Below are 72,089 nucleotides of genomic sequence, written 5' to 3' on the forward strand. Positions count from 1 at the left end.
TTTGTGACATGTTTTGTCTATTATCTTATCCCCACATGAATTTGCTTTGTTAAAGGAAGTAATTTTTAATAGGTCTACTCCAATATTTCCCCCTTTTTAGTGTAATACTTCGAAGTCGAACTTCACTATGAAAATATATACCATCTCATTGTGTTGCTAGAGCAGGACTCTAGATTTCGTGTCATCTTTCAAAGATATAAGTACTTCTAAATGTAGAAAAATTATGCTTCCCACCAAGGCATTATCTCACCAATAAATACAAATAATGCAGTTAATGATTCATTCACAATGAATGCAGAGAATAGGTTTCAGTCTATCACCCTTAACCCGTTCAGATATAGATCAGTAGAAAATATTTTTGTGGGAGAGATACATGTAGTCCAAGATTTTTAATTTGACCATGGTATCAATTTTAATATAGCCTTTATAATTTGAGCAGACAGTATAATTGGAACTGATATTTGCCGTCACTCAATGTTTAAATATCCCCATTCACAAACCAGCAAGTTACCTGCACTAGAGACAAAGCTGGATAATGTACCGGTCTGATACAAAGGCCTTTTGTGAATTTACCAAGTTAGTAATCAGAAAGAAGACTGATAAACTAAGTAATGGTTTATTGTTGAAAACCGCAACATAATATTGCTCTATACCTGAATAAGACTGATTGTGACGTTCTTGTTATATGCAAAGAAAGTTAACCCCCTCCCCTACAAAATTGATGTCATACATGTATGATTTAGATTGTTGAACAGTCTTGGTTTCATTTGTGTACTTACTATTATGTAGAATGTTGTAGTGTACATACAATGATAAATATATGTTTACTGAAAAAAAAATGGAAATAAATATTCAATGAAATTAACAAACCATCCCAGTTTCATCTGTGGTCATGTTATTGTGTGGGAATTGTAGTGGTTTGTTTTCGAGTTTGGACTTTTTGCTTTTAATTAGCATTGGGATGCTATGTTTACTGTATTCAATTTCAACAAATACAGCTGTTTTGAAGAAATAAAGCTGCAGGAATCATTTTGCTGAGAGAAAAGTCTTGGGCCATGTATTAATATTTTACAATAATTATAGTTAAATATCTCAACAATCAACTTGAAAACACACAACCATACAACTATAGGATTAAGTTAATCTTTATTTAATTTGTACAATAAATATATACATAATAGAAATGCTATATATGAATATCACTTAATAATCAAAATCAAGGTGGTTGTCTTAGGACGGAATTCCAGAATACATTTTGAAAATCAGTAAAAGTCCTCATCACTCACACTCACAGTCAATGTAAGAAAATCACTCACACTCACAGTCAATGTAAGAAAATATATAGCTTAATTTTTCGAATTTCCCAAATAGTCTAACATCTTTATAATTGCATGCAGACCTAAGTGTTTGCCATGGCCCTCTCTTTGGTTTTAATAAATGCACAAAATTAGGGGAAATATTTATGAACATATTAAAATCCAGGGAGGTATGAATGTTCAATATTTCAATTTGTGATTTCATGTGAGCAGCTAATACCGGGTAATTTGTTTTTTTATATCAAATGAATGTGGAGGAGGCAAGGAGCTGCTCAAAATTCAAAGGTTTACACATTCATAATTCAATTATTCTTTGATTGGATTTTTATCAAACATTTGCAAACATTTTTCTCTAACTTTTCAACTTATGAGGGTGAACTTCCTCTTCATTGCATCTTAATCTTATGTGCCTGATGTACTCTGATACATCCAAAATACACAGAGGGTTGTGAAAAATTAAAGCATCAACATATGACTTGCATATGATATTTGCTATGGTCTACATCCTTGAAGCTGTTTTGTTTTTTGTTTTTTTACACTAAACAACGATGGCGGTATTGCAATAAGCAAGAATTGGATGGATGAATCATCACAATTTTCACCTTGTAAATTTCACATGGTTACTTTTAAGCAAATAAATTGAATTGAAATGTTACAGATTAAAATGAAAATTTTGCACATGACCACTGGCAGTAGTAAGAATTATCTGCCTTATGGTAACTTAGGAACAGTCTGAAATACACTGAGTAAAGCCAATCTTACTTCGGACTGTGTCAAAGTTAAACATTTACTATTGCCAGAGTAAGTAATGTGCACTATTTGTTGTATAAGGTGATGAAATGGATCCTTGTCATTTTATGATGCCATTAATTCCCTACATTGTTCAACCTGGGGGAGTGCAGAGAAATGATAAACATATATTCAACTTGAAAAATAATATAATTTCCCTGTATTCAGAATTTGCATTTAAAGATAAATTCCAGTTTTGGTAACGATCTCAAAATGACTTTTTACAGAATCTAATATAATGACCACCCAAGTGTCTGTTTGTATGAATAAAAAATATGTGCCAAAGGATTCTGGAAGAAATTGTGTAATTGCTGAGAAATAAGCAAAATAAGTGTGGATTCGGTCACTTCCGTCGGGTCTTTATTCCAGCAATATTAATACACTGTCCCACGTGTGCCTATCTGTGTTGGTGATCTTCAGTGTGATCATTTTTCAGCATAGGTTTCAAGATTTCACAAAGTTCAGTTCATGAAATTGTACCAGATCTAGATCCTTGATGATATACTGACGATTAAGCCTGGTTTTACAGGCTTTCTCATGAAATCAGTGTTTACTGCAAATACTGGAATTTCTCTTTAAACGTGTTCTTTATCTGGTACACATCTTTCCCATTCCAGAAGAAATAAAACTTTAACCATTAGGTCTTGAACAAATGAAATAAAATCCTCACAAAAATGTTTCGAGCTAAATCAACTCTCATCCAGTACAAGCTGTTTCAAAGAGTTTGGTAAGTCTGCCCAAGTCAATCACTTGGAACAACTAAAGTCAGTTTGACTTTGATTGAATTTAACTTAGAAGTAAATAAGCACAAGCTTGGAATAAAATTATTTGAAAAACTGCTTTGACATATTGGCAATTGTTTGTCATGACCATGTACAATACATGAGCATACATTGTATACTCATAGTGTTATTATTAAGCCAATCCTTTGATTATGATCATCATCACAATTTAGAAAAATATATATAATCAGGCTCTCATCATTACAATAACTAAAGAACATGCTGTCATGCTTGGTAAAAATTTTAATCCAAATATAATATATGGTACTATGGAAGGCACGTGCTAAATCCCCATCTACAACTACAATGGTGGTGTTGTAGAGCTAAGAAACTTGCTAGACCTGATTTCAGCCACTTCTCTCTCCCTTATCTCCAAATTTGCTTGTTGCTCTTCCAAGTATTCCCTCTTCTCCTTCTCTTCCTCTTCTAGCTGCTCTTGTAACTCTTTCCTCCACTAATATGAAGAAAATGAAATTAGATATGTAAACAACACAAGTATCTCATACCATAGAAAATTTACTTCATCAAAAATTTAATACAGCCTTTCTAAAAAAGAGATTTTAATTCAATACTCACATTACCATTAAGATAGCTTTTTAACATTTGCATTCAAGATCAGTTTTTCTAAAATGTCACTGATGTTTATTTAAACATTTATGTTCTTCATATTTGCAGAGCACCACAAGCATCAATGCCTGGCAGATACCATTACTGCACAAATCCTGCAATTATCAGTATTCATGACATTACTAGACAAAACGTATTAAGTTTTATATTCCTTCTTAGGAAATGGTGAACGAATGAATGAAAAGCATACCTGATCTTCAACAATCCTTTTTAGGTCCATGTTGGTTCTAGAATAGAGCCCTACTTGTGGCTGTTGGTCCTGCAATGCTGTGGCCACCTGAAGCTCTTCTCTGTAGAAACACATTGAAATGAAAATATAAAAAGAAGCAAATAGAAAAGAGTGCAAATGATATCATGAAATTCTGCATAACGTGTAAGAGTGGCTGATCTATTCAATGAGGCAAGGGTGAGTCTTATATGATTTTCTATCCCTAACACCATATTTCTTTTTTTATATGCTAATAGGTCACATCTTTAAATGACATGGTTTGACATACACATCAATTTTGCATGCTGAAAGTGATGTAATGAAGAAACAAAACACATTAAAAAATACACAGACATAATTAAAGAGTAAACCTTTAACAGGTGCAATTAGTCACCTTGATATATTGCAGTTGTGGAGTACATGTATATATCCACTGGCTCTTTTCGACCCATCTTTCATTATTTGGCACTAAAAGCACTATCATATATAGTATATATACTATTTGTATACTTTAATTTGGTTGAAATGTAATTTATTTCTGTTTGTATAAAACAGAATTCCATCAATATGTATTACCTGAGTGAGAGCCTATTTGGTCCCTTCCTGATTGGTTCCATTGGTTTGGGCAGCTCTACTTTCTTCAGTTGTGGTTTCTTGGGTTGTTGAACTACAGGAGCCAGGGGTGGTAGGTAGGTGGAGGCTAGGCCAGCAGCTAGGCGACCATTCAGGCTGTGTTTGCTGGGACATTTCTGCATTTCTTTCTCAAGGTGGGCATCAACCTAGTGTTAATTCAATATAATATTGAATGATTTTTACAGAACAATATCATTTGGATGGTCCTTCAAACTATTTGTAATATCTGCTAGCCTATACCTGTATTTCATATGTCTTGCATACAAATATTTTCATGACTTTACATTAGGTGGGGAATTTTGTTAAGTATGAATTAGTGATTTCTGTGGCAAGAGAATTTCTTGTTGATATTTTTAGACTGATGAAATTTTCTAACTTAGCTTTAAAAGGATTCTCATAACGATAAAGCAAGAAACTACAGCCGATTCCCAAATGAAATACATGAAGCATGAAAAGAAGTATCCTAGTATCATATATTAGGATACTTGCTACTCAACTTTAGTGAATAAGCTTGATATAAAACTCAAGTTTTACTATATAAGCCTGAATAGAGATATATTATGACCTCAGGTCTTCTGTTTTAAAACCAAGATCCATAACTAATACAAAAGAGCATCCTGTCAGTGAACGTTACTGAAAACTATTACCAGAACTTGAAATTCTTGTAGACATTAGTGACAAGACCCTCGTGGAAAATATACTTTTGTGATTTTTTTTCTTCAAAATTCTTCATAGCCAATCAGATGTACAGATTTCATCGACTTAAAAAATCACTCAAAATTATTTAAAGCAATTCTAAAGTTTCCAAATGATTTTCACTCTGATTCATACCTGTCCAACTCTGAAAGCTTCCATGACCCTGTCATCCCTCTCTTTACTATGTCTTATCATCAGGAAGTTCCAGGCTGTGGTGCGCAACCCTTCTCTATTGGTATCACCTTCCAGACAACGGCTTAGTTTGACCAGTGCTAGGATTGCTGCATAGCGCACTCTCCATGACCAGTCTTCAGTAAGACCTACATGTATGTATGGAAGGAATGAAATAAATAATATATCAAATCAATACACCTTAGTCTCATTTTCATTCATTTTGAAAGCAGCACTTATCAGACTTCATCAAGAACCAGAACAACTTTGTAATTAATGAGGCAGTTTTATTTTGGTGAAATTTGTTATGCCGTTAGAATTTTAAAGTTCCTATGAAAGTTTCATTTGATCAAACAATCAAAAGACAGTCTTGTTAGAAAAAAAAGATTTGAGTATAATTCTCTAGATTATCACCCCACCCCAAAAGTTAAAAAAAAAAAAGATTTAGCAAGGAACCAATACAAGCAATAGAACTACTGTACCTGTTCTGCTTTGTACAGGAAAAACAATGGTCACTCAAGCATACTTCTCCAGCATATATTTTGTCTTCTAACATTATACTTGCAACATGACCCTTGACACTTAACTTCTAAAAATACCTTAAGCCCTTGACAATAATACTAGATGACTATCCTGGTTTTGGGAGAATTAATAGTTCAGCCCCCAAAAATCAATAATTGAAAAGGTTCTCACCCAAATCATCCTCAGGTGGATTCTCATACTCAGCCATGTCTAGCAGACCTGCACTCTCTAGTCCATTGAGTTTTTGAGATGTGACAGTAGGGGCACTCCTATAGTCAGGCTTACGGTCTCCAACCAATGCTCTTTTCTGAATGTTTGATGTGTTGCCATGGAGACATAGATGACCCATGAGCTCAGTGTAGGCAAAGGCCACCTCCCAGGGCCAGCCATTGATGCCATCAAGGTCAGATACCTGCAAAAAAAAACAATCACTAGTCTCATAAATTCTACTATAAAACATTCACTTTCAAGGTTTAGAAGACAAATGTTGATGGTACAAACACTTTAAATGTAGAATCCCTTAAAAAACTGTATGGGATAGAGAATTCATTGGTAAATGTGCTACCATCAACTCTACATACCACATTAGCCTGGAGCCTTCTTGTAAGTGGTGTCAGCTTTCCCTGGTATTTCTCTCCTGCTTGCTTGGATACCTTGCTAGCTCCAATCCCAGGGAACTTCTCACTCTTCATTTGTTGCTGGTGCGGTCCCTTCTTCTGACCCTGAATAGTCTTCTCAGCATCCACAGACTCCTCCCCAATGATGTCAATATCAAAGCTAACCTCTCTCCTCATCCTCAAGCCTCCAGAGACATCATTATGCAGGACTGGTGGGGTGGTTCCACCGAATGGTTTGGTGACATCCACCCGTCGTATCTCCACCTCGCTCTCATCACCAGGCATGAGATCACTGTCTACATCCTCATCTTCCTCCATCACAGGGGACTGGGAGTAAGCATGGTTTCCTATAAATGAATATGAGAAGTACAAAGATCTTCTTAAATACTATCCCAGCTATTGCCACCACAACAAAGGCCATCATTACCACCACCAATCCCATTACCAGTTTAACAGTGTTGGTATCAAATATATCGTCAAGCGATAGATACATGGATGACAACAGGATAAATTGTGAATTTAACATTAAAAAAAAACATGTCACTCCTCCTTCAATGCCATAACATTAAGAAGTAATGTAGCCCAATATGGCTAAATATAAGAATATTCTACGATGTGCGAAGATGTAGCTAAATGCATGCATCTGATAAGTGACAAAGAAAAAAAAACAGGGCCTGCTCAATTACAAACGTTTTAAAGTTTTAAAACTCTCCATGACATTCCAGAGAAGAACAAAATTGATATCCATGATTCTTTTATCTGAGTACCTCGCATAAAGAACTAGCCAAAGCGACAATCACTGCTTCTACTACTTCTATTACTACTACTTGTAGTACTCATACTACTTCTACTCATAGTTTATTACCTAGAAGGGCTCCAGCAGAATCCAATTGGCTTTCTCTGCTGCTGATATCAGGGACACTCATTATACTACTCCCAGATCCTTTCAGGGCTGTGCTTCTATCACTCAAAGAGGCTGCTCTCTTGTCCTACATGGGAAATAGGAGAAAAAGTCTCTAATTGTTTCAAAAGCTATTTCTACCACTGTCCAGTGAATGCACACTCTATTTTGAATTATTAAGTTGTTCCAAGCGGATCTAACAACATTAAACTTACATAAGTCTATATTTCTCTATCATTTAACTTAATATTTGCATAAAAAATTGACATTTAAGGATTTTTCCCTTGATCTGCATTCTAACGGCATATCAGACGTTTTATTTCATGAAGCTAATTAGCTGAAAATAATCCATGTAACCATCTTTTAAATACCTCTATAATTTCAGAAAACTTTAATTTGCATTACTGCAAAGTATGACGAATATGACCTTGACTTTGAATAAACGGTAGAGCAGTTTGAAATATTTCCTCACATAAATACAAAGCATTTGGCACTATTTTGGTGTTTTAAAAAGCTCATTTCCTCTAACAAAAGTGCTGATAGTTTAAAAACAAGCACATGAGCCTCTACTTTTTAATGTTTACATCCCTTAATTACACCTTCCTCTACAACTTTGCAAATTTTGGTGAAAATGACATGAATCTTGAAAAAGATGTAGCATTTATTGTACTTCACAAATTTGTTGCAGAAATTTCATATTTTTGAGATAGTTTTTTGGGAACTTTTCGGAACATTCTAAAGAAATCGACTCGCAATATGAATGGATTATCCATCTTAAGTACACAATTCAGAGTTATACTGTGAAATTTGATTAAATTTACTTGGATTTTGGCGGAATAATAGATGTTTAAATTCAACGTAGTAATCACATGAGGTCAAAAAATTCCAAACCTATTTAATGCGGATTTCTCGAAAACTTTGAATTGGGTGAAAATTCAAAGATCGATAGCAAAAATTCAAGCACATGAAACCATGTTATTTTTTTTTTTTACATATTTGGAATATTTAGGTGCTGAAGTACCTCTGTGCAAAGTTTAGTGAATATGACATGGATTTCATTTTAGTTAGTGTGGAATGCCCTGAAATCATTCTCATATTCATTTAAATCATAAGCATTAATTGTATTCTGAATTGCAGGACAAAACAGCTTTAAAATTACTTGATAAATCAATGGTTTGAATTAAACTACAGCTTTTCTATCGATATACTATTATATACAGTTTGAGAAATAATTATTAAACCACTTTCATACTAAGCTCCCATATGGTGTGGCCTTAAAAATCATTTCCCAGCTGTATGCACATGTTGTGGTGATGTTTACATTGCTTCTACCCCCCCCCCAATAAAAAAAACTATATTTATAATACATAAATAAATCTTAAAAATACGGAAAATATATCATCAACAGCTGATTTTTTTCATTATGTACCTGTGGACTATCAATGTTAACAGCCACTGAGGTATTCCTAAGACTTGTTGACTTAAGAAGTGAGTTGCTACTAAGATTACTAGGTTGCTTCAATCCTAAAGACATGTCTGAATCTCAGTTTGAGAAATAATTATTAAACCACTTTCATACTAAGCTCCCATATGGTGTGGCCTTAAAAATCATTTCCCAGCTGTATGCACATGTTGTGGTGATGTTTACATTGCTTCTACCCCCCCCCCCAATAAAAAAAACTATATTTATAATACATAAATAAATCTTAAAAATACGGAAAATATATCATCAACAGCTGATTTTTTTCATTATGTACCTGTGGACTATCAATGTTAACAGCCACTGAGGTATTCCTAAGACTTGTTGACTTAAGAAGTGAGTTGCTACTAAGATTACTAGGTTGCTTCATTCCTAAAGACATGTCTGAATCTAGACTGAATTTCTTAGACTTAGAGTCACTGCGTAGCTCCATCTTTGAGTCCAGCATCTCTGTCAGTCTGATCTCAACTGATTGATTGTCACTAAAACTCCCTATAGAAAAATGGAATGATAATTTAAACCAAGATTGATTATTAGTTCAGCATAGGCAGTGTTTTTTTTTCTGTCTTATTTCATGACACAAAGATGTATCTTTTATAATACCTGAATATTACCAGTCCTTTAGGCTTAATTCAACATGTGTTGACAAATTGAGCAAAAGAAAATGAAACATGACTTTAATGCATTGTACTCCTACTTCAAAGTAATATTCATTAGCACTCTAACCAGCCATATGAGTGATACCCTTAAAAATCAAATCTAGCTTGTGGACCAAAAACAAAACACAAACTCAGAACACTGTATATCATGAATGTGACTATTTATTGAGATCATAGTTAATTAATTTTCCATGATTTCAGCAAATACACAAGTCATGTAAACTATTATCTAATCCTTTTTAATATGAGGTTTCCATCTTGATAATAAGAGAAATGTGAAAATATGAAGTTGAGCAATTAAAATCACTTCAAACCTTTCAACCTAACAATCATGAGAAAGGGAGGGGGGGGGGGCTTATACACCTCTTTGGAAGATGACCTAGGCACACTTAAATGAACTTTTTTAACTTTTTTATTTTCACATGACCATCACAAATGGAACATTTCTACCTTTTGAGCTGATATTACTGCCGTCTTCTGATCCTTCTGAATCACCTAAACCACCCAGGTCGATGTCGTCCCCAAGATCATCAAAACGTTCTGTCTGGCTGGCTCTGCTACCTGGTGTCCTATGTGGTGTAGGATCTCTAGGAGCAGAGGCTCCAGGGACCATTCCTTTGGCTAGGTTTTGAAGGGTTTTCATCACTTTCATGTTGCCTTTGGCAGCTTCTGAGATGATGAAGAGGGCACACACTGCATCCACCCTGATCAGACGGAAAAGAAGTGACAAAAAATTGAAAGTGTTAAATAGTGGTTACCACCCGAGGGGAGGGGGCACTCGACCAAACAAGTAGCATGTCTGTGCCGCGGGCAAGACAAAAAAACAGGGGCCTTAGAGCGGGCTTATTGTAAAAAGGAAGGTCCTCGGAACGGGCTTCGGAACTACAGATGTTTGTGAAAACGGGGGTCCTTGGAACGGGTTCGCCTGCATGTGAGTGTGTATTCCTCCCTATAGAACAGGCATATGTGTATGCATGCGATGGTCGGACAGTGCTTTGTGACCACTTTTCACAAAAATTGCGGCTCATTGTAGCAGATCAATACAACCGGAATGGCGTAATGGAAAATATGCGAAGCTTTGGAGCGGATTTCTTTCTTCTTTTTCATCGATAAAAAGAAAATGCTATGCTTTGGAGCGGCTTTCTTGTTCTTTTTCTCAATAAGACAAAAATGCTATACCTTGGAACAGAAATTCGAGTGTAAAAATGGGGGTCCCCTCCACGGCACATACCCACTATGCATTATATCCTGATGGCTCCCCCCCTGGGTTACATGACAGGAATTTCCTCTTAGCCATGCATTTGAATTCAATACACATCAATAAAGTATGACTCAATATATATGTTAGATTGTTAGGTACAATTCAAAGATGTAAGTGAAATGAATGAGTATTGGCAGTGCAACTCATAAATCTCGTGGAGATCCAGTGTAGAATTCCAGGTGAGACTACCATTCCATGTTTCTTGAATATAGCTTCATATAGGCCTATTAAGTTATGAATACACTCTTATTATATAAGAGTGTTATATATTTTATGATATAAATGATATTCATAACAATAATGTAAAGTACCAAGTTCTTGAGTGTACAATGAATAAAAAGAGGAATAAAATCTATATCATCCTCAGACAATCCATTACATGTTATTTTAAACTGAAAACGTTATTTACATGTTGAATCCAGCTTACCAATGCTCTGAGCCTAGTGTAGTCCCACATAACGACAAAGCTTTGACCGCTTCAGGAAACCCTGAGCTGAGATGAACTGTACACCGCCACACATCTAACGCATGCCAGAGACTTGGGCTTAGGTCATGGATACTACTAGTGTAGGTATCTGGCCTATGGGGGGCTTGTTGTGGGGCTGGAGTAGGCTGGGTGTTGGGTCTGGATCGGTGATTGGTGTTTGGACGGGTGTTTGGTTGGCTGATTGGTTGGGGTAGGGGTGGATTCTTTTGAGTGTGTCTCACTGGGGTGCTCCTAGGGACATCAGGGTGGGTGATGGAGTTGGGTGGGCTGGATGGGGCACGGGCCTGTTTGACTTCTGTTTCTCGAAGATCCTGAATTTGAAGTGTGAATACCAAATCAAGACACAATCAGTGTATGAATATTTGAATACGTTTTGCAGAGGTTTTTCTACTCTGCAGATGCATTTATGTATGTAAAAGCTCTGCCGGCAAGAAAAAATTTATAAGTTTACCATCATGGTTTTTCATATTTTCAGGCTGCTTTTCTCCTATCCACAAAGACAACTTGATCGATTCATCTCAACATAGATGTAAAATATGAATGAAAACACCCCCCCCCATCAATCTCTTAATATCTGGAATGAAAGATTAATGACTTTCTTTAGGTACTATTCCTAATGCTCCATTACACATGGTATGCCCAAGCTCAGCAATATATTTGTACAAAGTCATCGGGTAATGAGGTGACAGAAATTTGCTGCAAATGAGACATTTCTGTTGCCTAGCTATAAATGTGGTACAGCATTCCATAGTTTGTACAAGAAATGATGTTATGAACTTCTCCCCAATGGTTAATACATACAGATCCACATAATTTCTTTAGTGAGGCATTTTCTTCAAGGATTAGACCTCAACTTGAGAATTCCACTTACATCCTTTGGGTGTTCTTGGACATCAGAAAGATCTCTCCTGAGTTCTTCAGGATGTTTCTTGAGTTCATCCATCATTACCTCACCTACAATCATTTTACCAATTGATGCTATCAGTCTCAAACAAAGATGTGCACCTGGGTAGGGACTGTAGGCCTCTTCATTCTCTGCAAACCCTGATTCATATGAAAGAAAATGACATGTGTGATATGATAAATCAAAATGACAAAATAAAATGAAGTGGCTCGGCAGTAAAGCAGCTGGTTATTAGCAAAAAGAGGCTGAGTGACCTAATGAAAGGAAGATCCTCAAATTAAATACTCCTTATTTAGACATTTGTTGTCACATTTAAGATTCATTCAAGATCAATACATATACAGTCCTGCAATGATCAGTAAAGAAAATATGCTTTGTATTATATCAAGTTTAGACATATAGGAATATTCTTACCTGATTTATTCTGTTTTATTTTTACTCCTGTATATTTTCCATTCAAATTACATAAAAAAGAAGAATTACAAAAATTGAATTATGACTAATGGTTATAATCACTATTGCCCAACAAGCAAAATCTACATTATTCAGCATCAATACAAACATTTGTGTTAATCACACTTACAAATGAGATAAGTCAAATTGTTAGATGATGTAGATACAGCATGAATTCACTAGATTATGTCTGTTAGTATTCTAAAATATACAACTGTACAGAAATACCAGTTGAGAAATGTTGAGTTCAGCTTATTTTATAACACTTGGATAATGCCAGCAAAGCTGCACAGCAGTATATATGTTCCTATCAGCAAATCTTATGATGCACACATGTACCAGTAGCTGATTATACCAATTTGATTTGGGTGCTTCTTAGTATGGTAATTCCTTGTTAATAATTCAAGATCGCATATGACAAAATATACCTGCATAGCAATGCATCTGAACCATGTATGATCCTTTTTTCTATGTTTAGAACCACCGCCATGGTCAACATGAGTTTAAAACCTGTGTTAAAGACATAAACTTGTCTTTAGCAGCCACCTGCCTATAGTGACCACTAAATCTGATTCCCATGAAAGCAGAATTTGTGTGTAAGAATAGCAGCACCCTGTCTATCAAGGTCACAATTTGTGTTTCCTTTGGGTTGTCACTAAAGACAGGTTTCACTGTATTTGATATTTTTCTGATATTTTGTAATTATATAATATATTACACAAAAGTAATTGATTTCAACAAAATCTGGTGTAACAATGTAGAACCCAATCAGTGCCCTTTCATCCTTTCATAAATTTGTTTGAAGTGCCTTATAAATGCCAATTAACTTATTTTTTGTATTATTATTTGTTTATTTTTGCTTAGCAATGCTTCACACAAACATAACTCAGGGAGGGGGGGGGGTGTCTTTTGAATGCACACAAGCTTCATCTTTTTGATGTAATTCTCCAAATAACTTACCCTGTGTGATAGCTGTGATTATCCATGGATTAGAAGAAGTGTAACAAATAAAGTCATGCAATATTATTGAAATCATTTAAGAATGAAAGTATGGTACCTACACATCAGAGTCAATTTGTTTTACAATGATTACATATATTGAAGAGTTAGAAAATAGACACTAGAGGAATAATATCTTCAAACGTATTTCCAGAAAGAATTATACAATTAAGTGGTTTGATAACGGTCTTACAGAGTACATCATCAAATCCATGTACTTGTGCCCTTATAATCCGGACATAATGAAATAAGTATTGAATAATGAAAAACCAAAACAAAATTACCAGGCAAAAGGATATGTATTCAAATCAAATCTCAATTCTCACAACCAGGATATATAAATCAATCACATGTTATACACATTTATTTTCTTTATTTGTTGTCTTTTTCAACATAACATGAAAAAAGTACATCATTTTATGAGGTTTAGGTCATTCCACAACCATCCTCAAAGAGCTAATTACAATCTAACAAATAAAATTGGGAAAATGGGGAAATGTTTTTTTACCTGATAAGTATGTGAGCAGTCTAGACTTAAACTCTGATCTTCCCTGCAGATGGCCTGCCATATGATGATAAAACAATCTCAAGAACACTGCCTGACCCATCTATTAATAAAGATTGATAACGTTTCAAATTTAAAATATCATCAAAACATAATTGCTGAATGAAAGAGGTTTTTTTTATTCATTGATATATCAACCAGTATGTATTTTTATAAATCCTTGCTTTTATTCTGTTTAGATAAATGTACTTGGAGGGTCTAGGTGAATATACCAATCTAGAACTTGCCAGCATATATCCATGCTGATCAATTCTACATATCACATTCTTTGACAGGAAATAATTAGCAAACAATTTCAGTATGAATGATAGACCCCTAAATCTATACAGATTGACTGATTTTCAGTTGCATCTTAATACGTAACCATTTAAGCATACCTTGAGCAGTTTAATTTCTCCTATCCTAAGAAATGGCTGATCCATGGCATCTGTTCTCAGCCAGTACAAAGTGGTCTCCGCTAGGTAGAAAAGGCTTGGTATATGGTCTACAGAAAACTCTGCTTGTCTCAAAGAAACAATCAGTGCATCAAGGCATTCTATAATTAAAAATATAATTCAATATTTATTGTGCAGGACAGGTAAAAATTTTGACAAATACTTTTTCAAAATAAATGAATTTCAGCTCATCTATCCCATATAGCCCCAAGTAAGGAAGTTTTAGCCTTAGAATTTGTCTCACTGTTGATGAAGGCCTATATATACAAATTCATATATGATAGGAATATAAAGCTGCTGAATATTTGACTTTTGATCTAGGAAATTTCAACATGCATATTTTCTTGTACCTTATTGACATCAAATTTCATAAGATAAAATTGTAGCAAGTGGAGCACCTCTGGCAGTCTCACCTGCATCACATGATTCAATATAGCAGCAGTGCTGACTTTGAAAACTACTGTAAAATAATTATTCACAAAGAACACCATTCATATAATGATACAATACTACTTTAATTGACAATAAATGACATTTGGCCTTGATCATGTAACCTGAAACTTGCTCAGGATGTCCAAGTTCCATGAATTAGGTCCATATATTTTAGAAGTTATGATGACATTTCAAAAACTTAACCTTAGCTTAAGATTTTGATGTTGATTCCCCAAAAATGGTCTAAGTTGATTGACCCTAAATGACCTTGGTAATGTGACCTCAAACTCAGGTCGGATCTTCATTAATACTTGGTTAACCTTTTGGGTAAGTTTCATGAACTAGGTCCATATACTTTCTAAGTTATGCTGTCATTTCAAAAACTTAACCTTTGGTTAAGATGTTGACACCCCCGCCGCCTTCGGAAAAGCAGCGCCTATAGTCTCTGCTATGCAAGTGAGACAAAGAGGCTAAAAGAAGGTAACAGACATTATTGAAATATTCTTTTTTTTTTAAGGAAAATGGTGAATAAAATAGGAGAGAAGTGGGTAAAAAGGAGAAAAAAAAACTTACCCTCCTGCACCTTCCCTCTGCACTGTGCCAACATGGACAGCTCTGACCATGCCCTTGGGATGTCAACATGACTACCTCTTCCACCATCTTTCAGACCAGCTCTTCTCTAATAGCACACAAGACAAACACATGCTGATTTCAATATCACTTTTACTATATAACATAACACCTGAAAATCAGCCAGAAAGTCTGTTTACACATGTGGCTGTGGTAAGTAAAATCATTACGGTACTAGTAAAAGAATAATAGTCAATACAGTCACCACTTTTTTACTGTCTCATATAATTATAAATGTAATGAATAATTTGGAAAATTGAATTGGACATCATATGAAAAAAGTGATCTATCCATAACAGCAGTTTTCAAATTCAACTCATATCACCTGTACTAAAAAAAAAAATAAATATATCATAAATGAAAAACAAAATAAACAAAACCAGCCCTATTATGATCTTGTTCTAAAAAAGATAAATATATTATAAATGAAAAACAAAATAAACAAAACCAGCCCTATTATGATCTTGTTCTAAATAACTTTTGAGTTTCTCCTAGCATGACTTCTCTCACTAAAAGAAAATTATACCTGAAAAAAAAATACATTACCTTTATTCTTGTGAGTAATTTAAGAGCAATATCTTCATTTTTATCCTTCTCTTCAAGGTTTGATGTGTTATTAAATTGTTGGATGAATGATTCTGTAAGCTCTAATGGATTTCTAGACAAAAAATAACATCAAAATAAAAAAAAAATCAATAATAAATATTAAACAAGTAGAAAGCAGCTGGCAGTCATGCGTGCATTACACACGTACTAGAAGTGCTGACTTGAAAACAACTATGATAAATACAATATAATTATTTATCATTCACAAAAACAACATTCATATAATAAAATACATGTACTAGGTTCATTGAACCTTAACGACTTTTGACCTTGATCATGTGACCTAAGACTTGTGCAAGACGATCAATGATACCTGGTGAGTGTTTCATGAAAATTGTCGGCACTGACTAAATTGTCAGTGCTGACTATTTCAGTGATATCCATGTAGGTACGGAGATTTTCCGTTTTACTGGTAAATAAATCAGAAATTCTGTTTGGTTCTCTTTGCTACTCTTTGGTACTTTTTATGTTAAAATTCATGGAGTTCACCTTTGCAAAACGGAATTCAGCTTTTGCTGTGTACATTTTCAGTGACCAAACAAAATGTCCATTTTTAGATGAAGTTGAAACGGAATCACAGATTTTCAGAAATGGAAAATACCATTTTTTAAACAAACAAGTGGAATGCCTCTGGCCGTCTCACCTGCATCAGGCGGTTCAATATAGCAGCAGTGCTGACTTTGAAAACTACTCTAACTCGCACAGGATGTTCAGTGATACATGGTTACTCTTATGTCCACATTTTATGAACTAGACCAATAAACTTACAGAGATATGATGGTTATTCAACAAAAAACCCCAACATGGCCAAAGTTCATTGACCTTACATGACCTTTGACATTGATCATGTGACCTGAAACTCGCACAGGATGTTCAGTGATACTTGATTACACTTATGTACAAGTTTCATGAATCAGATCCATAAAATTTTTAAGTTATGATGGTAATTCAACAGATACACCCAATTCGGCCAAAGTTCATTGACCTTTGACCTTGGTCATGTGACCTGAAATGCGCACAGGATGTTCAGTGATACTTGATTACTCTAATGTCCAAGTTTAACGAACTAGACCAATAACCTTTCAAAGTTATGATGGTAATTCAACAGATACCCCCAATTCGGCCAAAGTTCATTGACCTTAAAAGACCTTTGACCTTAATCATGAGACCTGAAACTTGCACAAAATGTTCAGTGATGCTTGATTACTATTATGTCCAAGTTTCATGAATCAGATCCATAAATATTCAAAGTTATGATGGGAATTCAACAGATACCCCCAATTCGGCCAAAGTTCATTGACCTTAAATGACCTTTGACCTTGGTCATGTGACGTGAAAATCATGCAGGATGTTCAGTGATACTTGATTAACTTTATGTCCAAGTTTCATGAACTAGGTCCAAATATTTTCTAAGTTATGATGATGACATTTCAAAAACTTAACCTCAGGTTAAGATTTTGATGTTGATTCCTCCAACATGGTCTAAGTTTATTGACCCTAAATAACCTTTGACCTTGATCATGTGACATGAAACTCTTATAGGATGTTCAGTAATACTTGATTAACCTTATGGCCAAGTTTCATGAACTAGGTCCATATACTTTCTAAGTTATGATGTCATTTCAAAAACTTAACCTCAGGTTAAGATTTGATGTTGACGCCGCCGCCGCCGTCGGAAAAGCGGCGCCTATAGTCTCACTCTGCTATGCAGGTGAGACAAAAATCACTGTCACTATCCATGCATTTGATTGGTTGAGAAGCACTGGCCTCTGACTTTTACTATGGTAACTGTCCAAGAAAGACAATTTGTTAGTGCTGACAACTTTCATGAAACGGTACCCTGATTATCTTATGTTCAAGTTTTATGAAATAGATCCATAAAAGTTATGTTATTTCAACAAACACCCTAACATGGTGAAAGTTCATTGACTGTAATAATGTAACCTGAAACACATGCAAGACGATCAGCACAAAACTAGTGGAACCTAAGCAGAGCTTGCATTTCTTACATGTAGGTCCCTAAAAAATGAATGGAATAATGATAATGTTACTGTTTTTCATGAATTGAACAACAGAATTAGCCCAAACTTGTCAAGGCTGACTACAGAATTAAACAAGTTTCATGAACTACATGTAGATCCATATATATTTTTAGAGTTATGACATTTCAAAAACTTAACCTTGGTTAGGATTTTGATGCCGTTTCCCCAAAGATTGGCTAAGTTCACTGACCCTACATGTATTTGACCAAATGACGATGATTTTAGTGATAGTTCAAATCAGTTGTCGGATACTATTTCAAAAAAAGGGATTAACCCCAACTTTTTAAGATATAGGAATCCTTCTTATAAAAATTCACAAAGCAAACAACCTGAACTGTAAATTTATGCTTTACCAGACCCAATGTTTTTGCTTCAATTTACCTTGTTGTCTGTGGAATATGAGAAGTTTTAGAGACTTGGTAGACACTCTGTTGTAGCAATCGTTCTTGCAGTTCATCTCTTTGACTCTGGGAAATGATGCCAAATTTGTGAATGATAGGAATCTTTGTGATAGGCATCTTTGATTTTCCAGATCATTTTCTGCATGAGTAAATACAAGACAACAACAGAAAAAAAAAATAAATTAGAGAGTGGTTGACTAAGATGGAATGAGAACAGGAGTACATTGTGCAATTGATGTGTGTGGATGCGGATGCGGCAGTAGGCCTACATGTATGCTACCGGCTATTGGTATGACCACAGAGAAAACAAAAGTCGATATTGGCATGTAGCCTAACTTATTTCTCTAAAAAAGTTAGATATAGATCTATTTTGCTGAATTACATACAACAAACTGATGTCATAGGGAATTGCACACACTTCCATTTCATGGAATAAAGCCATATTTGGAAATGGTATAGTTAGATCTAGATCTATATCCAACTTTTCCTTGACCTTGATATTTTTTTATTTGTTACTAACATTGAAATAGACAGTATTATATCCCTTACTTGTTGTATTGAGTGTACACAAGGAGAAAAAGAATAGTTTTACTACAAAAAACGTTTGCTATGAAATAGTTCATTTTCCTTGCTGACATTGTGCAGGCCAATTTTTCCCTAAAGAAATAGTGAGATGCGTTTTTTGGACCCCCTACCTCACGATTCGCAAGCTGTGCGACGCGATGCAAGCAGAGCATTGCTCAGCCAAATGGTACTCTACACTACATGCCACAGGAAACTTTCGGCTAGCTGCATTAACCAGGTGTGCTCGCTGAACAGACGATCCATACAGCAAGACTTTGTAGTGACACTTCCTTAGGTTTTAATTTAAAAGCTAATCAACATTTTGCATGCCCTATTTGATTTTGAGTTGGCTGCAAATGAACTTCCACCTCTCGGTTATTTTTCTAAAGAAGGAATTTGTAAAGCACGATGTCAATTGTTATGTAATGTGTTATTTGGCAATTTGTCCCCTCCACAAAAACTGAAAAAAAGAAGGAAAAGGTTCATCAAGAATTATCTAACATACCGGTATATCTGAAAGATTTAGGAAGGAAAAGTTGGATACATACCAAAATCTTGCTTTATTCTGTCAAAATCTCAAGTGTGTGTAATTCCCAATGGCATTGGTTTATTTAGTCAGAAAAATAAATACCCAATACATTAGGAGAGTAGATAGTCATAATAATTATTTATTAACGAAGCGGTTCAAGGGTCAGACCTGTATTGTATTTGCTTTGTTGTTAAACGGATTGAGGGATCTACACAAGATCGGTCTGATAAGAAACCTTCAATTTTTTGTCTTTTCATTGACCAATTTTGGAAACCTATATGCATTAGGTGTATGAAGGTGTAAAAATAAATAAAATCACCACCAAATGATTTACGTGCTTTTTATCTTGAATTTGAAACTAACTTTGTTAGTATGGAGACCGCAAGATTTTTCTATCTCATCAACCACTTTATTAAACTGATTTTTTCAGATCTTGATGAAAATAGTGAAAAATAGAAATTTACCAAATGTCTTAGTAATCCATGAATCCGTTTTTGAGAAATAACCAAAAGAATTTCGAATGAAATTCCACCAAATGCTCCCAATAAGCCCTGTACTATAATTTGTCATAACACACACGCACAGCTGAAACACTAACCCAGGGAACTCTTGCCCGCTATGCGGGCGGGAGTCCAGGACCTTACGTGTAATTGATGACCATACTCACCTGACTAGCGTGAAGTATGGTCAAAATAATTCTCTGAATAAATAGTTAAAACAGAAATCAAGCACTTACCACGATTATATGGATGAAGGTCTAACTAGTGGCAGTTTCCTGACATCTGGGCACAAACTGGAACCTCAAAAAAATGAAAAGTTCTCTCCTTCTACCCCCGTCTCGATCGGCCATTTTTGTTATGGATCGTAACAAAATGGCCGAGACTGGGGTAGAAGGAGAGAACTTTTCGTTTTTTGAGGTTCCAGTTTGTGCCCAGATGTCAGGAAACTGCCACTCGTTAGACCTTCATCCATATAATCGTGGTAAGTGCTTGATTTCTGTTTTAACTATTTATTCAGAGAATTATTTTGACCATACTTCACGCTAGTCAGGTGAGTATGGTCAATTATACGTAAGGTCCTGGGATCCTGCCCGCTACGCGGGTTACTGAAACACATGACCACACACAGAGTGCAATCGCGCAATTTGCGTGCTGTCGCCAAGCGGAAGACAAAGAAATCAAGATGGCGACGTAAACACAGCCCTAAGCTCTTCCTATCTTTTCATAACAAATTTCTCGTTTTTTAATGAATTCTTCTGACTTTAAAAATAAAATCAACATCGCAGAAATGTTGCCAAAATTGTTGGAAATGAAGTTGGACCCCATGGCCAAACACTGACATGTAAGGCAGTGAGTCCAAACTTCGCGCGTGTCCAAACTTCGCGGACGGTCATTATCTCCAAAACTAGCCAATATCCTTAAAATCTGACATCATCAATGTAAAAAGCGACCTAAAACTACCCTTCGCTGAAAGTTTCTTTAGGATTAGTCCAGTATTCATGAAAATATTGGCAAAAGATTGGCAAATTTGTCACCGTTAGCGCCCGTTTTGAAGAAAGCAACAAGCATCACGATATCACCATTTTACAAGCAGAAATCATAAAAAATGTGAGTTAAATGTGGTACTAATCGATTCCATAGCATTTTGCCATCAATCTGATATAAATATTTCACTTTTTGAGCTTGAGTCTTTGTTTAAATCTCCACAAAAGCTTTGGTGCGCGAAGTTAGGTCACACTTTTTCTGAACGGTTTTCCAGCACAGCCCGCATTCGCCGATCGGAATAGAATTTTGAGATCGCGATACCGGCGAAACCCCATGACCTACTTTACATTTTCGTCCATGATTTTATAGTTTACAATCTTGCCGTCAATGTGGTAACTATTTCTTGAATTGGTTTTGTATAAATTATGAAAAATTTGTGGACAAGATTAAGCCTGGTGAATATTTTTGAAAAGTGCGCGAAGTTTGGACACCCCCACTCACACAACATGCGAGGTTAGTAATACTAACCTCGCACAACGCATGTGGTTTCATAGTGAACTTTGACGTTTTCATTCATCACACGAATGTGAGGGAATAAAAAACGCCAAACGTTTCAGTATTTCTCCACTAATGATTTATTTTTAATAGTTTTAGTTTAAAAAAAAAAATGAATTGGAAATTATTTATAAAACTGTTTTTATCGCTTACCTCCAAGTCTCAACCAGGATACTCCGTTCGATCCGTCCTTAATACTGCGGTGGAAAGTACGCAAACAACAATCGAAAAGTAATTTTTCGTATCGAACATTCTCAATTCAAGTCGTCCAGCGCGTAATAGGAAATTGTACCAAAAATCAACAGGTTGCATCTCATGTATATACTTATTGGTAAAGTACGCCATCTTTTGACAAGATGATGAAAGTGGATTGAACGAGCAAGAAAATAATGCTGATCGCCTAGAATGCAGCTAGCTTGCAACATCGTAAACAAAGGTACGGTAGGCACTTAAGAACCAAGTTTGAAAGGACACTCGTAAAATTATGTCACTCTCGCGATGAATATTCATTAGATCCTGGTCGTGCGTGTTCAATACAAACTCTCTGCATGCATGCACTCGGTGTGTATTGAACACGCACGACCACGATCTAATGAATATTCATCGGCGAGAGTGACATAATTTTACGAGTATCCTTTCAAACTTGGTTCTTAAGTGCCTACCGGCTTGGTGAATAATATCGCGCGCCCTCTTTAGGCAAAAGTTGATATCAATGCTGATCAAGAGGCATCTACGTGAAGATCATGAAAAATGCTCTTATTTTATTAAAACAAACAACAAAGAGAATTCAACAAACGATCCATATGGTTCGGTAAGTGTTATAGAATAATTATAATTCATAGCTATGATGTAAAGTCATAGTTATTTTAGTAAAAATGGTGTGAAAGATTCGCGTGCACCAGGTGCATATGAATCCTTCACACACGAGACGATTTGAAACCATGAGTGGGACACCCCATCATACATCATAGGGCTAGATCTTTTAGAGGGAAAGTAGAATTCTCGGGGCGAAAGTTTCTGGAATTTGTACCCGTACGTGGGTGAATATAGGTTGTAATCCCAGGCGTCATTGGGGAGTGACCATACGCGATCATAGAGTACCGGTATATGACTTTTACTCCCCAGACGCCTCCAGGCTACCCGCACCCTAGACAGCTGGCAGCCGTCTGTTTCGAGGAGTTTTTTAACATTTTTTAATTTTTTAATTTCTCCTCGTCGACAGACGGCTCGCTAGCGTGTCCCCGCCATTAGGGGAGGTACAACGCAAAATCCCCCCGGCGGGGCTCATCGATTTTTTACTTAATGAAAAAACTATATATAAAAAGAAGCTTACCAAAATGCAGCTTGTTATTTCCTCTAGGCATTAATTGGCATCAAAGTGGTAAAAAATCAATTCGAAAGGAACAAAAGCAGTGACTTTCCTCGGCTGTCGTGTAGCTCCCAATTCACTCGTTCCTCCGAAGTCGATAATGTACACAAACATATGAGGTGGGATGAACTTCCGGGTCAACTGCTTATCGAAACCGTTGGCCAATCAGATCATCTCTTTTACGTCAGGCTTATGAATATTAATATTCTTTTCCTTTTCAACGTTTGCTCGCGCTCGCCAGGCAAGCTAATAAAACTTCAACATCCGGGCACTGTATATGTGTGACGTAAAGGTCATGGGGCGGAGTCTAACTTTCGCCGGCCACTTTTCATGAATAATTCATTATCAAGATGGCTGCCCACTCTCCGAGTCGCAAGTGTCAACTTTTAGAGACAATCCTCTGAATGCCAGTTTCAAAGCGGGAATTTAGGGTAAGAAACTGTCGTTACTTAAACATTAATAGGCCTATCACCTAACTAAAGGTGCATATGAATGCACTGTTTGTGTAAAATATCACGGTATTGAGGAGAAAAACAAGAAATTAGCCGTGGCCATTGAGCCCCCGTACAGACGACGGTTAAACTTCGGTCTATGTATTTGGTGAGTGAAGCCAACGAAGTTCAGCTGAACAACCAACATAACAGAGACCGAAGCTTTTGGTCTACCCGCCCGCGCGTTTCCGTTTTACACCCTGGCGAAGGCATTTTCCGGAAAAGTAGCCAAAAAGCGACTAGTGAAGAGTCTACACACGTCGCTGGTTGCAGCGTGCGACACAGGCGAGTCCACCACCGCATGCAATTTGCACAGTTACTGATCAGAGCACAGCTCCTCGGCACTTCATGTGGCACTCAGGAGTGAAATCCGAACATGCTTTTGCAGTCGCGTTGTTTATGATAGTTTTTTTTTCTAAAAATAAATTATTAACTAAATGAATAGAATGACAGACAAAATCAAAATAAACAGATACTTATAATGGAAAGACAAATTGAAGTTTGATGGATTGATACACTTAGAAGCTGCCGAAAGATAGATATAGAAGACTGATAAATAGATAGGGACAAGATAGACAGATAGATAGAAATAGAGAGAGAGAGAGAGGTGGATAGATAGATAGAAAGAAAGAGAAAGAGGGAGAGATGGATGGATAGATAGATAAATAGAGAGAGAGAGAGACAGAGAGGTCGATATACTAGGGGGAGAGGGAGAGAAGGATAGATAGAGAGAGAGAGATAGAGAGATGTTATAGATAGAAATATGGACGGACAAAGAGAGAGAGAGAAAAAAGACAGACAGATGCTAGAGAAGGAGAGAATTTGAGACAGATATAAAGATGTAGATAGAAAGATAAAGAATGAGAGAGACAGAGAAGATAGACAAATTATAGATAGATAATAGATAGATAGAGAGAGAGAAATAGAGAAAGACAGACAGATGGATAGATAGAGGATTTGAGAGATAGATGAGAGATAGATAGATGTTAGATAGATAAAGAGGGAGAGAGACAAAGAATATTAACAAATTAACAGATAGATACTGGAGTTATAAAAATAGATAGATAAATAGATAGATAGAATGAGAGAAAGACAGACAGATGGATAGAGAGAGAGAGAGAGATATTAAATAGATAAAGAATGAGAGAGACAGAGAAGATTATTAACAAATTAACAGATAGATAGATACTCTAGTTAAAAAAATAGATAAAGAGAAATAGAGAAAGACAGACAGATGGATAGATAGATGGATAGAGAATTTGAGAGATAGATGTTAAATAGATTTAAAAGTGAGAGAGACAGAGAAGATTATTAACAAATTAACAGTTAGATACTGAAGTTATAAAAATAGATAGATAAATAGATAGAGAGAAATAGAGAAAGACAGACAGATGGATAGATAAATAGGGAGAGATAGAGAGAATTTGAGAGATAGATATAAATGTTAAATAGATAAAGAATGAGACAGGGAAGATTATCAACAAATTAACAGATAGATAGATACTGTAGTTACAAAAATAGATAGAAGATAGATAGATAGATGGGGGAGAGAACTTGAGAGATAGAGATATGTTATAGATATATGGACGGAAAAAGAGAAATAGAGAAAAAGACAGACAGATGGATAGATAGAGGGAGAGATAGAGAATTTGAGAGATAAATAGATGTTAGATAAAGAATGAGAGAAACAGAGAAGATAGACAAATTAACCGATACTGTAGTTTCATAGATAGATAGATAAATAGATAGAAGAAAGACAGACAGATGGATAGAGAGAGAGCTGGATAATTTGAGAGATAGATAGATGTCAGATAGATCAAGAATGAGAGAGAAGAGCGACAAATTAACAGATAGATACTGTAGTTACATAGGTAGGTAGAGAGAGAGAGAAATAGAGAAAGACAGACAGTTGGATGGATAGATAGAGATAGAGAATTTGAGATAGATAGATAGATGTTAGATAAAGAATGAGAGAGACAGAGAAGATTATTAGATAGATAGATACTGCAGTTACATAGATAGATAGAGATAGAATTTGAGAGATAGATATATAGACAGATAGAGAGAAAGACAGACATCAGCAAATCGGCAAGGCAAATGATCAAGGCCACTCACACAACATGCGAGGTTAGTAATACTAACCTCGCACAACGCATGTGGTTTCATAGTGGACTTTGACGTTTTCATTCATCACACGAATGTGAGGGAATTAGAAACGCCAAACGTTTCAGTATTTCTCCACTAATGATTTCTTTTTAATAAATTTAGTTTAAAAAAACAAAATGAAGTGGAAATTATTTATAAAACTGTTTTTATCGCTTACCTCCAAGTCTCAACCAGGATACTCCGTTCGATCCGTCCTTAATACTGCGGTGGAAAGTACGCAAACAACAATCGAAAAGCAATTTTTCGTATCGAACATTCTCAATTCAAGTCGTCAGCGCGTAATACTAATAGGAAATTGTACCAAAAATCAACAGGTTGCATCTCATGTATATACTTATTGGTAAAGTACGCCATCTTTTGACAAGATGATGATGAAAGTGGATTGAACGAGCAAGAAAATAATGCTGATCGCCTAGAATGCAGCTAGCTTGCAACACCGTAAACAAAGGTACGGTAGGCACTTAAGAACCAAGTTTGAAAGGACACTCGTAAAATTATGTCACTCTCGCGATGAATATTCATTAGATCCGGTTGTGCGTGTTCAATACAAACTCTCTGCATGCATGCACTCGGTGTGTATTGAACACGCACGACCACGATCTAATGAATATTCATCGGCCAGAGTGACATAATTTTACGAGTATCCTTTCAAACTTGGTTCTTAAGTGCCTACCGGCTTGGTGAATAATATCGCGCGCCCTCTTTAGGCAAAAGTTGATATCAACGCTGACCAGGAGGCATCTACGTGAAGATCACGAAAAATGCTCTTATTTTATTAAAACAAACAACAAAAAGAATTCAACAAACGGTCCATATGGTTCGGTAAGTATTATAGAAAAATCATATTTCATAGCTATGATGTAAAGTCATAGTTATTTTAGTAAAGATGGTGTGAAAGATTCGCGTGCACCAGGTGCATATGAATCCTTCACACACGAGACGATTTGAAACCATGAGTGGATCAAGGCAAACATTCGTATTGAGCCTGGAAAGTATAAGCTCAGCTGCATTTGCAAACTTCGGTGCGGACTTTGGATCGCGCGCCCAGCTGATAATGTAAACAAACGTAGACGTAGACTCTTCACTAGTCGCTTTTTGGCTACTTTTCCGGAAAATGCCTTCGCCAGGGTGTAAAACGGAAACGCGCTACCCGCACCCCGGCGTTGGCCTAGTAAGACCACACCAAAGTGAGCATACGGGACTGTGACAAAACTGCAATGGTTTTATCGCTTTTAAAAATCGCACACAGCAGCCATCAAACAAACTTTTCAATCAATAAAGAATCAATTGTATACTTACTTTATACACCGAATCAATTTAAAAATCTTATATTCAGTTATATTCCATAACTGCAGTCATTAAGAGTTTCATCCTAAAAAGTTTGCAGAATTCCTTCCTTGCGATATCTAGCGATAGCGTCGATCGATTGCACAATCTCTATGGAAACTTAGTCTGTTTGCACAGCTTCTTTTAGTGCAGGAAAACATTTTCTTTTACAAAAAACATCATTCTTAATCTTGTTTTTTTATAATTTCCAATAGAAAAATTCTAACATATATAAATTATACTGTTAGCCCGTAATAGTCTTGAAATTATTATTTTGTTAAGCTTTTTGCTTAGCTCATGTATTAAAAAACGACTGTAAGTAAAAACTACTAGCTAAAGACGGGGCGGGGGAACCATAAGAATAGGAAAGGAAAGGAAAGGAAAGAAAAGGAGATAAAGTGGAGAAAAGATAAAAAACGAGGAGAAAAAACGAAGAGTAAACACAGAGATGCATATTTCATCCACCTCTATGAGAGAAAAAGAAAGAAGAGGAAAAGAAAAGAAAAAAAAGAAAAAATAAAGAAAAATATAACAAAACCCCCAAAAATGAAAAAAAAAATGAAAATTAATTGCAAACGAAACAATATGAATTGAGGTAGATACAATACATGTACATGACATTTTCCCACAATAAAGTATTATATGCATATTGTCATAAACATTATAAAGATATGAGAATATGGAGGAAATCGCTTAAAAAACAAATGCTTGTGGAGTGACAGTGTGGACCCTTCAAAATAATTATTATAGAATTGCCTGCGAAGACGGACACAGAGGTGACAGAACAAATAATAGCAGAAGAATAAAAAGGAAATATATATGAGGAATGTGAAACAAAAGGGAAAAGAGATAATGAAAGATAACGCTGAAAAAAAGTGAAAATAATTTAACTACGCATGAAATAGTGAATCTAATGATACGATTATTTATGATTGAGGAAATGGTGATCTGTTTGATTTAAGAAAATTATTTTAAGTTGATTTTTTAAGAACTGATGGATGGGCTATTTTACTGATCTCTTCACCGAGGGAGTTCAAGAATCTCTGACCATCATACATTTTTTTAGCTAACAATATTTTAGAAGAGAAAGATTATTTATTTATTCATTTATTTATTTATTTATTCATTCATTTATTTAGGTAGGTAGGTAGCAGGGGCGTCGATCCATTTTTCAGATTGGGGGGGGGGGCAAAATCATAAAATCAACTTTCCAAAGGCGCTCGATCACACAAAACAAACAAACTCTCACACACATATGCCTATACATATGATATTCTAAGCATTTTTGGTACCAATGATTAAGATGGGTATCTAAAAAAACAATAGATGCGAGCGCGAAATTTTGATATTTCGATCTGAAAAAATTAAGTTTAATGGACGTTTTTAATAAAGAACAAGATATATATCCAACAAGAGATTATTGTAAACCGAAGTTGGAGTTCTTTTGAGGTTTAGAACTGAAACGGGGTATTCTATTCACCTATTTGATCATTAAAAATATGGGTATTGCTACAGAAATGATGCGAGCGCGAAGCGCGAGCTGAAATTTTTTTATATTCCAATCTGAAAAGCGGACATTTTGAGCACGATTTTAGACAAAGAACAAGTTGTGTATCTCAATCTCGTTTGCTGATTTCTTTGTAACATTACGACCTTATTTTATTTTTTGCACATGCGGAAATATTGTGGGGGGGGGCAAAACGATATGTTTGCCCCCCATATTTTCATTGGTGGGGCCTTCGCCCCCCCTGCCCCCCAGGATCGACGCCTCTGGTAGGTAGGTAGGTAGATGAAACTCAATTGATTGTCTCGTAGGGTAATGATGAAATGAACAATTTTTAGGGAACATTGAATCAAGTATGTGAGATAGTTGTATTTATACATAATTAACTTAAGTCAAACAGATATTATATCGTTTATGTTTAGCAGCTTATTGTCAGCAAACAATGGGTCTGAGTGTGAAAGTTATGAAGAATGGTTAATGATACGGAGAGAATTTTCGGTCATTGACCTTCTACAGGGATATGTCCATCATTTCATCATTTTGGACTGATGACATTATATCATCAGTCCAAAATGATAAAATGATGGACATTTCCTTCCTCAAAAATTTGGCAATCTGATTAATATCTAAGAACTTATAGTCGGACGGGGGTGTGCGACTGAGAATTCCCGACCCGTACCCACATCCTGGGGTTCTTGTGTTGTAAATAGGCACCCACCTCTCAGCATTTTTTTGTTGTGTGAAAAGTAGGCCCATGTCTATCAGGGGTAGATCCAACTTTTGCTAATGGGGTTGGGAGAGGAGAATTATTTTTATCCACATTTTACCGATCGGCCAATAAAAGCTGATTTGTTCAACAGTTATTCTTTAGGTTGTAGAGCATTATTAAAGAATAAAGTATTAAGTACTTCCTAACTTTATTATTACAAACAAGATTTATATATCATAAAAGGTATGTGAATGATCCGAGCGCGAATCTCGAGCTCAAATGTTTGAATATTTCACGTATTTAGACGTGAAAAATTTGATAATTTGACTATTTGAGCAAAAAATCATCGATAGGTATCTAAGTTAATCTAAGTTAACAATTCATGCGTGCGCGAGCTGAAATTTGGATACACTGACTTTAAAAAAGAGCCCGCTTAAGAATATTTGCAGTGACTCATATATGTGGAGGGTATTCTCACCCAATAATACGAGCGCGAAGCGCGAGCTGGAATTTTTTTGACATTCCGACCCGAATAACTTGAAATTCTATAGCACTTTTTGTAACCATTATCAGGATGGGTATCTAACTAATAGATTGATGCAAGCGCGAAGCGCGTGCTGGAATTTTATTTATTTTAATACACTGACCTGAAAAGGGACCTGTTTCGGATTGCTTGTAGTTAGTCATATATATAATAATTATGTATTCATAATGATTTCATATTTGATAAGAATCAAATATGAAAGCCGGATTAGAAGAATTGTGTAATTGGTTATTAACTCATAAGTTAACACTAAATACTAGTAAAACAAAATACATGATACTTGGATCTAAACATCGACTCAATAATTTCAAAAATGTTAAGATTTCTATTGGAAATAAGGAAATTGAGAGAGTATCCGATTTTAAGTATCTAGGTGTTATACTCGATGAAAATTTGACATATGAAAGTCACATAGATCACATTGCTAAAAAGATTTCGAGAAAAATTGGATTTCTACGTCGATCCGCAAAGCCTTATATCCCGGATGATATTTTTAAACTACTCTGTAATGCTTTGATCATGCCCCAATTTGAATTTTGTGACATAATTTGGTCTAATTCCTCTCTCGGTCTCCTTGATAGACTTACCAAATTGCATAACAGAATGGCAAGGATGATCTTTGGGGCCCATCCGCGAACTCACATTTGTGATTTATTTTCCGTTCTAAAATGGAAAGATCTCTTTTCCAGACGGCATTTCCATCGAACGTGTGAAGTATTTAAATGTGTTAATTGTATTTCTCCCCCATATTTAAGTGAACGGTTTATTAAACCTAATTATGATATAGGCACTAGATCAATGTCCACTGCCTCCCTGCAGGTAAACAGTGCTCCTCTACATAATAATAGTGGCAATAGGACTTTTCAGTACATCGGGACCACAGAATGGAATAATCTTAGAAAAGATCAACGCCAGGCTATGTCCCTCAATTCATTCCGTGCCTCGTTTAACAAAATAATTGATAGGCCTTGCAACGAAGAGGAGTAATATTGCGTTATTCAATCATATTCATATTCTAATTTGGCAAACATTACAATCTCTACTCAAATTATTATCAATCAATGTGAACATAACTCTGTCACCAGTCATCCATCCTTCTCCCGTTAAATCGTATGCAGCAGTTTCCAATAGCCTTTTCTTTTTCCTTTGTTTCTTGAAATTCAATGTTGATCTTTTATTAGATTGTATTTTTAATGTTTTTATTTGTTGTTTTAGTGTATGCCATTTTGATTTATGTATTCATTCTTTGTAAATATTGTACATATTGATTTTTATCTCAGGGCCCTCAAGGACAGCAGTTTGTTAACTGATGAGGCCACCCTGATTAAATACAACTGAAAATATGTGCGTGGATTCATTATCACCAACCAGATAATGCGAGCGGGTATAAGTTTCCCCTAAGGCTGCCCCTCGCCCTGCTGCGTATGATACCAAAATAGTGCATTTTAAAGCACTTGTCATCTTTAACAGGTCGGTCGTCTAATGTGCGAGAGTGAATCACGAGCCCCCCAAAAATATATTCCGACGTTAAAAACTGGACACGATTTTAAAAAAGAACAGGAAACGTACCATTTCAAACAATTACTGCGAGTGCAAAGGGCGAGGAGAATTTTTTGATATATACTGACCCCAGAGGGGACATGTTAGGCAGTAAGCACTGTTCAACATGTACGGTAAATCTGCTATTTTTTATATACGCATCCTGTTTTTAGATTATAGAAGCACTTACAATATCTCTTTTTCAGGTTTGAATATCCAACATTTTCGACAACCTCAGCTCGCGCTTCGCGCTTTTATTATACCAATTTCTTTATTTAATAAGCAGTGACGATCAAGATTAGAAATGGAATTACATCAACAAACAAGGTAAATACGAATTAATATGGATAATGGAGAAAGTAAAAGTGAGAAATATAGGGGGAAATCGTCTGAAAATATTTAAGATAAATGATATTAATACTTTACAAATAGCACTGTTTATGTATAGATATAATTACGACATGCTTCCTCCAGTATTCACGGATTTATTTTCATATAATAACAATTTACACTTATATCCAACAAGAACATGCAATAATATTCACTTAAATAATCCCAGGGCTACGTAACACAAAGGTTTGCGATGAATTGCACATATGAAAGAATCGCATTGATTGGTCCCTGGTCAGTATTTTAAACATAATGCGCGTGTAACATTGATATTGATTGGTCAGTTTATTTAGCGATTGATCGCTAATCTTTGTGTTACGGAGCCCTGGACACTATTTGTACATAAAACACTTAGACATCATGGACCTGATATTTGGAATGCATTGCCAGATTCACTCTAGCTGACAAGATCATTTTATTCGTTTTAAAGAACTATAAAAAAATTACTATTAAACCAATACCTAACAGATAAAAAAATTTTAACCATTGTTATCATTATTTTAATTAGACATTGAATTTTATCTAGAACGTGTATAAATTAAAAATCAAACAACAAAACGTGTTATTTTCTAAAATTCCATGCGAAGGACCAAGCATCACTGTTGCCCCCCCCCTCCCAGTCCCTCATGTACCTGCACGTTTAATGACAGTAGACATTAATTATTTTGGCTATTTTCCAGGGTTGTTACGTTTTCAAGCTTTGCTTTTGTGACGACCCTTGCAACCATCCTATTTATTGTGTAACAGGAAATACCACTTAATGATTTTCATTTATGTAATATATGTTTGAGGATTTATATATAAAACTATTGTTCATTATCTTGATGTCAAGTTTCAGATATGTATTTTCTTGTCCAGAATTTTGTTATAAAAAATGTTGCAAAAACCAATAAATGAAATGAAATAGGGAAAACATAAAAAAATAACTTTATTTTTAGGTCATCTTGCTCCCTATCAAAACACCCTGCAACGCCCATGATTATACTAATGAAAAGGAAAAAAAATATCTTAAAAATGGAATGAGGAAGGGAGAGTGATGTGCTTGATTATCGTTATTGTTATACTTCAACGAGATAAAAGGTATTTCATTTCATCGTTCATCGGACCACATTAACGGTGTTTTAATTACGACATGATATAAGATGATGAAGAAATACTACCATTCTAATCATAGAGCAAAAAATGGAAGAGGCATATACTTATTATAGGCATAGGAAAGGCTGGAAAACAAACCCTTTCATTATTGATTAGTGCGATGTATTACTTTGTATATCCAGCCCTCGAAGGATGGATCTCGTTTAGTGGTCTCGAGGAAAGTGGTTTCTTTTATGATCGAATAATAGAAAACTAATCAATACTGAAGACTTCTGTTTATCCAAGATGGCGGGGATAAGATGGCATCGTTTCGTTTGTTTACTTTGGTTAGCTCTTCTGTTTGATAGATCATATCAACAGGTAATCTTCATACTCTTCATTTTTCGTGGATCATTATCAGTATTCTCTGTTTCATTTCTTTTCATTTCATTTCAATTGATCACGTCACACCCACTCCAGCCTACTGGCTATTCTTCAGCGAGTCCGTGATGACTATTACGTGTCTTAGTCTTTCACGATTTAGTTTTCACAAGAAAACTGCCAACACCAATTTTGCAAGCTAGCAGATTTTTATTTATTGAGAGTTAACTTTTACGAACTAAGGTTTTTGTTTTTACGTATGAGACTTGTGCAATGTGCAGGATTATAGAATTTGTTTGGGTAATCCAAGATACTGGACTCTAAAAATGGAATCAGACAATCATTATGCCGCTGCAAGCAAATTTGAATAATGAGTTATTCATTTCAGAGTACAAATCCCTTTGGTTGATTTCTAAATTGTCTTCAAATTATTTTCCTTTAAGTAAAGTGATCTTTTGAGAAACACGTACACTGGGTAATTCACCTCAAACAGCTTAAACAGCTTAAGAAAAAATTGTATGCTATAGGAAAAATTCATATCTACCCTGGAATCATATTCATTAGAATGTAAGCAAGGGGTGAGTTACCTTGTTATATGTAGTACGGTAATTGGCATGATGAGGCATTTCACGAGGCCTTTCATGAGAGGTGCTGTTGTTTTTAGGCAGGAAAATTTGTCTTTGTTGGGGATTCATTCATTAATTTTTGACATTTTTCACATGACCCAATCTGTATACAGAGGCAAGATTGGGCCAACGCAGTTCAGAGGACTGAATATTTTGGTCTAGGTTTGTGTATATTAGCTTCTTTGTTTACTGTTCAACATCAGTTTGGATCCCCTAATCTTTCCTCCTCCTCCTCCTCCTCCTAATCCTATACATTTCCTCTTTCCCCCTCAATACAGTGTGTTGGTCCAGAAGGGCCACCAGGTCCTCCTGGCTCCGAGGGCAACCAGGGATCAGGGACAAACGATAATTGGTATGATGTAATGGGATCTACTAGAAACTGGAGACAGTGTACATTCAATTGGGCAGATGGTCGGGACAGTGGTACCGTCTACGTAAGTGCACCGATAGATGATTCCTAAAATTTGATTTTCTTTATGCATTGTAAAGGGAAGAATTTCACAAATGTCAATTTCATCATACTCAAGTGTCGTATTTAGGCGATAACAGTTTGCTTCACAAAAGAAAATATTTTAAAACCGGAGGTGCTTTGTCGGCACTCTTCAAAGGTTCTAACAAAGCCAATCTTACACTTCAAAAAATTCATTTTGACTCAACTTTATTTTGCATATTTAGAATCGAAGTACTGACATAAAGATTTCGTGTGCAGAATGACGAGTTCATTCGTGGCCCATTTTTAATACATTAAAAAAATACATTAATACATTTTTTTAATACATTAAAAAAAATACATTAAATTAAGTACCGATTTAGCACTTTTTTTTAATGAACTAGTTTTAACTTTGAAAAAATGATCTTATTAATGGAAATAAGGAACGTCGAAAAAGGCGTATGTTTTGTATTGTTGGTAAAATATATAAATTTCTACTTTAAGCATAATAGATTACCGCAACGCTGACACATAGACAGAAGTGTTAACAAGGCCCTATTTGACAAGCAAAGAAAAATAAAAACTCAAGGGTTATTTTGGTCCCGAAAATTTTGATAAACAAAGAAAAAAGGGTTTCACTACAAAATATAGACCCTAAGTCATTTCGGTTACATTTATCATTTTTTTTAACACCTACCATAATTTCGGAAGGGGGGGGGGGTGCTGCCTATGGAGAATAATACATGCAACTCCCCCACGCACCTCGCTCCCCAGGGCCATGAGTGTTAAGCAAAGACGTTGGTATTAAGTGTAGACATGCATTGTGAGGATACCACCCTGCAACATGATAACGATTGTAAAATGCAAAACTGTCAACAAATGTTTCTTTCCTTGAAACAACATGTAATATATCTCCAGGAATATTGATTGTTTCCAATGTGACTAATTCAATATTATTTTTATCATCATGTTTGGGGAAAAATAACATTCTATCTTTTGCCTTTTTATCTTAATTGAATCTACTCCTATTTTTTTAATGATTTGAAATAACGCCTAAAACACATTTTATGTCAATATAGTTAGCATATTTGAACAGAATTCTTCTTGTTGTGCCCTTTCTCAGACGTGTTCATTTACAAAGCAATCTTCAACGTCATCCTTGTATGCGGCTTTCAGTGGTACAACACGACTTTATGGTTGCCATGGTTGCTGTTGTCGATGGTACTTGACGTTCAATGGCGCTGAATGTAATTCACCCCAAGTCATTGACGGAACCGTCTATATGGCACATTACAGTGGTGCCGATCTTCACCGACATCGTACAATAGCAGGTGAGATATGGGGTGATATGATCATAGCGAGTGGATGCAACATTTCCTATGCGTGAAATATGAGTGTCTCCAGTAATGACATTTGGGGATTTCGAATTCATTGTATTTCTACTTAGGTCAAGTAGATTGTTGAAAGTGTATTGCCTTTAAATATTACGTTGTTTTAGCGCAGACAGCGAAGGATTGTAAAGCAACGGATGGCATTACTTTTTGTTATATGAATTTATCAAGTATTATTAAATGTTTAATTAAATACGAAAGAGCACGGTTCAAGTTTTATATCAATCGTTTACAAAGAGTGATTTAGGAAATACATCTCTATGTGAAACTTTCCTTTGTGAGAAAGATGGACAGCTAATTTAAGGGGCAAAATACAAAATGTTATAATTTCTCTTCCCCTCCCCCTACCTCAGGAATATGTACGAACATCGCAGCCGGTAGCGTAACGGTTGCCCTGGTGGTGGGAGCATGCAGTGGATATGGGTACCACGACTGTTACACTGGTTGGAATGCAATATCAAGGATCATCATAGAAGAATTACCTGCCTCTCCTTACAGTTAAACAGATAGTGATTATAAATTATACTCTGACATGTCAATACTTTATCTTTTTTAAACAAAACATCTATCGGGTCGAGAACACGCAATTTTTTTTTCTGCGATGTGAATTTGGATAGGAATGACGTCTTATGGCTTTGTTACGAGTCAATGTGACTCTTTTTCGTTTAACTTTGCCTTATCATTTAGTCGACTCCAAGTTTATTCAAAACACTTTTAGGAATGAAATATACACGGGATTGATTTGATTTCCTGCTGACATTTTCGATTTCTTAATTCGGACACTTTCTTATAATGATTTTCAGTACAGAGTAATAACCACCACCAAAAAATAAAAATAAATAAATAAAATAACCAAGGTATATACGAGATCCAGATCCATCCCTTAAAGTGTTTTCTATATATTTTTTTCATTTGAAGAATATTCAATACTTATAGGGTGCCCTTTCAGCAAAAGCTGGTATTAAAAGGGGCCCCAAAAGCATAAAAATGAAACAAGTATATACAAATGAAAAAAAAATGTACAAAATAATCGTACAGTATTCTCCACATTTTTACATGTTATAAATCATGGTTTAATCCAGATTTTGAGAGAAATTAAAAGTACATCAATATGTATAATTCCAACACCTTTACAATATCTGGTACGCAACAGCTGTCATGGTTATCTTTTAGCACTATTCGAATTTAAACTCTTCAATTGGTTCTTGAAGTATGAAAGGATATCTGCGGAACATAAAAACGTCCTTTCTGAAATTTGTGTTTTATGAGATCCTCCAATGAAGGTAACTTTTGACAAAATTACAACGAAGTTATAAAATCCTTGTAATTGCATTATTTTTTTTGTTGACTTCAGTTTAGTGTTAAAAAATGAAATTTTGAATCATCATTCGACAGGTTACATGAATTAATTTTTTTTTACATGTTCCATTTCCCACTTTGAATGGTTCGACCCAACATTTGAAATGTTGGATTCAGCTGAATGCAAGGTTGGCTATAACATTTAGAAAAGATTGTCCCTCCTCCAACCTTTCAAATTTTGTTTTAACATGTCATTCTTTAAAATCGTTATTTCGACACGTACAAAACAATAATTTGTACAATAAAAAAGTTAAACATTGCACAAAAATATACATTAATGACCTTCTGGAAAAAAATATGTAAAAACAGCATTAATATACATCGTTATCATAGTATTACGTTAAGGATTTGTCATCACGGTTATGTTTAGATTTAGATTTATTTATTTCCGTCCAACAAAAGAGACAAAATATAATCGAAGTAACAGTACATATTCAAAATAATACAAACAGTTCAATGCCATTTGATAACAAAATAATTTTGAAGATAAATTCATTGAAGAGGGACTATTTTGTTGTTTATATTGAAACATATTATATGTAAATATTGTTAAATTGTCATATTCTGCCAAATAAAGTTATCCTTCAAAATATGACCTTTGCTAACGTTTCCGTACTTTTTCCTTGTCTTGTCGCTATACATGTAGCTATATTGTATATAAGCCTCACAGTAATGTAATAATATATTACTGAACTTTTGCAAAATGGAAAACCATGAAAAGTGACTAAAAACTGACCATTTGCGCGATTTGGGCTCCCTAGTCAAACTCGACTGTAAGTCCCGTAGGTCTAATCGATTAAATACTTTTTAAAGAGATGTCAGAATAAAGCATCAATAGTTAAATCGAAATGCAAATAAATCGAAAGCGCAAGGAGAAGAAAATCAATCGTTTGAATTCGAAGATACGTTGAGTTGGGTTTGTGGTCTTGATATTTTCACATATGATCTATGCTTCTTCAAAATGGCGACAACAGCTTTGTGGTGTATACTTGGAATTCTCTTCTTCGTCCTGTTCGATAAATCAGCTGAACAGGTAAATATTTCAAATACTACTTTTATCAATTTATTACCATTCATGTATGTTCAACATTGAACTTACTTTACTTTCTCTCCTCCCATCTCCTTTACTCTGTTCCTGTTTCTCTTTTCATCTGCACATCGTAATGATTAAGTCTTGAGTGTGTAGTGCACGAAAATGAAAAAAGGAAAGAATAAGAAAGGAACAAAGAGGAGATAGAAAATAGAGAGAACAGTAATGTCAGACACTACTTCCCATTAAGTCAACTTGAAATTTGTGGCTTTTATTTAAGCTTGACTTTCCATCTTACTTGTTCATCTCATTTCTTCGTTCATGTTCGCCGCTCTTTCTCTTCAATTAGTGCGTTGGACCCGAGGGTCTCCCAGGACCAGAAGGAGATGAAGGATCGCAGGGATCAGGAACAAATGATAACTGGTATGACGTCATGAATGCTAACCGGAACTGGAGACAGTGCACATTCACTTCAGCAAGTGGAAGTGATAGTGGAACCATCTATGTAAGTAATCAGATATACCGGTATTGGAAGACAATTATCTTATTTGCAGAATTACTTGACTGCAGTAATGCAATGAGTTGATGGTCTCTCAATAGGCGATACTATATGAAAAAGCGACGCAGACCTTAATGCTGAAAAAAGGCTTACGCTATAGTACAGTATATAGGCATCCTTATTTCAACATACCAGGCACAATTAGTGTCTACATTGACTATCCATTATACCATTATAGTGTTTTTAATATTGGTATAAATTTCAAGGGTCATGGTGGGTTATGTCTGCATCTTAAATCTATTAGGCCATCTGTGAAGGATCCTGAGAAAGATGTAATCAAAACGCGAAGGGGACTAAAAACCGGTTGCCCCTGTCAACATAATTTGGGGCAAATCGTACTTTACCACCCCCAAAAAATGGACAGGACAGAAGAAGAAGAAGAAGGGGGAGGAGGAGGAGGGAAGAGGAGGAGTGCCACCGGTGTATGGGGAAATTGAGTCATTTAACTCTCTGATACGCCTACCATTCGATTAAGAAAAAAGACGTCACGATATAACGGGTCTCCTTGCACCCCCCCCCCTCCGTCCCCTATATATCAAAATCTCTTGGGGTCGATTTACGGGAAAATATTAGGTTCTGATTCTCTTTCATTAATGACAAACGCAAATAGAATAGAGAAAACAGTATTTTCTTTCACTTCATATATTATTTTGATATGTTCTTTCTAAAGACATGTGGTTTCACCAAGAACTCGGCAACCTCTGCTCTCTACGTTGCGTTCAGTGGAACGACGAGGCTCTACGGATGTCATGGATGCTGCTGTCGGTGGTATTTGACGTTTAACGGAGCTGAATGTAGTTCACCTCAAGTCATTGACGGGACCGTTTACATGGCTCATTACAGCGGTGCTGATCTTCATCGACATCGTACGATATCGGGTAGGAGGATTTTTAAAAAGACTAGATATTCTGAATGTTGTATAGGAAATGCTCTTCTAGTTTCCAAAATAAAAAAAAGGCTCCGTGAATATACACCTCGGCATTGCAATTGACAGGCGATGAATGACCGATGATCAACCCCCCCCCCAAAAAAAAAAAATGACATCGACAACAATGACGACAGAATCAGGGACCGCAGAAGAGCATTTTTTCCATGATCAGCTCGCACTTTTTTGCATGGTCAGCACCCCCCCCCCCCCTCTTTCACTCTGAAAACCGTTCTGCCGTCCCTGAGAATGTCATGTTTATTCCGAAGAGGATGACTATTACGATAATGGCATCGTTTATAGCGATTAGTTATAATGGTTAGAGTTTATTGTAATCAGTTTCATTTTTCAGTATATTTCAGTTCAAATATGATCATAGTTACAAAATGCCTCGCAAAATGCTCATAGAATGGGTGATAATGTTGCTATCTTCTTCTTCCTCTTAGGAATCTGTGAAAACATAGCTGCAGGTTCAATAACAGTCGGTCTCAATGTTGGTGCTTGCAGTGGGTATGGATACTTTGACTGTTACACAGGATGGAATGCCGTTTCAAGGATAATCATAGAGGAATTACCAGCATCTCCATATTCCTAAATTACAACCTGGATCAACTTTACGACAATAATGAAAAAGGACGTAATTTCCGCTCTTGTAAACCAATTTTAAGCAGGAAACAATGGAGCAATTATTTTGAGAGGGAATGACTTTTTGATTTGTCCATTATTTGAAGATAATATGCGAGAAAGCGAAAGAGACCGAATGAAGAAATCAATGATTTGTAATAGTTAATTTTGTAATTTATTTTTTTTTGTCTAAATCAAAACACGTTAAAAGAAAATATATGAAAGTTAAGAGGTCAGAAAGAAAGATAGAATGATTTGACAAACATAAACAGCCTAAGCTATTTTTCATGGGGTGGGGGTACACGCCAGTATATAGTTCCATGAGATTTAGGAATCTGGGGTGGTATTCTGAGGTCATTTTATCTTTAAAATATTTTATTTTATCTCTTAAAATGAAATTGGTATTCTGAGATGACATTTTATCTCTCAGATAAAATTTACAATTTTATCTTGCGTATAAATTTTATCTTGCGTAACTTTTAATGATACGCAACAAAACAGTGCCTGCGTAGACAAAGGCATCGCGTATCTGGGTATTGCAACGCAGATGATGTGCTTGCGCCCAAGATAGTTTGAAGAAAAAAATAAAATAGACTTAAAAGAGGGTAGGGGCTATTTTATCTCCGCGACGTTGATTTCACCAAGGTGAATTAACCCCAAATCTTGACATGAAAATGAAGAAAAATTATATATTTATTAAGAATAACACCTTAACGTTATTCCTGTACAATAAGAAAGTATTTCATAAGACTTGTCTTTACTAATATTGTCTTTGAAATGATGCTTGAAAAGATGCGATACAGACCTCGAAAAAAGATGAGAGCATTGTCCTTTTTGTTAAAAAGAAATCTCTGTAAAGACGCGCGAGCGTATAGTGCAAGCGTATTTGAAGTCAAAAATTAACGCAATCTCACTCCTTTGCCACACCTCCTTGTGGAATGGATTTCCATTGGTTGACTGACACGAAAGAGCTATAAAAGCGCTTTTTTACTAATTGGATATTGATTAAAAAGTAGGTGTGTCTTTACAGAGATAAAATGAAGATAAAATGGTTCTCAGAATACCAATTTGGAGATATTTTAAGGGCATTTTATATCACTGATTTTAACGGAGATAAAATATTTTATTTTATCTGAGATAAAATGGATCTCAGAATACCACCCCAGGGGCGGTATTCTGAGGTCATTTTATCTTTAAAATATTTTATTTTATCTCTTAAAATGTAATTGGTATTCTGAGATGACATTTTATCTCTGAGATAAAATTTACAATTTTATCTTGCGTACAAATTTCATCTTGCGTAACTATAGATGATACGCAACAGAACAGTGCCTGCGTAGACATACCCATCGCGTATCTGGGTATTGCAACGCGGATGATATGCTTGCGCCCAAGTTACTTTGAAGAAAAAAATAAAATAAACTTAAAAGAGGGTAGGGGCTATTTTATCTCCGCGACGTTGATTTCACCGATATTTCTAGGTGAATTAACCCCACATGTTGACATGAAAATGAAGAAAAATTATATATTTATTGAGAATAACACCTTAACGTTATTTCTGTACAATCAGAAATTATTTCATAAGACTTGTCTTGACTAATATTGTCTTTGAAATGATGCTTGAAAAGATGCGATAGAGACTTCGAAAAAAGATGAGAGTATTGTCCTTTTTGTTAAAAGAAATCTCTGTAAGCGTATAGTGCAAGCGTATTTGAAGTAAAAAAATTGACGCAATCTAGCCCCTTTGCCACAACTCCTGGCAGAATGGATTTCAATTGGTTGAGTGACACGAGAGAGCTATAAAAGCGCGTTTCTAATTGGATATTGATTAAAAAGTAGGTGTGTCTTACAGAGATAAAATGAAGATAAAATTGTTCTCATTTTAAGGGTATTTCATCTCACGGATTTTAACGGAGATAAAATATTTTATTTTATCCGAGATAATATGGATCTCAGAATACCACCCCATGACATTAAAAAATGTTCATATACGCACAACCTATCATTGTTTCAAGAAATAGTGTGAAATCTAAAAATGTTGTAAATTATATTTTTCAGCAGATTTCAATGGGGGCTTTTCTGTCAATTTGCTTGTTCATATCTTATTCCACAAACTTGGTTGTATATTTTTAACAATCAATTAATGTGTATTAATTCAGCTCAACTTGAGTTCGACTTCCCCTCTACAAATGAGATTGCTGATTATAGTACAGAAAAGATACCGAGTGTGAGATGGAGTAATTTCCAGTGTTTACTAAGAAAAACCATATAAATCAAATAGGTGTGATAAGGCTTACCTATATACGTTACGTCCATGCATTGTGAAACCATACACTATTAAAAAGGTTGGGCAAAACAGGCAAAAATTTTAACCATCACCAGGCAACATACTGTCCACCCAACTATTTTTTTTAATCTGTCCAATTGGGTAATAAAACTAATAATTGGGTAATGAATTTGCTCTGCAATGGGATAAAAATTAGTAAGAACATATATTTTTTACCAAACATCTTAAAGTTTGTTACTATAGTATTTTTTACCAACATATACCCAACATAGTGGACAGTATGTTGCCCAACATTTTAAGTGTGTATTGGTAGGGGGTCCTAAAGCTGCGCGGGTCCTAAAGCTACGCACCACTCATCGCGCATGCAGTTTTCAATCATATGGCAAATGCGCACTCTGTGTGTGGAACTGTGACTGCAGAGCTAGAGTGATGAACAATTCCTATTATTTTTTTTCTACAGAGGCTGCAGTAAATCTCTAAATGCAGAGAATACCAACAACTGTTAGGAAGTTTGGAGTTATATTCGCTTTAATTTCATTTTATCCTATAATAATTTGAATATATTTTAGAAATTGAGGCACAGGAAATACTATTTTTTTTGCATGATAAATCGAGTGCGTAGCTTTAAGACCCCTTCTACATCGGGCGGCGAAATCAAGAGGTGTTCGAAAAACACGACGGGATTTTCGTATTAGTGAGTTTTGTGATATTTTCTACTTGGTTAATGATCTTTAGAATGTTTGCCACAAATTAGTGAAATATAATTTCTTGAAATATTAAAATTGGGACAATTTTTATTGTTTGAAAACAACGTGCGTTTTTTTTACAGTGAATAGCTAGAAAGTCATAACGAGTACTCATCGGCATGATCAAAATGCCAATGCACTATTTTATGGGAGTATATAAATGCATGTCTTTAAAGAAAGATATTGCAATCGCATCAAAGCCCCGTCTATATGCAATTATCTTGATTTATTTCTGTAAAACATATGAAAAAGTTGTTGATTGAAATTAATTTAAATATGACTACGATTTCTTTATCACAAAATTCAGATCAACTTTCATTTCTGATAATTTTTAATCAGCATCACTGCATGATTTTCAATTCCGGGGCATATATAGTTTTAATGAATAATGTTATCATAACTATCAATTTTAATTCTCAATATGGACAACCTTACCTTCTACTCATTTAATATTAAGATAATTTTAAGTCCAGTGCTTTCAGTGTTATTTATTTTTGTATCATTATCTCCAATGGTTGAAATACTTTAGCTGCTCTGTAAAGTTGAACTGTAACGATATTCTGAAAAATTGACAATGTATGAAAGTCTTAGCAGTTTCAGTAGATAATTAATGCTTTTGTACAAAGGTAATTATATATTTTATAAAACTGAAAACTCAATTATATATTTTTGTAAATTGTATGTATATTCCTTACCTGGTAAAACTGTTAGAAGTGGGAATCAGAGAAAAGAGAAAGTGAATTTTTGGAGAGTCATAGTTAAGAAATAGGATGAAAGAGACAGATAGCCCCCCCCCAAAAAAAAAAAACGGTCAAAGACAGATAGAGACATAAATCATAGAAAAAGAGGGAGAGAAAAGAGTAAAAGGAGGAGGGTGGAATAGTGCATGAGAATAGAATCGAGAATGAAAATGACAGGAGAGTAAAAAAAACAAGTGGAATGCCTCTGGCCGTCTCACCTGCATCACGCGGTTCAATATAGCAGCAGTGCTGACTTTGAATACTACTCTAACTCGCACAAGATGTTCAGTGATACATGGTTACTCTTATGTCCACTTTTTATGAACGAGACCAATAAACTTACAGAGATATGATGGTTATTCAACAAAAAACCCCAACATGGCCAAAGTTCATTGACCTTACATGACCTTTGACCTTGATCATGTGACCTGAAACTCGCACAGGATGTTCAGTGATACTTGATTACTCTTATGTACAAGTTTCATGAATCAGATCCATAAACTTTCAAAGTTTTGATGGTAATTCAACAGATATACCCAATTCGGCCAAAGTTCATTGACCTTTGACCTTGGTCATGTGACCTGAAACGCGCACAGGATATTCAGTGATATTTGATTACTCATATGTCCAAGTTTAATGAACTAGACTAATAAACTTTCAAAGTTATGATGGTAATTCAACAGATACCCCCGATTCAGCCAAAGTTCATTGACTCTAAATGACCTTTGACCTTAACCATGAGAACTGAAACTTGCACAAAATATTCAGTGATGCTTGATTACTATTATGTTCAAGTTTCATGAATCAGATCCATAAACTTTTAAAGTTATGATGGGAATTCAACAGATATCTCCATTTCGGCCAAAGTTCATTGACCCTAAATGACCTTAGACCTTAGTCATGTGACGTGAAACTCATGCAGGATGTTCAGAGATACTTGATTAACCTTATGTGTAAAATTCATGAACTAGGTCCATATATTTCCTAAGTTATGATGACATTTCATAAACTTAACCTCAGGTTAAGATTTCGATGTTGATTCCTCCAACATGGTCTAAGTTCATTGACCCTAAATGACCTTTGACCTTGGTCATGTGACATGAAACTCTAATAGGATGTTCAGTAATACTTGATTAACCTTATGGCCAAGTTTCATGAACTAGGTCCATATACTTTCTAAGTTATGATGTCATTTCAAAAACTTAACCTCAGGTTAAGATTTGATGTTGACGCCGCCGCCGCCGCCGTCGGAAAAGCGGCGCCTATAGTCTCACTCTGCTTCGCAGGTGAGACAAAAACGAATAATGGTAAAAGGGAACTATAATGTACGATTTAAACACGTTTCCAAAGATTTCAATTGATTTTCAATTTCAATTTATTTGCTCATAAAAAACCATACAAAAACATGTATTCACAAATTAAAAAACAACAAAGAGAAATAAACATTGGATTGAATATGAGAGGGACAACAAGAAAGGAACAAGACTTGTGATTAGCTGACCCTATACAGTGCGTATCAAAAAAAAGTTTACACTTTGATAAAGCCCTGGGAATTAAAAAATATACAACATGTGGGTAATTTTTCCACATAAAATCTTAGGTTTGGGTCTCATCTATCCAATGAATGTAAAAGTTTTGAGAGAATATTACACTTGAGTGAGCATTGTCCATATTTGCAAAGCTCGCAGAAATCTGTTTGCGCAGAAATGCTAGTTTTCACGCTGTGTCAAGGGGAAAAGGCGAAATCAAATTTACCCTGCGAAACATTTCTCATACATTTCCCCTGCAATTTTAGTCAATTTGAATAAAACAGATACATTCAAGTATTTTGTAACAATTTTGTTGAAATTTCAACATTTAGTAAGCACAACCTTTACCTTTTTGTGCCAGCTGAATCTGAGGACATAACTAAATCTGAACAAAAGTTTTTATCAGACATCTTTAGCACTTTTTCACTAAGTTTTCATCATTTGAAGTGGGTTTACATTTCATTTTTTATTTAATACTTGTTTCTCCACACCTTTTCCAAGCTTGCCAATGATTAACAAATTGAAAATCAAGCCTAAGCAATTTCATGTAAATCACAGCTCAATGTAAAGCAAATGTCGTCACGATGGCCTCGGTGTGTGGGGTAGTTGGGTGGGGCGAAATGCACTCTTCGAAGTGTTTTGGGCAAGGAAACGAGTTAAAAAGGTAAAAGATATCTTCAAACCAATTTTACTAGCTAAATTCAATGTGTTCTTCATGATTAAGGTCTACTTTTATTCGCATAACTATTTCAAAGTTCTGCGCAAATCATTTTTCACTAACTTTTCAAAAGTAAGTGGTGCTCACTGAAGCGGAAATATTTTTCGACAGTTTTTTGGTCATTTGCTTAAATGGATCTGTACCAACGATAAAATGTGGAAAATCTTCAGGATATTACAAATGTATAATTTTACAGGATTTGTTATAAGTGTAAACTTTTTTTTGATACGCACTGTATTACATAATAATTATACAAAGACTTCAATAACAAAGATAAAAAAAAATCACTAAACTACAACGTAAAGGGGGGGTGCCTATAATGCCTAAATGAAATTTATAAAAACAAACTTTATGAATAACTATTTAAAATAAATTTTAAAAGATGAGAGTCTTGGCTTAGGTAGATAAAAATCATTTGCATTTCTTGTGTTGTATCCACGGAAATCACTATTGAACTTAAAGAATGTTTTGATATAATCTGGCAAGAGGTTATTGTTGCATAAATACATAAATATAAGAATTTGAAATGCATGAATATCATAAAATTTTAATACATTCAATTCAACAAATGGAGGATTCGTATGGGCAAGGTAAGGAGCATGAGACATAATTCAGATTGCACGTTTTTGTAAAATATATAATCTACAAATGTGAATGCTACTTGCACTTCCCCAGGCTAGAATACCAGGTATGGATATACAATGGCATAATACATCAGTACATCTCCTTGGGAAATGATACATTATTTCTATATTTTTGGCAAGCTTATTGCAAAGATTATCAATATGATATTTCCATGTAAACTTATTATCTATTGTTATTCGTAAAAAAGTTAAACTCATTCTTCTAAGCCTTGATGACAAAAAACAGGGTTATACGAATATAAGATTGCAAAGTTATAATGTAATTGTTCTAATTTCTTAATACACATCTGTATTTTACGAAAAGACACAAACAAGCAAATTAACATCAATACAGACACAAATCCATCATCTTTCCTTCAACACTCGTATTAATTATCCATTCTTTATGACATGGCAATCGCACCCTTCCTCTCAAATAAACCAATCAATATTACAATAACTGAATAATAGAAATCGATTGGGGCAAAACACTTTATTCTATCTTGCTTTGAGGGGGAGTTCCTGTGACGGTAGGGGTAGGTGTACCAGGTGTCCGTTGGTAAAAAATGAAAGCTGGTGCGGAGAGGAGAACAGACAATTTTTGAGGGGTGTCACTCTGATATAGAATAGTGAATCTTTAAACCCTGAGAAATATTCAAAATAAAGTTCAAAACGCAAGTTTCTAATGTATGAAGATGGATGCTTCGAAAATCAAATGTAGAACTGAAATGTCTTTATTCTGGAAGCGTCGTTGTGGTGTGCGGTTCTGAATCCCTCCTTGTAATTCTCAATTTTAGACAAAACACTTTATTTTTAAGAAAATTATATATTACAATGTTAACATTTGATATGTGCCCGGATTCTAAGGTACTACCCGAATAATATTGACAAATCAATTAAAATCAAATTATTTGTAGTATGAAACATATTGCATGAAAAGATGTTAATTTATTGATAAATCTTTGTTTTCTTAAAGTATTCTTAAAGATATTGATGTACGGCACATATTAAGGGTAATCGGTTGACAACTTGCGTCCTCCTTCCAATTCTCACTAACAATGAGTCTTTTAAATCAGTTTTTATGTTTAAATTTTGATTTTTGTATTCAATTCGATGCAATTCTAACATGGGTCGCAACGAAATGGTTGAATATTGGTCATGACTTTGTATACTAACACTTCATTATATATTTCAAACATTAAAAGTAACAGCAACATTTGTAAATATGGAGATAAATAATATACACTCAAAATCTTGGGCAACATACTGTCCACACAACAATTGGTTAAAGACTGTATCCAAATTTGGGTAGTTTTCAACCAATACTGTGTAGTTTAGTTTACACCCAAAGCAGACATTATTGGTTTAAAACTACCCAAAATTGAATAAAGTTTTAACCAATAATTGTGTGGACAGTATGTTGCCTAACATTTTTAATAGTGTACTTAGTAAGGCAAGTTTTAATTTGTCAATCAAAATAAATATACGAAAGGAAATGATTAAGGGGTAAAATGTAAACAATGAAAAAAGTAAGTTGTAAAAGATCAATAAATAAAAGTTTTCCTTTCCTCATTCATCTTAATTGTCCAACTTTGTCTTATCTGAAAATTGTCACAGCATTTTTGTTGCATTATTTCATTGAGTGTATTTTTTCGATTGAAAAAAAATAATAAAAACATCAAATGCAATCAATATAGTTATTTTTATATGATTTGCCCAACAAATCTGTATTAAGCAAAAGCGCGAAACGAATACAAAAATAAATAATAATGTGACTCATAACTTCATAATTCAACTTCATATTTGAGTCATTTATTTTCACATCTCTTAAGTGCAAATAAATAATGCATAAAAAATAACATAGCTCAATTGAAAATTATAAAACGTGTTTTTTAAGAATACATAAAGCAACCACGTTTTCGTAAGGCAATATTAAAATGTATATTTTTATTTTTTAGTAGTTGTTCTGCACATTGAAGGGAATGTAGTGACAGTGAGATAGATAAGCAGGAAAAAGGGGTCGCAGCAATAGGTAAGGTAGAACAAAAGAGATAAAGAAATAGGAGGAGAGGGAGGGAGAGAGGAGGGAGAGAGAGAGAAAGGAGGGATGCGTGAGAATGTAGAGAATGGTAAGATTATAAGGAGAAGCAGCATAAACACAGTCAAATATGTTAGAGGGGGGGGGGGGTAAGATTAAAGTAAATACACAAAATGGGTGTTTGCTCGAGAGGTTCCTATTCTTCGATTTGGAGAATGGTCGTAGTATTGATATTCATTCATATTCCTGCAGTAAAGACGAGCCACCCCACGACGATAATCAATACAGCTGTACCCAGACACAACAAAGATCTGGCTCAAAAACACCCATAATGTACCATTCGAAAGAACGAAATAATATCAATCGGTTTGGAGTCGGTTTCGTTAATGTGACTGTAGTACACAAAGAAAGTTTTGAGCCTCAAGCAAGAAGGAGCAGGAGGGTGTTCCTAAACCGTCATCTAGCCTCCTAATAGCGATGGGAGTTATTCAAAGCCCATCCTTATTTCAGATGTCAGGGATTTGACATTGAGAGTCCGACTTTGTGAATTATTTCCGTTCTGTTTCATCTTCATCATCAAACGCTTTATGGATATCTCCATCTTAATTGGATTGTTATTAATGGAATAAACACAATGGCATCAAACAGAAGGATATTGATCACCTTTTCTTCATTAATTATCATTCTCCATTTGACGAGGAAAGCTGATGGTTGGGGAGCTGTGAGTTTCAATGATATTTCTGATTGACTGGATGACAATAAGATGTACTAAATAAAATGGACATTAATATCCTCTCTGTAAAAAAAAGACATTAAAAACTTCTCTGTAAAAATTAATAAAATATAATCCAGTTTTCATTCAATCATTTTTTTTTTCTTTAATATCCTTTCATAAAAAAAGGAAATAAACATCGGCTATCGTTGAAGTGACAACTTGCCCTATTTTACACACAAAAAAAGAGAAGAAAATAACACCAACTTCCCCCGCTCTAATTTGTGTTTTAAAAGGGACTTATTCTGAAAATAAAGGACAGAAAGTTTATCTATGTACATTTTGTATTTAATTCGGATAACATTAATAATAAGAAAAAAGATAAGAAATAAAAAAATATACATTGTTGAGAAATATATCATCCACTCGTTATCCTTATGTAGAAAAAAAAATAATATCCATGGTAGACAAACGGATACTAATTGGTTTACCAAAGACTGCCAAGTTCGAAGTACCATGGTTTTCTCAATAAGTCATCATTATGATTAAGAATAACCGGGTATGACAAAAATCAATGAATCAATGATATCATCCTTATGCATCCCTTGACAAATCACCGGAATTAATGTTTGTTTCCTGTGCTTATGTTTTTTGACAGTCTTGTTCTCAGGGGCCACCGGGATCCCCTGGGCCTTCAGGACCACCAGGACCTGCAGGTAGTCCAGGTGATGGTGAACTCTTAGAATATAACAACTGGAAACAGTGTGCCTGGTACTCCGCTAATGGCAATGACTATGACACTATTTATGTGAGTATAGCTATAGTGTTTCATGATTAAGTCTACTAATTACACATAATGAAAATTGAATTTTTGTTTTCAAACATTCTTTTTTAACAATTCAATATTGCAGCATCACTGTATATCATAAATGAGCTGCCTTGCTGCTATGAAGATTTGCATCATCATCATCATGTAATTTCCTCATAATCATGGCATATTCCTCTTACTATAGACAACGAACTTGAAAGAATTCGAGTAAAAAGAAATGTAACTAAACGATGAAGAATTACTTTTAGATTCATCTTGAAAAAAAAATTAATCGCCTTTCCATAGTCTAGTAGTATAACCTTTATTTTCCCCGATCGGCCGCTCGAATATGATTTTTGCCGGGATTTTTTGTTTCTTTGAAGGGGTAGTCCTAATGGTCACTTTTTAGCTTTATTCTTATGAAACATAAAAGTATAATACCATAACCCTTATTTATATAATGCGAGCGCGAAGCGAGAGCTAATTTTTTGGGAAGTCTTATGTACTTTTTCCTAAAATTTTGAACATTCTGGGAAATGTTTGTCTTCCTGAAAAAAAGATGTGTATGCAAGTTAATAATTACTACGAACGTAAAGAGTGAGCAGAAATGAAGTGATGGAAAAGGTACTGTTAAATTCTTGCTTGCAATTAGCCATGAAGACGTTACACATTTTTAAAAATCAAATAATGCGAGCGCGAAGCGCGAGCCGAAATTTTTTGACATTTTTACCTAAGGAATGAAATTCTTAGCACATTTTGTTTAACAGAATAGGTATATAATTAAACATGCGAGCACGAAGCGTGAGCAAAAAATTTCGAGATTTAGACCTACTGAACAAGACACTCTATTCAATTAGTTTTGTAAATCATGAAAAGGATGAGTAAGTGGGGATCTTCCTTACATTAATAATGTGAGCGCAGAGCGCGAGCAGAAAATTTTTGTATACGTTTTGAACTTCTCGAAATTGTACCTGTTATGGACTGCTTGCATTTAGCCATGAAGACGTTACATTTTTCAACATTCAAATATTGCGAGCGCGATGCACGAGCTGAAAAAATTTGACCTTTTTTTACCTGAATAATGGAAATGCTAAGCACTTTTTGTAATCTTGGAAGGACTCTAAGTATATAAACTAAACTTTATTGATGCGAGCACGAAGCGCGAGCGGAAAAATTCTGGACACTCTATTCATGTTTTGTAAATCATGAAAAGGATAAGTTATTTATCCGCGAGCAGACACTTTTTGATATTGTGATCTGAAACTGGATAATGATTTAAATAGAGAACAATCTGCGTATCTGAATTAACGTGTGTTTTAGATTTCGACCTAGAATTTGGGTATTCTAAGTACCTTTCTTATGAAAATCAATAAAGCGAGCGCAAAGCGCGAGCTAAAAATATATGATATTCTGATCTAACAAAGGGTTAATTTAAGCTCTGTATTGCAAACACTTTGTGGGAAAATTGTGAATCGTGATGGATGACAGTTAAAAAAGAGCTAGTGTATTTTATTATTATTACTTTGAGTTTTTACATAGGACCGGGACATTCTATAAGGGCATTATGTCATCATAAGAAAATGATGACTATCTTCCTATTTCTCTTCCTAAGCATGAGAGCGCGAAATCTGTTAATATTATGGCCTGAAAACTGGACATTTAAAGCGCTTTTGTAATTATGCATAAAATGCATGATATCTATCAATGCGAGCGGAAATAGCGAGCCGAAATTTTTGATAAACTGTCATCAAAGTAGTTTGATATAGAATCAATATTGGGATATACATGATTCACTAATCAAAATGCTAGCGTCCAGCGCTAGCTGATACGTTTTGACAATCTGACCTGAATAGGGAACTTTTTGAGAACTTTATGGAATACAGGAAAATAATAGGTACCTGACAAATTTTGCGAGCGCGCAGCGCAAGTAGAAAATGAATATATTCAGACCACAACACAGACATTTTTATAGAACATTTTTTTAAAATTAATTTGTAAATCAAACAAAATAATGAAAGTTCAATTTCCCAGATGAAATATGTTTTGTATATTAACTTCAAAGTTTGATATTTCAAGCTCCATATTGAGCAAGATATGCATATCCCCTAAAGAACAATAAGAGCGCGAAGCGCGAGCGAAAATTTTATATCCTAACAAAAAGATTTTTCAAAAAATTATTTTCAAAGTCTTCCCCTCATGTTTATTTATTCAATCATGTTCCTCCTCTTATGTTTGCCTTTCTTCTTTTCTCCTCTCTTTTCCCTTCCTTTTCTTTTTTCCTTTCTTTTTCCCTTTTTTCTTTTTTTGGGCTCCGCCAATGGGGGGGGAGGGGGGGCGGGCCCCTCGGGCCCCCCTGGATCCGCCTATGCAATGAGTTAAAAAGGAAGTAGTACGAGAAAAGATCAAAGATCTCGTCAAGTCGACGTGGTCGTGATGAGAAAATCAAAAACTCCGATCTCACCAAGTTGACTTCGTTGGCACAACATGACGATGAGAAGCCAACCTACCAAAAACAAGGTGATAGGACAAAACCCAAAAAGACCATGAATGTAGTGGCGTGGCCCTGCATGGGTAGCGGGATGCTTTTTCTTTGAGGGTGCAGAAATGTTTACAAGGAAAATGACCTATATTTTGAAGTACAGGGCTATTTTGGGGAGGGTATCAGATTTATCGAGACCGAAATAGCCATAATTTTATTGGTGAAAACTCACCTTTTTTGGCTTGTCAAATCAAAATCAGCAGCTCCAGTAAAAATATCGTTGCCAGGGCCCTGTGCAATGGATGAGGTCAGGTTTCTAGTCTCCCGGGATTCTTTGAACTTTAACACATTTTTTGTCCTAAATTATCTCGTCATCAATGCTTTGTTAAGTCTCCTGGCATATCTGGCTATCAATTATCTGATGATATCCTGTCGTTCCATAACATTTCATTTCATCACGTCTTTCAAACTTACAGACCTGTACTTTCACGAAGAGACAGAGTGACTCAGCTCTCTGGGTCTACTATGGTGGAAACATTCGTCTTTATGGATGTAGTGGATGCTGTAAAAGATGGTACTTTACTTTCAATGATAATGAATGTTCACCTACACCTATTGATGGTATAGTCTACCAAGCCAATACATACTACATGAACCTGCACAGGCACAGGAGCATTTCAGGTAAAAACCATTATTAGTAACCCCAACATGACTAATAGGTTCGTGGACTGATGCATCTAATATCTCTTTTTTTGTGATTGAGTAAGCAACAATTGTCAATGTCCTTTTTTCTTTTTAGAAAAAAATCATTGGGACCATAATTGTAAATAGAGTGATAATTGATTTATTGAATTCTTACTGTAAAGAGAAAATGGGTGTACATCATGAGTATTGTGAGTTGTTGAATTACACGATCTCTTGAAAGGTTGACTAAAAGTCCATGCGATGCATTTTCTTTACTTTTTTAAGGAAACGTCACTGAACCATTGCCAGTTTGTGATCTACATTTCCATTGAATATAAATTGTCATATTTCTAAAAAGCATTTCCTTTTAAATACTATTTTCATAGTCATAAATACCAGTTACCATAATTACCTTTTCTAAAAAACAAACACATTTTTCCAATATTCTAATACAACAATAACAATATCCATAGATATGCTGTACTGCCAACACGAAAGAATCAAGCTAATAATCAATAATCACAATGTTTACTTTTGTTTCCTGACCCTCATTTAAGCTCATTTATTGTTCAAATTATATACGATCAAAAAGCGGTCCTTCAAAGTAACAACTACTCATTTCGCTGTTTTCATCATTGTTAATTCATACCATTTTGAACATATTTGTAGACCAATGTTAAGATCATATTGAATAACATATCCAAAGAAAATGTCAACTAATATGTTGTTGCTTTAATTTCATCTACCAGTGCAACGTAGTGATTCTATTGTAAGACATCCATTTATTTAACAATTTCAATCCAAACTTAGGATACTGTCACACGGTCGGAGCTGGATCAGTCAATGTGAAATTTTTGGTAGGAGACTGCCCGGGATATGGGAACTACGATGCATACACAGGATGGAACAGCGCATCACGAATCATCATCAAAGAGGTCCCTAAATCATCGTATGGATACTAGTTTGATCAATAAAATTTGACAATGAGCTCGAAGAAATTGAACAACAGTGTTACAACTACCGAAAGCCATATCGTGTCCCCATCATGGTTTCTTTTCAGCCTGTTATAGATGTAAAATGTGGAAAGATTGTGCTCCAACATGCTACTTCTCAACTTATTGTACATATGAAATCCGGAAGGTTTTAAAACTGACAATATCGCGGATCACTAGATTGCATGACCGATGACAATTTTGTTTCTTAATTCCGAATTAATGCATTTCGAAATCACAAATTGTTTCTCGACGTCCGTAGCATAATGAATCCACAGGAAAACTTACTACAAAGCTAGGAAATATCAAAGTTCCTGATCATCCCACCGCTGCCACTGTTTTGGCAGTACGCGTTCGTAGAACGGATGGATAACGAACTTTCAATATATTTAGTCAAATTTTCAATTTACAAACAGAACTGTAAATTTGCCATTGCGTTAAAAGCGATATTCAATTAATATCAATGATATCTACTTAAGATGTGGACACACTGATTGGTGATTTTCTTGTTAATCCGACGTTGATAGGGTTGACTTTTTTCATAATTACGAGAGTTATGACTCATTCTGATATTATCAGATTGTCAGATTTATTTCAAAACTTCTAGGAAATTATTATCGTGAATAGATTTTAGATTACATTGATTAGTTTTCAATCTTTTCATCGTTATTGCAAATAAAGCGCTAGTTCTTTTTGGTTATTAACTCGTTCTTACCTCTTTTCGGTTGTTCCGTTACACCTGTTGTTGACTATTAGTAGTATACAGATTTTATTTAATCATTCTTATTTTATGAATCACTTTATAGAATTGAAGAACAAACAAGGTTTTCAAAAATAAATGGGGATAGAGAGAGAGAGAGAGAGCAAGAAGGGGTGGAAGGCGGGGGAAGAGAGAGAGAGGGGGGGGGGGGGGGATGAGTGAGGGAAGAGAAGGGAGGGGGGACATTGGAAAATAAGTATAATTGCATGAAGGGTAAAAAAGGGTATTACAGTCGATCTACTGGGAAAATCATGGACAAACCCAAATTCTATTCCTGAAAATGTATGTATGAAAATAAATGAGCATACAAAGAAGAAAAAAAACATAAGCAGATATTAAGGCAATGAAAAGGGGCTGAATGCATTCCAAGTGAGTTAATTTACCGCGGTGTTCTTTTGTGTGTGTGTGCTATTTTAGAACTTGAAAAAGGTTTGATCAATATTCTTTATTTCTCAACTTTTTGGATGTACCCCACGCAAGGATGGTAATAAGCTAACCATTGAATAAATCGATAATGATTAGACAATTTTGGGTACGTTTTATCTCCTGACACATCTTCAAGGACGGGGATTAGTGACGTTTCCATAAAATTATAAAATTCTTTTTTTCATTTAGTTGACTAATGTTTCAACCCTCGTATTTATTAATCTTTATCACCGTGAGCTATTCCGTCAAAACCTCGGTGTTCATTTTGGAGTATCAAATGGATTAAGATCATTGGCGGCGGAAGCCAAAAATTTTAGGAGGGGACAACCAAAAAAATTTTGACAAGCAAAAAAAAAAAAAGGTTCTCCACCCAAAAATTTTAGGGGGGACGTAGTAAAAAAAATTGACAAGCAAAAAAAAAAAAAAAAAAAAAGGTCATCAACAACAAATTTAGGGGGGGACCGTCCCCCCCTCCTCAAATTTAGGGGGGGGTGACACGTCCCCCCGTCCCCCCCGCTTCCGCCGCCTATGATTAAGATGCGATTTATCGTAAGGAAAATGGTATTCTTGTCGTCTGTTTGGCTGCCCTATTTTCTTCTTGGAATTGTCCATGTTGATGCTTGGGGAGCGGTGAGTTTCATTCACAGAAATTTTTATATTATTTGTTATTTTTTCTAATCCGCTCGTTGATAATCCATCTTTAATGGATGTCGATAGACTTACATTCAGAGACACAAGTTCTATGCGGATAAAAACATGGTGTTCTATAATTTAAACAATTGAAGAAAATTGTTTGACAACTCCTGTCAACACAATGAGTGAATTGAAAATTATTAAATCATGTGCATCATAAAAAAAAAATCAAGCAATATAAAACTCATCATTTGTACATTATTTATAAAGGACGTTTTATGGCCAGAGTTTCAGTAATGCTTTGTCGCCCGATTTCATGACTATTATTCACTTAAATGCTTGATTACAAAGGACACTTATCAACTTTTCGTCAGTCTTGTTCTCATGGACCACCTGGGCCTCCAGGACCATCAGGACCTGCAAGTAGTCCTGGTGATAGTGAACTGCTAGAATATAACAACTGGAAACAGTGTGCCTGATACTCCGCTAATGGCAATGACTATGACACTATCTATGTGAGTATTACTTAAAGTGCTATTTGTGATAACAATGACGACGATGACGGCGGAGATGATGATAACAATGAGTAATAGATTAATGTTGTTGGAACAAATTTAAACGCCAAAAAAAAATTCAATCTGTATTCCTGTAGTTAGAAAATATCAAGTAATATTTGAGTTGATTTGTGATAAAATTAGATTGACAAAGGTATACCAAGGTAATAATAATAATGATAATATGCAATTTTTTATATAGCGCTTAATACAAATGTTTCTAAGCGCTGCATACTATTAACCCGGCTTAAGCACGGCTACCCTGATCGGGCACATCAAGCATTCAAGGAATTCTTTCCTACCTGGTACCCATTAACTACACCTGGGTCGAGAGTGGCTAATGTAGATAAACGCCTTGCCAAAGGACGCTATACTGCTGTGATGGGATTTGAACCCCGGACCTTCTGGTTCACAGTCCGGAGACTTATCCACTGAGCCACAGCACCTCTACATAGGTAGATCATAGGACAGTGTGGAGTCGGACTCATTGGAGTGTAACATAAAAGCTAATCTTTGCCTTTTGACACCTTATACCACCTTAAATGTATGGATTTATACGTTGTGATATATCTCTTCATTCTCTAAATAATTATGACATAATTTTGTATTCATTATTCCTGACACACATGGGCCCCATCCACCTTGATGGCAAATATTTTATTTTGATTTTCCACATTTCATCTAAACTTACAGACCTGTACTTTTACGAAGAGAAACAGTGACTCTGCTCTCTGGGTCTACTACGGTGGAAACCTTCGTCTTTATGGATGTAGTGGATGCTGTAAAAGATGGTATTTTACTTTCAATGATAATGAATGTTCACCTACACCTATTGATGGTATAGTCTACCAAGCCAATACATACTTCATGAACCTGCACAGGCACGGAAGTATTTCAGGTAAATATAATCACAATGGTAAATACCCTTCACATGTGTCGTGAATTTTCTTATTGAATATGGTTTCAGCACGTTCATTCAATTTTTTAAGGAAAAATATAATGGTACCTAAAATTGATATACAATTTCTATAATCTCTGGGACCTGTTGATTATGACATCGATTTTTTTCCATCACGGTATCACTTTGTTATTCGAAAGCAATGATATTCAAGCCAAAATTCAGGACGTGTAACTTCTTACACTCGAAGAACCATGATGGATAAAAGAGTATTTTTATTCACAAAAACAAAATGATCATTGCATCAGTCCTTACAAAATCAATATCAAGCAGATCTAGGAAAGTGTGAATAAACTCTGTGTGTGTTTTTTTTTAAACATTTCTTGTGTATACTTAAACCGAGCTTTAAATCATCACTGTAAATCACATTTTGAATTTTCACTATTTCAACATTACTCCAGTATTATACGTTGCTGACAAATTCAATGTTGGTGATTCGCGTCCGGGATGCATGGGAACTAAGATTCTTACACAGGATGGAACAGCGAATCACGAATCATCATCAAGGAGGTCCCAAATTCAATACCAGCCTGATGGGAGCAGTGTTGTCGGTATTGTTATGTCACTCACCATGGACTTGTGAACTTACACCGTGATCTAGACGATCACCAAGGTTCAGAAACCATGTACGTGACGTGATCTATTTTGGAGGGATAGCATTCATCCCACCGCTACCACCATAATAGTTGCAGGGTGACGTTGGAAACCACACCACGATCTTTGGATATCAGATCAACTAATAATGCAGAATTAGAAGGTAATCTTCTTGTTGTTATGTCAATACAAATGAGATTCATTCAAACATTATGCGTATGCTTATTATTGTGTTTTAAAAGTAAAAGGAATGACGAAAGTATTGATTATTCCCAATCATCCGTTTTCCTTGCAACAGTTTGTGAGAACGCAAGAATGAAATTTCCATGACTAGGTTCCTGTCAACGATTCTTCATTCATATGTCCTCATACTTTGAATATGGTTATCGTGTTGATGGTCTTCAGCAGTGTGTTCACTAATTCTTGACCATTATATTACATAACCTTGATTGTATTCAATAAATATTTCGTTACCTTTACAAAATATCCGGAATTTTCAAATGATGTATTGTTATCAAAATGAGATATGTATGATGATTACATGCATACTAGCATTATTTGTGTTTCACACATTATGTTGTCAAATGAAATATGAACAGGGGTGGCATCGAGGTATTTGGATTTTGGAAAAGATGACCTAGATTCAACGTCACCTGTTTTCTTAATAATTGATGACCAAGGTGATAATAGCGTTGAATGACCCAGACGCTTTTATATACCTCTTACCCCTCCCTATTCTTCTACTTTCCCCCTTTTTAACAACTTTAATAGTCAAAGGGGCGCTCGTATTGAATTGAATATTATCTTTAGGTAACCTCTCCTCCTATAAAAATATTAATAGATATCTTAACAGAGAGCCACTTAATAGAATTCTTTAACAAGAATGTCGTAATCTTTTCAATAGTTTTAACATAATTCTGATTTTAATTTTGACAAAAATTGAATTAAATGCCCCTTTGACAAGTATAATGTATTTTCTACGTTAATTTTAATCGATTTTTTTTACAGTGTACTGCCGCCCCAGGTGAGCCTTAATCTAGGAATACATAATTGTACGGTAAACTTTATTACTGCGCGATCGTTTCTATTATTGAAAATATCATATCCCCTTATATACATAATTATATTTGGAAGTAAAACTAACTCTTGAGGTTATAAAGGTTTCTGTCGATGGTGTCGACAGATTAACGCTGCCTTTACTTGATGACGAAACAACGTTAACAAAGTATTGTATTGATCCGCCTACATTCGTAATTCCGAAGGTTCCGATATTCCGAAGTTTCGTTATTCCGAAGGTTCGTAATTCCGAAGGTTCGTTAATCCGAAAACGAAATGAGGTTCATTAGTCCGAAAACGAAGTGAGGTTCGTTAATCCGAAAACGAATTGAGGTTCGTAATTCCGATGGTTCGTTAGTCCGAAAACAAAAATATGATTAACGAACCTTATTTCGTTTTCAGACTACCGAACCTTCGGAACAATGATACTTATTTCGTTTTCGGATTAACGAACCTTCGGAACATCGAACCTTATTTCGTTTTTGGAATAACGAACCTTCAGAATAACGCCACAAATGTTCGGATTAACGAACCCTTTTACGTTTACGGAAAACGAACATCGAGGTATAGGCAATTTACGTGTTTCGGAATTACGAACCTTTGGAATAAAGAACCTTCGGAATTACGAAGTGTAACCGTATTGATCATCCTTGCCAAATTGTTGCGTCCATGTATGTTAGACAGTATACATCCTTCATCGTTAAGAAATCTACGGCTAAATTTATTGATTTGTATATCTGCACAATAGTACAGAGCCTTCTGTATAGTGAATCCATAGATAAGAGTATAGTGTGAGTAGATGTCCATTCCAGTGAAGAATGAATAACTAGCAACGAAAATACGGAATTCTTGGGTTTGAGCTATGTGAATAAAACTCATTAGGATATATTGTACAGGATAAAAGTCTGCAAAACACAATGGAATCCTGTAAATATCTAGAGAAATCTTCAGGATCTTCAATAATGTTCTTCTTGATGATACTGACGTATGGCGTCATGACTGTGAACGGCTGGGGAGCGGTAAGGTTTAAAGACGTGATAGGATATTGATTCTGATTCCACATTATTTAAGAATCACAGATACGATTGTTGATCCAAAATATTCTGAAGTGACAATATGAATATAAACTTACGATATAATTTACATTTGCTTTGATTTCATTTCATCGTTCAGCTCTATAATATTCACTGATTAAAAAGCCCTTTTCGACACAAAGGCTAAAGTATGTATTCGATTGTCAGATTATATTATTCTGCCGTAATAGGCCCTATACTTTTGGCTTCCTATTTCAGAATAATAAAAAGTCTTGAAAGTTTCTGTACTTGGAAGAATGTTCACTAAGGAAAATGATGGCTAAAATCAGCTAAATGGGATTTCAAAGAAATCGTATGAACACGAGACGTGTACTTTATGACTAAGAATATTTTGTAACCACTTCTTCCTCTTCGAATCCAGAATATTTTTGTATAAAGGTTAAACACTTTTTTTTATTCCACATTGAAAAAACGTTTTGATCAAAACTGTCCTTCCTCGTCTCCAAATAATTCAATTCAAAACAATTTAAGGTTTATTATGGCATGGGTCGCAGCCCATCGGCTGAATTAGTCGTGTATACATTAAAGAATCATATGATATTTAAAACATTATAATCATCATCGTAAATGCTGACACAGGAATAAAGGTAAGATTGATTAGGCAACAGCAAACAATTACATGAAAAAAATCGAGGGAGGGTCAAAAATTAATAAAAGAAATAAAGAACGGGTTATAAAAGTACATGCTCATGTTGCTAAATAAAGAGGTTTTGGAAAAGGTCATTGGTTTAAGATAAAAGTGGTATTTTCCTTTTTCATAGCAAAAATAATATTGCTAGGATTTGTGATTTAGCTTTAAAGGGAGTAGAGCTCATATTGATAGGTGTCTCTATAATTTGTATTCCAGACATGTTCTCAGGGACCACCGGGACCACCTGGGCCTCCAGGACCATCAGGACCTGCAGGTAGTCCAGGCGATGGTGAAATGCTAGAATATAACAACTGGAAACAGTGTGCCTGGTACTCGGCTAACGGAAATGATTATGACACTATTTACGTGAGTAGAATCGTTAGAGTACTCTTGGTAATTTTGAACAGTTGAAGGTGGAAAGTTGAAGTAGTAGTTGTAGTTGTAGTAGTAGTCGGGGGGGGGGGTAGAAGTAGTAGCACCAGCATTGTATTATTAATATTATTATTCTTATTATCATTATCATTGTTGTTGTTGTTAATATTATTACTATTATCATTTTATTATTATTAATGTTATAATAATTATTATCGTTATTATCATTATACATGTATTATTACTATTATCTTTATCATGATTATTCTCACCACTAATGATTATTATTATTTTTATCATTGTCGATGTTGTTGTTTTGTTATTTTATTTATGCTTTTCAACTCAAAAGACAAGATTATTAATATAACGCACAATCAAGGCAGGTATAATTTTGTGTAATTTAAATAAAAAAATGATACCAGATTTTAAAGATACCTAATACGGATATTCAAACATATAAAGACAAATGATAAAATACAATTATTTTCTTTCTTGATTTCGGTGTGGTATCACTTGCAGACCTGTACTTTTACAAAGAGAAAAAGTGACTCTGCTCTCTGGGTCTACTATGGAGGCAACCTTCGTCTTTATGGATGTAGTGGATGCTGTAAAAGATGGTATTTTACTTTCAATGATAATGAATGTTCACCTACACCTATTGATGGTATAGTCTACCAAACAAACACGAACAACATGAATCTTCACAGACATCGAAGCATTTCTGGTAAGAGTAAAGTCATGCAGGAACAGGCAGACAGATGTTGTCTTTTATGGTCATTGCCCCGCCCCGAAAAACTTCCATGACAGAGAGAAAACCTATTTAAAAAATATAAAAATAAAAAAAGAAAGTAAAATGAAAGGGCAAAGGGTGAAATATGAGATTTCTTTCTTGATATTATGTTGAATCCTGTCACAAAATTAGCCTTTTGCTCCCTCGCGCCTATTCATGGAAGAAAAAAATCAAGGTACGTAATATTATGCCACCATTTTTGCTCATTATGCCACCAAAGATTTGTATCAAAGATATTCTTCTGACGGTCAGTCACATAGTCAAGGATTGGAATCCTTTCGCAAAACTTATATCGTTTTGCATGAAATTAATCTGCACTTTCCTCACTCGATCCTGTACAGGTGAATGTAATCCTGACAATATTTTTTAATGGGTGATGGTATAAATTATGGAGAAGACATGTGAGTGTCGTATTTGATGTGTTTCAAGTAGGCCCTGATAATGTACAACAACAAATTCAAGAAAAAGACGATTATATCATAATGACATCGATTATAGTAATGCTTTTGTCTTTATAAACTTAGGATACTGTCACACGGTCGGAGCTGGATCAGTCAATGTGAAATTTTTGGTAGGAGACTGCCCGGGATTTGGGAACTACGATGCATACACAGGGTGGAACAGCGCATCACGAATCATCATCAAAGAGGTCCCTAAATCATCGTATGGATACTAGTTTGATTAATAAAGTTTGACAATGAACTCGCAGAAATGGAAGAGCAACATTACTGCTGGTTTTAATTGACCAAAGTCAGATTAGATTAGATCGTGTGTTCCCAACAAGTTTCTTTTCAGCCCATTGTAGGATATAAAATCTGGAAAGATTATTCGGATCGTGTGCTCCCAAAATATATTTTTTTTTATTTAACAGCTTCATTATCACAGACCCCCACCTACCAAGACCGATGACAAGAAGATAACTTTTTGTTTTTAATTTTCTGATTTGCTATTCGGAAACATGATTCGTTTCTCGATATGTCGAAGGACAATAGCTACATGATTGGGGTACGAACCCATATTGATGCATCTCGTCTATTTGGAATGTTGAATCCACAGAAAAACTTACTATTTCTGACAATTAACCTGAGGAAATAGGTTCGAAAAAAGCTACCTATGAATGATAATTTATGGTCAAATTGATAATTTTCAAAAAATTATTAATTTGTCATTCAGATAATAGTTTTGATATCTACTTCAGATATGGACAAATTGTTTGGTGATTTTCTGGTTAAATCTGAGGTTGACGTGGTTGGTGTTTTTTTTTCTTCATAATTACATGTTGAGTTATGACTCATTCTGATATTATCGGATTGTTAGATTTCTTTTATTTCAAAACTTTCAGGAAGTTATTTTGTTATTCTAAAAAAATTGTAGATTACATTGATTGTGTTTCAATCATTCTTTTCATCGTTATAGTAAATATATCATTGTTGGTAATTCATTCGTTCTTAATTCTTTCTAGGTATCTCGTTACGTCTGCATGTCTGTTATTGGTAGTATACAGATTTTGTTCAATCACTTCATAAGATTAAAGAATAAACAAATTGTTGTCATTATTCATGTTATTGTTAAGGCGTGAAATAATCCGTTTATGTAAGTTTATAACGTCAAAAACCCAAGTTTATGCCTGAAGGGTTAAACATGTGAATGTAAAGATTCTGATACATTCTAATAAGACCAAAATAAATGGGGACAGAGAGAGAAAGAGAGCGAGGGGGTCAGGTGGGAGGAAAAAAGAGAGGGGAGAAAAGAGGGGAAGGGTTGGGGAAGAGAGGAGAGAGACACTGGAAAATATGGTCTTATGCATACAAGGTGGGAAAAGGAATATCACTTTGATCTATACTGTGAAAATCATAGGCGAACTTCAATTGTAAACCGGAAAATGTATGCATGACAATAAATAAACACTCAGAAAAGAACAAGAACCTAAGCAAATGGTCAGATGCATAAAGAGTGGCAATTGACTCAAGCACAAGTAATTGCTAGCCAAGGAAAAGATCATGCCTAAGCGATTGCTTTATTTCGTATGCATAAATCCCTTTACTTGCAGTAGGAAAGCAGCTGCTAACGTCACACTGTGCAAACGCGACTCGCAGAACAAAGGTGGGACTCGAGTGCAAATGTGTGGTATAGTGCAAAATACTGCATCTCTCATGTAACATCTTTTCCGTAGATGTGATGTCAAACGTTTCCTTTGATTTGTTTCTATTATTTCTAATAAATGCATATAGTTAGCGTTATGTTTGCACTCACTTTGGAAGAATGTATGTACATGTGTAAATCTTTAGGTTCTATCTCAGTTGCATAAACATGATTATAAATCGCAAAAGCCCTGATCAAGCAAACACGGAGCTTGTAAAAAAAAAACTACAAGCAAATGCTTAAACCATGGAGGTAGAATGCTTTAAGTATAGTGTCTGCACATTGGAGTGCTGAATTATAATGATTCAAGTTTTAGTAGAAAATCAGCACTTGGAAGTGCTAGTCACTATATAAACTCTTTAAAGGGATGGTCCGGGATGAAAATATTTGTATATGAATAAATAGCGTAAAAATCACACAGCAAAATACTGAAAATTCATCAAAATCGGATAGCAAATAGTGAAGTTATTGAATTTTAAAGTGAAGTAATATTTTGTGAAAACAGTGATATGCACATCGTCATGAATATTCATTAGGTGGGCTGATGATGTCACATCCCCACCTTCCCTTTTCTTATGTTATTATATGAAATGATTCATTATTTCATACATATGTTAATGAAATAAGTTGCAGCAATGATTATCTATTGCACTTGATCAATTTTCGATCCAATATCTTAAGATTTTGAAGAAAAAAATGAATGAACCTAATCTCATATGATAAAATACAAAAGAACAAATGGGGGTATTACATCATCAATTTGGTCATTGAATATTCATGAAGACAAGCCTAGAACTATTTCACCGGAATAGTGAAAAATTTAAAATGTCATAACTTTATTATTCCTTGTCCGATTTTGATTAAATTGTCAGTGTTTTGTTTGTCAGATTTTCTCTATCTGTTCAAATAATATTATCCTCAGCCTGGAGTATCCCTTTAAATGCTGAATAAGCACCTCATTTTTTTTCATAGTGGGCCAATATATTTTGAAGTAAAAAAAGTAACTCTGGCGATTATAAAGTTTTTTTTTATTTGATGGTGTCTAGAGATTACCGTTGTCTTTATTTAAACCCTGATGACGATACTTGCTCTGAGTATATTGATTATTTTTGCCAAATTGGTGCATTCATGTACATCACTTACTTTATTGATTTAAGTCGTATATCTGCCCAATAATACAGAACCTTATGACATAATAGACAAGAGTATGGAGTGAGTAGACATCTATTCCCGGGGAGTTATGCTTGGAGTTATTAGTAACAAACTTACGAAAATACAAACTTCTCGGGTTTGAGATATGTGGATATAACTCACTGGGAAATTTTGTAAAGGAGAAAAGTTTGCAAAACACAATGGAATCCTGTAAATATCTAGAGAAATCTCCAGGATCTTCAATGATGTTCTTATTGATGGTATTGACGTATGGCGTCATGACTGTGAACGGCTGGGGAGCGGTAAGGCTTTAGACAGGATAGATTCTCATTCACATTGCTTCATTTAAGAATTTTTAGACAATTGTACGTCCAATATATTCTGAAGTGACAATATGAATATAAACTACGAAATACATTTTATTTGATCTTATTTCATTGCTCAGCTCTAATATTTACTGTAAACAAAAACTGAGTTATTCGACACAGATGCTAAAGTATGCATTCGACTGTAAAATTATTCTACCATAATAGACTCTATACATTTGGCTTTATCTTTCAGAATAATGGAAAATCTAGAATATAGTTTATCAAATCGAAAATATGTTTAATGAGGCATATGAAAAATGAAAGTAAAATGAGCTATTCAGGTTTTCTTATAAATCGTATAACCATGAACCCCTTTGTGATTTATGACTTAAAACTTGATCCTCTTGGAATCCAGATTATTTTGTATAAACTTCAAACATTTTAAGCATTTTGTTGATACCATATTGAAGAAGTGTATGTTTATAAAAATTATCCTTCCTCGTCTCCAAATAATTTAATCCAATTCAATCTAGTTCAATCTAAATTTTATTAAAGCATGAGTCGTATAGCCCAACGACTGAATTGGTCATGTATGAACTAATAAATCGACTCATAAAACAAAAATTATCTACATTAGATTCTGGAGTAAGAATATGCAATTAACGAAATAAAATCACTAAAGAAGCAGCAATGAATTATATATGAAAATCAGAATAAAGGAGGGGTCGAAATTGAAAAATAGAAATAATGATCAGAGGTCCTACAAAGCTTAGCAAGGATCAAAGAACCATTTATTAATATTGATCGCATTGACTATAATGTACGATCAATCGTAAAAATTCAGCGTACGATTAATCGCTAATCTTTGTGTACGGGACCCAGATTATGAAAGTCACAAAAAAAGTTTGGAAAAGCTTTAACAATATATGGATATTAAGCACTGTAAGATAAAAGTGTTTTTTCCTTATTTAAGCTTGATAATGCAAGTAATTACGATATTGCTTTATAAAGTGCATTGGGCTCATAAACTTGCCTCGTATTGATTGGCATCTCTGTAATTTGTATTCCAGACATGTTCTCAGGGACCACCGGGACCACCTGGTCCTCCAGGACCATCAGGACCTGCGGGTAGTCCAGGCGATGGGGAACTCCTTGAATATAACAACTGGAAACAGTGTGCCTGGTACTCTAATAACGGAAATGATTATGACACTATTTACGTGAGTAGAATTATTACAGCGCTCTACAGTGCGTATCAAAAAAAAGTTTACACTTTGAAAAAGCCCTGGGAATTAAAAAATATACCAGATGTGGATAATTTTTTCACATATTATGTTTGGTTTGGGTCTCATCTATCCAATAAAAGTAAAGGTTTTGACAGAATGTTACACTTGAGGGAGCACTGTCCACTTTTGTAAAACTCGCAGAAATCTGTTTGCGCAAAAATGCTCGTTTTTACGCTGTGTCAAGGGGAAAGGGCAAAATCAAACTTACCCTGCGAAACATTTCTCATACATTTCCTTTGCACTTTTAGTCGAAAGAAATAAAAAATGGACACATGCAAGCATTTTGTAACAATTTTGCCACCAAAATTGAAATTTCAACACTTAATAAGCATAACCTTTACCCTTTTTGTGCCAGCTGGATCTGAGGACATAACTAAAAATCTGAATAAAAGTTTATATCAGACATCTCCAGCATTTTTTTTTATTTTTTATCATTTTCCCTTTAATACTTGTTTCTCCACACTTTTTCCAAGCTTAACAATGATGAACAAATGAAAATCAAGCCGAAGCAATTTCATGTAAATGACAGCTCAGTGTAAAGCAAATATCGTTGAGATAGCCTCGGTGTGTGGGGGAGTGGGATGGGGCGCAATGCTCTCTTCAAAGTGTTTTGGGCAAGGAAACAAGTTAAAAAGGGTAAAAGATGTCTTCAAATCAATTTTATTAGCTAACTTTCAAGTGTTTTTCATGATTAAGGTCTACTTTTATTCGCATAACTATTTCAAAGTTCTGCGCAAATCATGTTTCATTAAATTTTCAAAAATGAGTGGTGCTCACTCAAGCGGAAATATTTTTCTACAGTTATATCGTCATTTGCTTAATTGGATCTGTACCAATGTAAAAATATGGAAAAATCCTCAGAATATTACAAATGTATAATTTTACAGGATTTTTTCCGAAGTGTAAACTTTTTTTTGATACGCACTGTATAGGTGATTGTGAAGGTGGAAAGTTAGAATAGTAGTAGAAGTAGTAGTAGTAGTGGTAGTAGTAGTAGTAGTAGTAGTAGTAGTAGTAGTAGTAGTAGTAGTAGTAGTAGTAGTAGTAGTGGTGGTGGTAGTGGCAGTGGCAGTGGTAGTAGTAGTGGTATAGTGGTAGTGGTGGTAGAAGTAGTAGTAGTAGTGGTTGTGGTAGTAGTAGTAGTAGTAGGAGTAGTAGTAGAAGTAGTAGTAGTAGTAGTAGTAGTAGTAGTAGTAGTAGTAGTAGTAGTAGTAGTAGTAGTAGTAGTAGTAGTAGTAGTAGTAGTAGTAGTAGTAGAAGTAGCAGTAGTAGTAGAAGTAGTAGTATTAACTATCTGATACTGCAAGGAATTTAGGAGTTTCTTTTGATACAAACCTCAAACCCAAGTCATTATCTCCTCTATAACTTCGGCGCATTCGCAAATACTTTGATCAAGAAAGTATCAAACTGGTGGCACATGCTCTTATTACAAGTAAGCTTGACTACTCTTCTGAGAGAACTCCACTGGTTGCCTGTACGTCAAAGAATTTCATTCAAAATTCTGTTAATTGTATATAAATCATTAATCGGTCAAGCCCCACATTACATTACAGAATTACTCAAACTTTAAACCCAATCACACAGTCGAAGCCTGCGAAGTTCCACAGATACATTATTGTTTCAGATCCCATTTCACAAAACAAAAGTCACACTTGGTGATCTTGCATTTGCACTTGCTGCCCCCAAACTATGGAATAGCCTGCCATTTGATGTAAGAAGCTCTCCATCCTTGGCTCTCTTCAAATCAAAATTAAAAACACATTTCTTTTTTTTATTTAAGAAAATATGCTGTGTAGACATAAGTAAAAAGAGCTATGAACAAGCGCAGCTGAATATATCCATATAAAAGCTGCGCTATATAAATATGCTTATTATTATTATTATTATTATTATTATTAGTAGTAGTAGTAGTAGTAGTAGTAGCAGCAGCAGCAGCAGCAACAACAGTAGCAGTAGCAGCAGCATGCAGCAGCAGTAGTGGGAGTAGCAGTAATAGTCTGGTAGCAAAAGTAGTAGCAGTAGTTTAAATAGCAGGAAAAAAATAATTATAATCATTATCATTATAATCATTGTTATCATTATTGCTATATATTTTCATCATCATCATAATAATCATCATTACGAGTAATAGAAGTAGTAGTAGTAGTAGTAGTAGTAGTAGTAGTAGTAGTAGTAGTGGTAGAGTAAAACTCCCAGTCACAATCACATCTAATCATGGACACCTTATAAAATAGGCACGTAAAGCCAAATATTAAAATATATATTCAAAGTTTAAACAACCGATATTCATGCTGTGTTTTCATCTGAATAAAAATATAATGGAAGCCTATGAAGGAATATGATGCCAGATTTTAATGATACCTAATACGGATATTCAAACATAATTGATAAAGACAAGTGATAAAATGTAATAATTTTCTTTCTTGATTTCGGTGTGGTATCACTTGCAGACCTGTACTTTTACAAAGAGACATAGTGACTCTGCTCTCTGGGTCTACTATGGAGGCAACCTTCGTCTTTATGGATGTAGTGGATGCTGTAAAAGATGGTATTTTACTTTCAATGATAATGAATGTTCACCTACACCTATTGATGGTATAGTCTACCAAGCCAATACATACTACATGAACCTGCACAGGCACAGAAGTATTTCAGGTAAAAGTAAAGCCAGTAACTGGCGTACAAATGTTGCCATGGGGTCATTGCCCCGCCCCAAACACTTGAAAAACTTGAAAACTTTGAAAAAGAAGATTTAAAAAACGAAAATGAAAGGGTAAAGGGTTAAATATGAGATTTTGTATATGTTGAATCCTGTCACAAGATTAGGTTTTCGCTCCATCGCGCCTATTTCAAAACAAAAAATCACCGCACGTAATGCTCTACTATCGATTTTTTATATGCCATCAAAAACATTCATAGGTTCATAGGTTAGTTTCTTCTGTGAATCACATGGTCAAGGATTCGAATCCTGACGCAAAACTTGTTTCCTTTTTATAATCATGACATTAATCTAATTAATCTGGATGGGTGAATGTATTCCCGACAACAATATATTCTTTATGGGTGTTGGTATAATTATGGAAAGGATATGTGTCGTATCTGATGTGTTGCAAGTAGGCACTTAGCGTTTACACACAAAAAATTACACGAAAAAACACGATTATATCATAAATGACATCGATTATGGTAACGCTTTTGTCTTTATACATGTATGTACTCAGGATACTGTCACACGGTTGGAGCTGGATCGGTAAATGTTAAATTTTTGGTAGGAGACTGCCCGGGATATGGGAACTTTGATGCATCCACAGGATGGAACAGTGCATCACGAATCATCATCAAGGAGGTCCCTAAATCATCATATGGATACTAGCTTGATCGAAACAACTGAGCATATACAGCCTAATCAAGATGAAGTACCTAAATTCAAGGAGCATCAGTCTCAGGCATGGTTTCTGGCGGGAATGTGGACTCATCTCTTACACTCCAGTCTTTGGCATGCTTGAGGAGGTCCCAAAATTGAATTTTTTTGCTTGGACCAGAGAAATTTATGAAATAAAACCTGAATTTAAAAAAAATTAAAAGGGGTCCTAGTGATGATTGATAAAATTGCCGAAATTTGCAGTAGACATGGTAACAGATGGAGTTATTCCGTTCTTTTTATGTAACAACACGTACAATGTAAATTGAGAGGGGTGGTTAATGAAAGTCTTAATAATTTTATCAGAGATACTTAGGTGAGTGTTAAAAACTATGTCATTGCACTTGCCCTGAACATTTATTTCTTCCCATATAAAATATTAGATGGGTTGATGATGTCACACCCCCACTTTACCTTTTCTTATGTTATTACATGAAATCATAATTATTTCATCTGACATGTCTCCCTTACAACGTTGCAACAATGAATATTTAATGCATTGAATCAGTTGTCAATCCATTTTTAAAGTTCTTAGAAATTTGAATGATAAAATACAAAAGAACAAGTAGGGATATGACAACGCAGTTTTCTCATCGAATTTTCATGAAGCCGTTTCACCGAAATGATGCAAATCTTTAAAATGTCATAACTTCATTATTCCTTGTCCAATTATCATGAAATTGTCAGTGTTGCGTTTGTCTGATATTTCTTTATCTGTTCAAATCATATCGTGTTCAGCCTGGAGTACCCCTTCAAAGTGATTGAAAGAGTAGAGGTTTTTTTTTACCATCATATGATTATTTGCTGATTGAGTTTTAAATGTCGAAATTGACGAAGAGTTTCAATGAATTAACTCCGATTCGGTTATATTATGGCCAATCTCATTTTCTTTGTAAGTATTCACACTATATAATTCATGAAGCATTTTTATTCCAATATATTTACAAATAGGCCTTAAGACATTGTCGCATAACACTTTAACTTAAAACCCATTCTGCAGTCACGTGATCATAGATGTATCGATTTAAGGATTAACTATTCGTCTTCGTTTTACACGTAGTCTTCCCAACACCAAAATGTCGTATTCTTCCACGTATGATTGTGTCCCCTGCTATCACGCTCATCCCAACAATTATTATGTGGTAATAATGCACACTTAACATGTTGGGCAACAAACTGTCCACTGGGTTGGGTATGTATGATGATTATAATTGGTATATATATACATACATATATATATATATATATATATATATATACACACACACACACACACACACACACACACACATATATATATATATATATATTATATACATATATACATATATATATATATACATATTTATATATACCAATTGGGTAATAAATA

At 34.9% G+C, this 72,089-nt stretch overlaps 6 protein-coding genes and 1 pseudogene across 7 annotated transcripts; 6 read left to right on the forward strand and 1 right to left on the reverse strand.

Annotated features, from left to right (window-relative positions):
* Positions 1–2,607: 2,607 nt before the first annotated feature.
* Positions 2,608–27,208, reverse strand: LOC121410796. Of its 2 annotated transcripts, XM_041603110.1 has the most exons (18): positions 27,073–27,208; positions 18,596–18,754; positions 16,113–16,224; positions 15,510–15,615; positions 14,448–14,605; positions 14,014–14,113; positions 13,467–13,478; positions 12,021–12,193; positions 11,090–11,460; positions 9,852–10,105; positions 9,020–9,234; positions 7,227–7,350; positions 6,326–6,708; positions 5,916–6,156; positions 5,187–5,371; positions 4,299–4,501; positions 3,705–3,804; positions 2,608–3,341 (listed from the first exon to the last, which is right to left on the reverse strand). In XM_041603110.1, exons 2-18 carry the CDS (start codon positions 18,730–18,732, stop codon positions 3,189–3,191), a joined length of 3,027 nt encoding a protein of 1,008 aa, XP_041459044.1. In that variant the 5' UTR covers positions 18,733–18,754; positions 27,073–27,208; the 3' UTR covers positions 2,608–3,188. The 2 variants fall into 2 exon arrangements, with proteins under 2 accessions (XP_041459044.1, XP_041459045.1); XM_041603111.1 differs by lacking the exon at positions 13,467–13,478.
* Positions 27,209–33,110: 5,902 nt separating this feature from the next.
* Positions 33,111–36,435, forward strand: LOC121410798 (collagen triple helix repeat-containing protein 1-like). Its single transcript, XM_041603112.1, has 4 exons — positions 33,111–33,240; positions 34,145–34,300; positions 35,420–35,627; positions 36,041–36,435. Exons 1-4 carry the CDS (start codon positions 33,166–33,168, stop codon positions 36,187–36,189), a joined length of 588 nt encoding a protein of 195 aa, XP_041459046.1. The 5' UTR covers positions 33,111–33,165; the 3' UTR covers positions 36,190–36,435.
* Positions 36,436–37,415: 980 nt separating this feature from the next.
* On the forward strand, positions 37,416–40,525 carry LOC121410799 (collagen triple helix repeat-containing protein 1-like). Its single transcript, XM_041603113.1, has 4 exons — positions 37,416–38,079; positions 38,426–38,581; positions 39,306–39,513; positions 40,007–40,525. Exons 1-4 carry the CDS (start codon positions 38,008–38,010, stop codon positions 40,153–40,155), a joined length of 585 nt encoding a protein of 194 aa, XP_041459047.1. The 5' UTR covers positions 37,416–38,007; the 3' UTR covers positions 40,156–40,525.
* An 8,735-nt stretch (positions 40,526–49,260) lies between these two features.
* Positions 49,261–55,313, forward strand: LOC121412201 (collagen triple helix repeat-containing protein 1-like). The gene is made up of 4 exons (XM_041605109.1): positions 49,261–49,586; positions 50,236–50,385; positions 53,341–53,545; positions 54,359–55,313. Exons 1-4 carry the CDS (start codon positions 49,500–49,502, stop codon positions 54,508–54,510), a joined length of 594 nt encoding a protein of 197 aa, XP_041461043.1. The 5' UTR covers positions 49,261–49,499; the 3' UTR covers positions 54,511–55,313.
* A 1,381-nt stretch (positions 55,314–56,694) lies between these two features.
* On the forward strand, positions 56,695–58,405 carry LOC121412005 (annotated as a pseudogene).
* Positions 58,406–60,260: 1,855 nt separating this feature from the next.
* On the forward strand, positions 60,261–63,970 carry LOC121410800 (collagen triple helix repeat-containing protein 1-like). The gene is made up of 4 exons (XM_041603114.1): positions 60,261–60,540; positions 61,463–61,612; positions 62,138–62,342; positions 62,933–63,970. Exons 1-4 carry the CDS (start codon positions 60,439–60,441, stop codon positions 63,082–63,084), a joined length of 609 nt encoding a protein of 202 aa, XP_041459048.1. The 5' UTR covers positions 60,261–60,438; the 3' UTR covers positions 63,085–63,970.
* A 1,748-nt stretch (positions 63,971–65,718) lies between these two features.
* Positions 65,719–70,676, forward strand: LOC121410801 (collagen triple helix repeat-containing protein 1-like). Its single transcript, XM_041603115.1, has 4 exons — positions 65,719–66,004; positions 67,081–67,230; positions 69,747–69,951; positions 70,518–70,676. Exons 1-4 carry the CDS (start codon positions 65,903–65,905, stop codon positions 70,667–70,669), a joined length of 609 nt encoding a protein of 202 aa, XP_041459049.1. The 5' UTR covers positions 65,719–65,902; the 3' UTR covers positions 70,670–70,676.
* The last annotated feature ends 1,413 nt before the right edge of the window (positions 70,677–72,089 follow it).

This window comes from Lytechinus variegatus, chromosome 3, assembly GCF_018143015.1.
Source record: "Lytechinus variegatus isolate NC3 chromosome 3, Lvar_3.0, whole genome shotgun sequence".
In the NCBI taxonomy this organism is placed as follows: domain Eukaryota; kingdom Metazoa; phylum Echinodermata; class Echinoidea; order Temnopleuroida; family Toxopneustidae; genus Lytechinus; species Lytechinus variegatus.

Excerpts from the sequence above, each read along its gene's own strand:
- LOC121410796 (XM_041603110.1), bottom strand. The coding sequence starts at position 18,732 with ATGCCTATCACAAAGATTCCTATCATTCACAAATTTGGCATCATTTCC. Across the intron at positions 6,157-6,325 it reads GAAGGCTCCAGGCTAATGTG|GTATCTGACCTTGATGGCAT; the intron begins GTATGTAGAGTT and ends TTTTTTTTGCAG. Across the intron at positions 3,805-4,298 it reads CCAAATAGGCTCTCACTCAG|AGAAGAGCTTCAGGTGGCCA; the intron begins GTAATACATATT and ends GTGTTTCTACAG.
- LOC121410798 (XM_041603112.1), top strand. The coding sequence starts at position 33,166 with ATGGCGGGGATAAGATGGCATCGTTTCGTTTGTTTACTTTGGTTAGCT. Across the intron at positions 33,241-34,144 it reads TTGATAGATCATATCAACAG|TGTGTTGGTCCAGAAGGGCC; the intron begins GTAATCTTCATA and ends CCCTCAATACAG. Across the intron at positions 34,301-35,419 it reads GGGACAGTGGTACCGTCTAC|ACGTGTTCATTTACAAAGCA; the intron begins GTAAGTGCACCG and ends GCCCTTTCTCAG.
- LOC121410799 (XM_041603113.1), top strand. The coding sequence starts at position 38,008 with ATGGCGACAACAGCTTTGTGGTGTATACTTGGAATTCTCTTCTTCGTC. Across the intron at positions 38,582-39,305 it reads GTGATAGTGGAACCATCTAT|ACATGTGGTTTCACCAAGAA; the intron begins GTAAGTAATCAG and ends TTCTTTCTAAAG. Across the intron at positions 39,514-40,006 it reads TCGACATCGTACGATATCGG|GAATCTGTGAAAACATAGCT; the intron begins GTAGGAGGATTT and ends TCTTCCTCTTAG.
- LOC121412201 (XM_041605109.1), top strand. The coding sequence starts at position 49,500 with ATGGCATCAAACAGAAGGATATTGATCACCTTTTCTTCATTAATTATC. Across the intron at positions 49,587-50,235 it reads AAGCTGATGGTTGGGGAGCT|TCTTGTTCTCAGGGGCCACC; the intron begins GTGAGTTTCAAT and ends GTTTTTTGACAG. Across the intron at positions 53,546-54,358 it reads CAGGCACAGGAGCATTTCAG|GATACTGTCACACGGTCGGA; the intron begins GTAAAAACCATT and ends ATCCAAACTTAG.
- LOC121410800 (XM_041603114.1), top strand. The coding sequence starts at position 60,439 with ATGGAATCCTGTAAATATCTAGAGAAATCTTCAGGATCTTCAATAATG. Across the intron at positions 61,613-62,137 it reads ATGATTATGACACTATTTAC|ACCTGTACTTTTACAAAGAG; the intron begins GTGAGTAGAATC and ends TATCACTTGCAG. Across the intron at positions 62,343-62,932 it reads CAGACATCGAAGCATTTCTG|GATACTGTCACACGGTCGGA; the intron begins GTAAGAGTAAAG and ends TTATAAACTTAG.
- LOC121410801 (XM_041603115.1), top strand. The coding sequence starts at position 65,903 with ATGGAATCCTGTAAATATCTAGAGAAATCTCCAGGATCTTCAATGATG. Across the intron at positions 66,005-67,080 it reads CTGTGAACGGCTGGGGAGCG|ACATGTTCTCAGGGACCACC; the intron begins GTAAGGCTTTAG and ends TTTGTATTCCAG. Across the intron at positions 67,231-69,746 it reads ATGATTATGACACTATTTAC|ACCTGTACTTTTACAAAGAG; the intron begins GTGAGTAGAATT and ends TATCACTTGCAG.